General features: G+C 45.0%; 2 protein-coding genes and 1 pseudogene across 4 annotated transcripts; 2 read left to right on the forward strand and 1 right to left on the reverse strand.

Annotated features, from left to right (window-relative positions):
* Positions 1 to 5,094: 5,094 nt before the first annotated feature.
* Positions 5,095 to 5,533, reverse strand: LOC121037451 (60S ribosomal protein L37a-like; annotated as a pseudogene).
* A 22,982-nt stretch (positions 5,534 to 28,515) lies between these two features.
* ADRB3 (adrenoceptor beta 3) lies at positions 28,516 to 49,574 on the forward strand. 3 transcript variants are annotated; one of them, XR_005785764.1, is made up of 3 exons: positions 28,516 to 30,028; positions 30,746 to 30,885; positions 49,453 to 49,556. XR_005785764.1 is itself a non-coding variant. In XM_040459539.1 (2 exons), the coding sequence occupies exons 1-2, from the start codon at positions 28,855 to 28,857 to the stop codon at positions 49,473 to 49,475; spliced, it is 1,197 nt and encodes a 398-aa protein (XP_040315473.1). In that variant the 5' UTR covers positions 28,516 to 28,854; the 3' UTR covers positions 49,476 to 49,574. The 3 variants fall into 3 exon arrangements, 1 of the variants encoding a protein (XP_040315473.1); XR_005785746.1 differs by lacking the exon at positions 49,453 to 49,556 and adding an exon at positions 30,984 to 31,470; XM_040459539.1 differs by lacking the exon at positions 30,746 to 30,885 and having other exon boundaries at positions 49,453 to 49,574.
* A 1,654-nt stretch (positions 49,575 to 51,228) lies between these two features.
* GOT1L1 (glutamic-oxaloacetic transaminase 1 like 1) lies at positions 51,229 to 55,938 on the forward strand. The gene is given in 10 exon segments (XM_040459348.1): positions 51,229 to 51,468; positions 52,228 to 52,409; positions 53,149 to 53,260; positions 53,508 to 53,617; positions 53,833 to 53,925; positions 54,019 to 54,169; positions 54,677 to 54,729; positions 54,732 to 54,844; positions 55,348 to 55,490; positions 55,738 to 55,938. Coding segments are annotated over 10 exon segments (1,221 nt in total). The 5' UTR covers positions 51,229 to 51,353; the 3' UTR covers positions 55,887 to 55,938.
* The last annotated feature ends 15,199 nt before the right edge of the window (positions 55,939 to 71,137 follow it).

The raw sequence follows: 71,137 nt of genomic DNA on the forward strand, positions 1-71,137 counted from the left end.
TGAATGGGAGGGTGTTTGAAAATTGAGTCTTCACTCTTGAGCCACTTTCATTTACTTAGCAGCAAAGAAAGCTGGACTGAGTATCCTGAAACACAGGCTCTTCTCATTTCTACTACTAACTAGCTCTGTGACTTTAGGCAAATCACTTTCTTCATATGTGGTGAGGGATGTGGGTGATGATTTCCAGGGTTTTCTGCAATTCGATATCCTAAAACTTGGCCAAAACCTTTGTGACTTCAGTGGACAAAGATGTCATGATCCAGATAAAACAGATTTCCTTCCCAAAGAGAAATCCCCAGGCTCAGATGGTTTCACTGGAGAATTCTTTCAAACTCCTGAAGAAGAATAAATACCAATTTTCCGCAACTTCTTCCAGAAAACAGAGAAGGAGAGAACACTTCCCAATTCATTTTATGAGACCAGACAAAGACAGTACTAAAAAAAAAGAAAACTATAAGCCAGTATCTGTCATGAACTTAGAAAAAAAAGCTATAAACCAATATCTTATGAACTTATACTAATTATCTCCTTCAAAATCCTCAAAAAAACATTAGCAAATTGAATCCATCATTATAAAATAATTATAAATACAAAAACTTACATACCATGACCAAGTACAATTTATTCCAGATATATAGTCTGATTCAAATTTTAGAAGTCCATCATATCAAGTAATCAATAAAGCTGGATTAACAAAAATGTCTACCATATCAACAGGCTAAAGAAGAGAAATCATATAATCTTATCAATTGGTGCAGGAAAAGCATTTGACAAAATCCAATAATCGTTTATAATAAATATTCTCAACAAGTTAGGAATAAAAGGGAACTACCTCAACTTGATAAAGAACTTCTATAAAAAGCCTATAGCTAACATCATAGTTGATGATGAGTCACTGAATGCCTTCCCCCTAAGACTGAGAACAAGGCAAGGATTTCTATTCTCATCACTTTTATTCAACTTAGTACTGGAATTTCTAGCCACTGTAATAAGGCAAGAAAAAGAATAAAAGTCATACAGAGTGGAAAGGAAGAAACAAAACTGTCCCTATTTGCAAATGACATGATTGTCTATAGAGAATCCTAAAGAATCTACCAAAAAAAAAAAAAAATTCCTCTAACTGCTATATGAGTTCTGCAAAGTTGCAAGATACAAGATCAACACACAAAAATCAACAAACATGTAGAAACTGTAATTTAAGATGCTATACCATTTATAATTGTTCCAAAGAAAACAAAATACTTAGGTTTAAACTTAACAAAACATGCACAGGATCTGTATGCTGAAAACTACAAAATGCTGATGAAATAAATAAAAGACCTAAATAAATGGAGAGATACACTGTGGTCATAGATTGGAAGGCTTGACATAGTAAAGATGTCAATTCTCTCCAAATTCATCTATAGGTTTAATGTAATTTCTCTCAAAATCCTAGTAAGGAAGTGAAATAGGCCAGTCAGAGGAAGACAAATACCATATGATTTCATTCATATGTGGAATTTAAGATGTAAAACAAAAGATGAAAGAAAAAGAGACAAACAAAATGAAACGAAACAAAACAAAACAACAACCCCCCCCCCCACACACACCCACACAAAATCCCAAACCCAGACTCTTAACTATAGAGAACAAACTGATGGTTATCAGATGGGAGGTGGGTGGGGAGATGGGTGAAATAGGTGAAGGGGATTAAGAATACACTTATCATGATGAGCCATGAGTAATGTATAGAATTGAGTCACTATATTGTTCACCTGAAATTAATATAATATTGTATGTTAATTACACTGGAATTAAAAAATTCTAACCAAGTATTTTGTAGACATAGATAAGCTTATCCTAACATTTAGACAGTAAAGCACAGACCTGAGAATAACTAAAATAATTTTGGAAACAAAACAAAACAAAAAAGGAAAAAACTGGGAAGAATTTCTCTACCCCAAATAAGATAAAACAGATACGGTAGAAGCTCAGGATGAAAGGAAAGGAGGATCAAAACCTGGCCAGCCCTTCCCTGAAAGAGCAGAGATGGAACCTCCGAGGCTCAGGAATCAGTGATCACAGGGGCCCTAGGAGGCCCCAGGGGACACAGAAAGCCCTATTTCCCAGAGAAAGTACCCTATCCTCTTTGAGCTCTTTCATGAATGGCAGGGACTGGGGGTCTTGAGTGTCTCAGTCCTTTGAGCGTTTGACTTTGGCTCAGGTCCTCATCTCATGGTTGGTGAGTTCAAGCCCCGCATAGGGCTCGCTGCGGTCAGCCCTGAGACTGCTTCGAATTCTCAGTCCCCCTCTCACTCCGCCCCTCCCCCACTTGCTCTCTTTCTCTCTCAAATACAAACATTAAAAAAAAAAAAAAAAAGAATAGCAGGGATTTAGGTACTCCATAGTGCTTGGGAGGGAGAATGTGCAATGCTGCTGTTTTCTTGAGGGTGTCTCATGGGGGAGTCATATGTTCTACTTCTTTTCCCCAGGGGCCCCCAAAATTTGAAGGCAGACTGGTATCTTCTCATTCCTGGTTAATAGGTTGTGTGCTAGACACGATTCTGAATATATCATTTGCTTTTTGTCTTCTGTGAACTTTCATTTTAACAGGAGAAAAGATGGGCACCTGGGTGGCTCAGTCAGTGGAACCTCTGACTCTTGATTTCATCTCAGGTTATGATCCCAGGGTGGAAGGATTGAGCCCCATGTGGGGCTCTGTGCTCAGCGTGGAGCCTGCTTGAGATTCTCAGTCTCTCTCCCTCTGCCCCTCTCTCCCACTCTCTAAAAACTTTTTTAAAAAATATGTGAAAGGAGAGGTGTAGAGTCTATTTCAAATTTAGGTCAAGAGGCAGGATTGAAATTGGGGCTATCTAGAACAAGTCACACACAAAGGTAAAATCGGGAATTTCAGTGATTGTTAATTTCTAGATATTCTATTTGATTCTTTTCCAAATCTGTCTGTTCTTTCTAAAAATGGTCTATTTTCTTCATTATACGCTGTATTCTGTTAATCTCTTTAGTAACTTTATTTTTTTTTTTTTCTTTAGTAACTTTAAACTTGCTTGTTTTGTTGCAGATTATTCTATTATTTCTAGTTCTTGGGACACTGATTCTCTTATTACCTGTATCTATTTAATCTTCTTCAAGTGGTTCACTTCTTGTGGTTTCTAAGTGTTCATTATATATTCATCTTCAGCCAGGGCTGTTTCAGTAAGAACGTTCTAGAAGTAGAACTGTTTCGTATTTCCCTTTGCTGGGGCCCTGGAGTGAAACAGAACCTCACTGAACTTTAAATTTCTTCCCCTAGAATTCTCATATCATGGGGCAGGTAGTACAAATTTAGATCCACACAACATAGACTTGGGTTGGTAATTTCTTATACAAGTGTTTTTCTCCCACTCTATCTTGAGCTCTGAGACACAACTATCTTGCTCTCTGCTTCTTTGGACTGGCGGGAAGAATTTTTCAAGTCCCATTTGGGAAGCTTTAAATATTTTTTTTTTTTACATTTATTTATTTTTGATAGAGACAGAGCACTATTGGGGGAGGGGCAGAGAGAGAAGGAGACACAGAGTCCGAAGCAGGTTCCAGGCTCCGAGCTGTCAGCACAGAGCCTGACGCGGGGATCAGACTCACAAACTGTGAGATCGTGACCTGAGCTGAAGCCGGATGCTTAACCGACTGAGCCACCCAGGTGCCCCCCACATTTGGGAAGCTTTATACTGGGTCTCATTTCCAGCCTGCGTCCACGCCCAGGCCCCACTCCCTCAACTGCCACATCAGGCTCATGTGACAGCTCTCTCTAGCTGTGAGTTCTGGAACATGGGAATTTCCTTTTATAAATATATATATATATTTGAAGCGGGCTTTGTGCTGACAGCAGAGAGCTTGATTCGGGCTTGAACCCATGAACTGTGAGATTATGACCTGAGCCAAAATCCAAGTCTTAACCAACTGAGCCACCCAGGCGCCCCCAGCACATTTATATAGTTTATGTATTCGTAGGGTCCATTAACCCAGTTCTACATGTTTTAGGAAACTCCCCTCTTCTGAGAAATTTATTTAACAAAATAATTTCCAGGCTATCCACAATATGTCTTGGTATAAATATAAAATCATCCCAGGAATTTTGTTTTGTTTTGTTTTGTTTTGAGAGAGCATACTTGGGGGAGAGAGGCAGAGGGAGAGAGAGAGAATCTTGAGCAGATTCCATGCTCAGAGTGGAGCCTGATGGTGGGGTTCGATTCCATGAACCTGGGATCATGGCCTGAGCCAAAATCAAGAGTCAGATGTTCAACTGATTGAACCACCCAGGCACCCCTCATCCCAGGATTCTTTTTTTTATTTTTTCAATGTTTGTTTATTTTTGAGAGAGAGAGAGAGAGAGAGAGAGAGAGAGAGAGGGCACAAGTTGGGGAGGGGCAGAGAGAGAGAGAGAGAGGGAGAAACAGAATCCGAAGCAGGCTCCAGGGTCCGAGCAGTCAGCACGGAGCGGGGCTGATGCGGGGCTTGAACCCACGGACTGGGAGATCATGACCTGAACTGAAGTTGGATGCTTAACCAACTGAGCCACCCAGGCGCCCCTCAAGATTTATTTTTAATGTTTATTTATTTTTTGAGAGAAAGAGAGATACAGAGTGCAAGCTGGGGAGGCTCAGAGAGAGACACACACACACAGACTTTGAGCTGTCAGCACAGAGTCCAACACGAGGCTCCAACCCACGAACCATGAGACCCTGACCTGAGCCGAAGTCGGATGCTGAACTAACTGATCCACCCAGGAGCCCCAGGATTCTTTTTTTTTTTTTTTAATTTTTTAAAAAAGTTTACTCATTTATGTATTTATTTTTAAATTTTCATCCAAGTTAGTTAGCGTATAGTGCAATAATGATTTTAGGAGTAGATTTCAGTGATTCATCCCCTATGTATAACACCTAGTGCTCATCCCAAGTGTCCTCCTTAATGCCCTTCGCCCTTTTAGCCCCTCCCCCTCTCCCTCCCCCCTCCCCCCAGACCCCTCCCTCCCCCCAGCTCCCCACCCAACCACCCCTCAGGATTCATAGTAAGCACCATCTTACACTTACTGGAGTAAGAAGGAATTTTTTTCCAATAAAAATTAGAAAGATTTTTAATTTCCAAGTCTTTTGAGAAAGCAAAATTAATGGAATGTAAATCAGAACATCTAATTAATAAATTTAGCAAGCCAAAGGAATTTTGTTATATAAATTAACCCATTTATCATAGGCTAGCCATGTTTCAAATGGTGGAGCTTCTACTGGTGTTTCAACTCCTTCAGTCTCCTGACGGCCAACTTTACTGTCACCTTGGAGTGGTGTTGTAGGTCCAGGCACCACCCACGGCGTTTGTCATGCAGGAACCGCAGTGCAGGATCCCCCCAGCTCGTCTTTTCATAGTGGTTTGGCCACAGAAGGAGCAAGTGCACTTGGCGTGCTGGCTTATTTCAGTCTTCTTCACCATTTTTCCGAGGGAGGCACCATATAACAGGGCCCGTATTTCCCGACAATTCTGACTTCTTGGTGTGTTTAGCCATGTCGACACAAACTAGGTCTGAGCCCACTGGAGTAAGAAAGAATTTTTAAACATGCACTGTTACAAAAAAAGAATTTTGAATCACTAGAACATTCTATCACACCAACATGCTGATTCCTTATGGTCAGTCTTCCATCACCTCAAACTTGACTTTTTTTTTTTTTTTGAGAGAGACAGAGACAGAGAGAGAGAGAGAGAGACAGAGAGACAGAGAGAGAGAGAGAGAGAGAGAGTGAATGGGGGAGGGGCAGAGAGAGGGGGAGACAGAATCTTGAAGCAGGCTCCGGGCTCTGTCAGCACAGAGCCCAATGTGGGGCTCGAACTCACAAGCTGGGAGATCACGACCTGAGCTGAAGTCAGAGCCACCCAGGTGCCTGTAAACCTTGACATTTCTTGCTGCAAAAGGATATCTTTGGTTTTAAGATTTTTCACTTGTGTTCTTCCTTCTCTAGGTAAGATTCTTTCTCTCTTCAAGAATGTAACTTATTACTTCTTTTTTAAAAGAAATTTCTAGTGTTTATTTATTTTTTCTTTTGAGAGTGACAGAGGCAGCATGAGTGGGGAGGGGCAGAGAGAGGGAAAGAGAGAGAGAATTTTTAAGCGGGCTCCCCACTGCCAGCACAGAGCCTGACACGGGGCTCCAACTCACAAAACCGTGACATCATGACCTGGGCTAAACGCTTAACCACCTAGGCACCCCAGATGTTTACTTATTTTTAAGAAAGAGAGAGAGCCAGCAGGGGAGGGGCAGAGAGAGAGAGAGAGAGAGAGAGAGAGAGAGAGAACCCCAAACAGGCTCTGCACTGTCACTGCAGGACTTGAACCCATGAACCTACGAGACCATGGCCCGAGCAGAAATCAAGAGTCACCCTATAAAGGTGCCCCTATTATTTCTCAATCATAAACTTCATTTATACACCCTTGCCCCCTCATCCATCAGGACTCCATTTAAAATTCAAAACTCACCTACGTTCCTAAAATCTTCCTGGATTAGCTCCTATACTTAACTTGCCCCTGTTGTACCCTACTTGAATTGCATCAAATGGTTTTGCCTTTGTTACCACAAGGATTAGTGAGTATTCCCATTTTTCAGTGTGTATTCAATAATCTACAATAACATGGGACTTGGTGAGGGCACTGTTGCATCTTCTACTTATTTGCATCTCACCAGGCCCAGGAAGGTGTTCTGTACCCAGTGGGTATTATTTTGCAGACAGAACAGCCTGAGATGAACATTCTCAACCTACTCTTCTCACAGCCTCCTGGTCCCTACCAGGCATCTTGTCTCCAGAGGGCGTCAGCAACCCAAGGCCCCAGCTTGAGACTTCAGAAGCTTCATCGCCTCCCTGTGCCAGCTGCTGAGCCCGTAACCCAGAGCTGGGCAGGAAGAGCCTCTTGAATAACACTGATATGCTCCTTCCTTCCCCCACCAAGCTCTGCTTTGGGGCCAGTGAGGTGACCAGTCCCCCTGCCCCCATCCTGCTGGAATTTCCTCTTCTGGTACTCATTAAGGGGTGGGGGTAGGGGGCTTGAGTGGAAGCCAGGAGAAATGGGAACAGTGGCTGGAATGAAAGGCAGTTGCCAGTGACCCTTGGGTCTCCATGCTGGAGGTGTTTGTGGAGAGGCAGCATTTCATTTTCATATCGGGAAGGTGGAAGAGGTCGTGGCAGGATTGCACCGGAGGGATTTCCTCTCTGCAGCCTACAGAGAGGATCCCAGATACTAGAAGTGTCTAAAAAGACAATTCCCTAGCCCATGGGACCCACTGTGTTTCCCCGGTGATTACAGATGGTGTCTGAGTGTTCTTCCTGCTCCCTGCAAGCCTAAGAACTCCTTATTCCCACCACACTGTCCTGGAATGTCTTTTTCCCTCCCGGGGCTGCTGCCTTTGGTCCCAAAAGGCATCGCAACACTGGGGTCATTTTCTAATCTGGGGCAGATGTGAGCTCAGGGATGTGAGTTGAAAGTAAGGTAAACCAAACGAAGCAAAGAAGTAAGAAATGAGCACTAAATGACGCTTAATTGGTCAAGTAAGATCTGAGCAGTCATGGTTGCTGCCATGGCCCAGTGCAACACGGGGCTGAGTGTGCCACCTCATCATGTGATTTCCCTTGACCTGTGTTTTTCATGACACCCACTCCTTGTTTCCCCCAGAGAAGGCTCCCCAATGTCCCGAAGAGTAGCTGGCATTGGAAGTTGTGTCCCTCCCCTTTAACCAGCCAGCTTTCTCCCAGCCCTCACAGAAGGCTCCAGAAGAGGCCGGGGCTGGCTCACATCCCAAGTTGCCATTCCCTTTCCACTCTGAGGACTCCTCCTTCACCCTTCCGGGAAACTGAGGGGACTGAGGAAGGATGGTCCCTGGAGAAGACCTCCCCAGTAGGGCAGAGGTTGGACACAGTTGTCTGCCAGCATGAAATTTGGAGGGCAGTGGGGACAGGCAGTAGGGCTCTCAGGAGGGAAGTTTCTGGTTCTTGCCTTCTTCTAACTCTCCTTCTCCTCCACCTCCTCCTTCTCCTTCTCCTCCACCTCCTCCTTCTCCTTCTCTTCCTTCTTCTCCTTCTCTTCCTCCTTCTCCACTCCTTCCCTCTCCACTCCCCCTCCCTCTCCCTGTCCTCCTCCTCCTTCTCCTCCTCCTCCTCTTCTTTCTCCTTCTCCTCCTTCTTTTTAAATGTACTTAGGTCACTGGGGAAAATGTAGGAGGAGGGAGCAGAGAGGAAGGAGGGGGTTTGGAAAGAAGCTGAAAAACAGCAACTATCCATTGACTTGTTGCATTCCTGAGGCTGGACTCATTCTAGTCTACTCCCAGCAGCAAATGACAGATGTGATAGATGTGGAGCATTGCTGGCTGCCTCAAAGATTGCAGATGGACTGTTCAGACCTGGGCCTCCCAGACATCCTGGTTGCAGTGGCCCTAAGGAACTGGGCAAACTTGTCTCATTACACAAGCCCAGAAACTCCTCAAGATGCCCCACTTGACTTAAATTTCCCCCGAGCACTGGTCAACTCTAAACAACTCCTCCACTAGTCTACAATGAGTTTGACTTATAAACACCAACGTAGCTCTGAAAGGTTTAATATTCTGTAAACAACCCTGAATTAGAAGGTAAGTCTGGTAGATTCAGATCAATCTTGGGAACCTCCAAGCCTTACAAGACTGTTGGCAGCAAGCTTTCCCTTGGCCTCCATTGGTGTGGCATGAACCCCACAAGCATGAGTGTGGCTGTGTTTCAATCAGACTTTATGTAGAGACACTTAAATTTGGATTTCATATAATTTTCATGTGTTGTAAAATACACTTTTGACTTTTTTTATTGTGGTAAGAACACTCACCTCAATGTATCCTCTTAACAACTTTTAAGTGCACAATACATTGTTATTGACTCCAGGTCTTTTGATTGTTTTCAACTCTTAAACAGTTTAACAACTACCTTAGCTCTCAGGTCATACAAAAATGGATAGTGGGCCAGACAGAATTGGCTCATGGGCTGTAGTTTGCCAGCCTCTTGTCTAGAAAATGTGGACAAGAGCAGCCAACTTTGAAGATTCTGTTGCAGCATTAGTTACCAAAAAGCCAAGACAGCAAAATCTATCAACCTGAGGGCCCCTAAAGAAGAATCCCTAATCATTTCTGTTACTTCTCTCGCTATCAGTAAACCTCATTTTTTTTTTTTTTGGTTTCACATAAAAAGAGTTAATGAGGTTTCACTTTTGTTTGGTATAAGAAAACAGTGTAAGTGTAGCAGCAAAACAACGGACATGGAACCAACAGCCTTGAAGCTGTTCACGGATAAAGTTGGGGTCCTCCTACTTTGCACAATGCGGTGTCTCAGTCTGTCACGGTGCTCACTGAGGCAGGCAGATGGGTCCTCATCCAGAAAGAGAACCTGCATCTTGATCTACATATCTTTGCCAGAATGGGAGGAATGGTCTTGTATACTCAGTCCCATCACATTTGCCCCATGCAGGCACCGGTGGTTCCCAAAATGGCACCATGAGCCTTGAGCTCCTTTTTGGTACAAGCGTTTCCTGATTTCAGCTCCTGGATTCCTTTCCTTTCATTTCACGCAGATCAGTCCATGTGTGGCTATCAGAGCAGATTTGAAATGGAAATCTCCCTACCGTGATCTGATGGCTCCTCATTTCGCACTGGTTTTAGAGGGCCAGAATCCTCAAAACAGACCAGTGCCTTGAGAGGATTTGTGTTCTTGGGTTCAACTCCACATCAGGGATATTAGTAGAGCTCTCCTTAGAAATGGTTGGCTGGTCAGTGGCCACTCAGTTACTTGAATGTCCAGCTTTTCCCTGGACACTGAGAATTATTGATGGACCCATGCAGAGAATCCTAGCTGGTAGTAGAGTGGGATTAAGTCCATAAGTGTCAGGGGCTCAAGCTCCCTGCAACCCTCTCGGATGTTCTTCCATGTTGAGGAGCTGGTGTTCTTGTGGGGAGGAACTTTGCATCTCAGTTCAATTTGTTTGTTTCCCTGAGGGTTTTCTAGACAAGCCCAGAACAACTCTAACAGAGTCACCCACACGCCAAACCAAAACCAACCAACCGACCAAAAAAAAAAAACAAAAACAAAAACAAAAAACAAAAAACCACACAAACGAAAAACTAAAAAAAACCCCAAACTCGTAAGGCTATCCGCACCATCTCTAAACTCGGCAACACTGAACAAATAGTTCTCTGAATCCACTGCTCCATGCCTCGGGATCTCAGCTCATGCTGTTGCAGATTTCTCCCTCTGTCTAGAATGCCCTACTTCTTTTCATCTGGCTAACAGCATCACTCCACAAAGAAAGCCTCCCCTTACCCCCTCCTCAGAGCTAAATGCCCTCCCTCTCTGTTTCCTCAACATATCTGAATTTGCACGTCTCCAATGCCCTAACACAGCCCTTCATCAGCCACATTACAAGGTTAAAAACCCCACCACAGTCTCACTTGAAGCTGGACAAAAAAAGCAACCATAATTAAGAGGAGCACTTGAAATAGGTTTCACAACCTCTAAACTTCATGATGAACTTCTCCGTAGATGCAGAGCTGAACTTAAAAGAGTAACTACAAATAGTTTGAGGCCACTGTGGTTAGTCTGACATTTGAAACACTCACTTCCGGAACAGTTTAGTTATAACATCTTGTTAGCAGGTACAAAAATAACTTTTGAATTATTGATAGATAAATAAATCTTTAATTTTTTTAATGTTTATTTTTTTTAATTTTTTTAAATTTGACGTTTATTTATTTTTGAGACATAGAGAGACAGAGCATGAACGGGGGAGGGTCAGAGAGAGAGGGAGACACAGAATCTGAAACAGGCTCCAAGCTGTCAGCACAGAGCCCGATGCGGGGCTCGAACTCACGGACTGTGAGATCATGACCTGAGCCGAAGTCAGTCGCCCAACCGACGGAGCCACCCAGGCACCCCTAATGTTTATTTTTGAGAGAGAGAGAAACAGAGTGTGAGTGGGGAGGGGCAGAGAGAGAGGGAGACACAGAATCTGAGGCAGGCTCCAGGCTCTGAGCTGTCAGCACAGAGTCCAACGCAGGGGTGGAACTCACGAACTGCAAGATCATGACCTGAGCCCAAGTTGGACGTTCTCCTGTGACACCTAGGCACCCCTGATAAATAAATCTTTAAATATTGTTTATTTTTATTTCGTTATTTTTAAAAAGTTTATTCATTTATTTTGAGAGAGAGATAGAGTGCAAGCTGGGGAGGGGCAGAGAGAGAGCGAGACAGAGAATCCCATGCAGGCTTTGCATGGTCAGAGCAGAGCTTGATGCAGAGCTCGATCCCACAAACTCTTGAGATCATGACCTGCGCTGAAATCAAGAGTCGGACACTTCACAGACTGAGTCACCCAAGTGCCCCTATATTTGTATTATTCTTATAGGATCTCAATTTTTGTGCCTTTCTTATTTATAATGCAGTAATATATGTAGAGCACTTAGAACAGTGCACAGCATATCATAAGCAGTCAATAAATGTTAACTGTCCAAAATTAGCTGTCTTAAAAGGTATACACGTGAAATTTATTTTTTTTTTTAATGTTTGTGTGTCTTTGAAAGAGAGAGAGAGCACTAGTGGAGGAGGGGCAAAGAGAGAGGGAGACAGAGGATCCAAAGCAATCCAAAGTCATCCAAAGTGATTCAAAGTCATCTAAAGGGAATCTGCGCTGACAGCAGAGAGCCCCATGTGGGGCTCCAACTCACAAGCTGTGAGATCATGACCTGAGCTGGAGTCAGATATTTAACCAACTGAGCCACCCAGGCGCCCCGTAAAATTTATTTTTTATGCACATACGCCAATATAGAGAGTCCATATACAATTATTATTTTGTTTGTTTGTTTCCACTGAGGGACAAATGTTTTTGAGGGTGCCTGGCTGGCTCAGTCAGTAGAGCATGTGACTCTTGATCTCAGGGTTGTGAGTTTGAGCCCCACATTGGGTGTAGAGATCACTTAAAAGTAAAATCTTTAAAAAAAAAAAAACAACCACGTTTTTGATGTTCCGTACCATGAGGTCTTGGAGAGGCAGAAAGCACATGTGAACTATCTTTTACTTCTTGAGCATACAGCACATGTCTGCCATGTTGAAAGCACACTAAGCTGAAAGTTACCTGAGCTTTCCATGGTGGGTAAGGCCATCTGGAAAGTTTTTATGGAAGATGAATGTAGGTCACAATAAACAGAGGACAGCTTTAGAAGTGAACAAGAGTCAAAGGGGTCCTTGCCGTGTGGGGAGAGGGAGGGGAGCTAGGTGGGTGTTCAGGAGCCTTGGCATGAAGTTGGCATTTCCATCTGGGCTCAGGGTCCCGTTTTTCTGTTTCTCCAGGGATTCTGTTCTCTCTCTGCCCAGCCTGAATGAGCCAGGCTACGCTCCTGCACCACTCACATCTTGATGTTCTTATATAAAGATTTGGGGGCTGTAAATAAAAATCTTTTCCTTTTAGCTCAGTTGTAACCACAGTATGATTAGGGGGTTTGTTATCATTTTTTATTGTGGATTTTTTTTAATTTTTTTTTTCAACGTTTATTTATTTTTGCGACAGAGAGAGACAGAGCATGAACGGGGGAGGGGCAGAGAGAGAGGGAGACACAGAATCGGAAACAGGCTCCAGGCTCTGAGCCATCAGCCCAGAGCCTGACGCGGGGCTCGAACTCACGGACCGCGAGATCGTGACTTGGCTGAAGTCGGACGCTTAACCGACTGCGCCACCCAGGCGCCCCGATTGTGGAATATTTTGAATACACACAAAAGTAGAGAGGCTAGTATTTCCCCTCCCGTATGCACATCACCCAGCTTCCAGAACAGTCAAAACACGGCAAGACTTGTTTCATCTCTATACTGCCTGGATCATTTTGAAGTGAACCCCAGTGATCCTATCACTTCATCTATAATTATACAATCTATTGCTAAAAGAGAAGGGCTTTTTATTAAAGGAACATAACCACAGTAACATCATCACATCTAAAAAAAATCAACAACTCTTAATACCACCAAATACCCTTTCAGCGTTCAAATTTCTTGGAGTCTCATATTTTTATTCAATTTTTCTTATCTTTAAAATTGGGTAAAGTATATTTAATCTAAAATTTTCCATTTTAGGTGCACCTGGGGGGCTCAGTCAGTTGTGTCTGACTTCGGCTCAGGTCATGGTCTCACAGTTCATGGGTTCGAGCCCCACATCGGGCTCTGTGCTGACAGCTCAGAGCCTGGAGCCTGCTTCAGATTCTGTGTCTCCCTCTCTCTCTCTGCCCCTCCCCCACTCACAATCTGTCTCTGTCTCTCTCAAAAACAAATAAACATTAAAAAATTTTGCCATTTTAACCACTTTAGATGTACAACTCAGTGGCATTGATTACAATGTTGTGTGATCGTTACCACTGTCTTTAAATGTTTTCATCACCCAAAACAGAAATTCTGTACCCATTACACAGTAACTCTTCCTTCCCTGTCCCCTCAGCCCCTGGTAATTTCTAATCCACTTTCAGACTCTATCCTAGATATTTCATGTAAGTACAACCATAGCATATTTGCCCTTTTGTGTCTGGTTTATTTTGCTTAGCACAATGTTTTCAGGTTTCATCCTTGTTTTAGCATGTGTCAGAACCTTATCCCTTCTCAAGGCTGAATTATATTCCACTGCATTTTGTTATCCATTCGTCTGTTGATGGACATTTGGGTTGCTTACACCTTTTGGCTATCGTGACTAACGCTGCTATGAACATGGGTCTACGAGTATCTGTTTGAGTCCCTGTTTTCAGTCCTTTTGGGTGCACAGCTAGGAGAAGAATTGCTGTGTCATGTGATAATTCTGTGTTTAACTTTTTGAGGAATGGTGTCACCGGTTTTCACAGTGGCTGCACCATTTTACATTCCCACCAGCAATGCAGAAGGGTTCCAGTTCTTCCACATCCTCGCCAACACTTGTCTTCCATTTTCAAAAATTATGAATATGAAGTCGCGTCTCATTACGGTTTTGGTATGCATTTCTGTAATGACTTGTGATGTTGAGCATCTTTTCACATGCTTATTGACTGTCGGTCTTCTTTGAAGAAATATCTATTCAAGTCCTTTCCCATCTTTAAATTGGAATGCTTGCCTTCTTGTTGTTGAGTTGCAGTAGTTCTTTATATATATTCTGTATATGAAACCTTTACTAGATATTTACAAATATTTTCTCCTATACTGAAGATTGCCATTTCACTCTCTTGATAGCATTCTTTGATGCACAAGTTTTTAATTCTAACAAAGTCTAATTTATCTATTTTTCCTTTTTTTTTTTGAGAGAAGGTGCAAGTGATTGAGGGATAGAGAGAAGGGGCAGAGAGAGAAAGGGAGAGAGAGACAATCCCACAAAAGGCAGAGAGAGAGAGAGAGAGAGAGAGAGAGAGAGAGACAGAGAGAGAAGCAGGGCTCACCCAAAGCAGGGCTCAAGCTCACTCAATGCGGTGCTGGAGCCCATGTGCCGTGAGATCATGACCTGAGCCGACGTCAGATGCTTAACCGACTGAGCCACCCAGGTGCCCCTCTATTTTTCCTTTTGATGCCTGTGTTCTTGGTGTTATATTTAAGAAACTGTTGTCAAATCTAAGGTCATGAAGATTTGCCCCTAAGTGTTCTTGTAAGAGTTTTATAGTTTTGGGGTGCCTGGGTGGCTCAGTTGGTTAAGCGTCAGATTTTGGCTCAGGTCATGATCTCAAGGTTCATGAGTTTGAGTCCCACGTCAGGCTTTGTGCTGTCATCTCAGAGCCTGGAGCCTGCTTTGGATTCTGTGTCTCCCTCTCTCTCTCTGCCCTTCCCCTGCTAATGCTCTGTCTCTTTCTCTCAAAAATAAATAAACATAAAAAGTTTTAAATAAAGAGTTTTATAGTTTTACTTCTTAAATTCAGGCCTTTGATCCATTTTTGGTTAATTTTTTTATGTGGTGCATCAAAAGTCCAGCAACAGCAGAAGTAAAACCAGTGAATCACCAGAGTAGTAATTAGTAGAAGTTTATTTTGCACACACAAAAAGGAGAGTTCATGAACTGGGAATACTCAAACCAAATATGCAGTGAGGCTCAGAGGTATATTGTTATAAAGCAGCTTGTGTAGTGAGGAGGCAGTGACTGTTTATTCTTTGCAGTGACTGGTTATAGTGTTAGAAAGTTTTTAAATTAGGGAACAGGTTAGTGGTTCCCTCATATAAACCTTGGGGAAGTGTTGCTTATGATTTTCAGAGGCATAAGCAAGAAATGACCCAGGTCAAGTTAGTCTTACTTGTCTTGAAAAATAAGCTAAATGAAGGTTTGCTTGTATGATTAAATTGGTTTTGTCTGTTCAGGGAATTTTCAAGTCTTGTCTCTATTTGTGCTTGAATTTAAAAGTTGTAACATAGGTGGCTCAGTTGGGTTAACATCTGACTTCAGTTCAGGTCATGATCTCACGGTTCATGGGTTCAAGCCCTGCATCGGGCTCTGTTGCTGACAGCTCAGAGACTGGAGCCTGCTTTGGATTCTGTGTCTCCCTCTCTTTCTGCCCCTCCCCTGCTTGCTCACTCAGTTTCTCAAAAATAAATAAAAACATTAAAAAAAAGGTTTTTAAGTTGTAATATAAAAGTCCCACTTCACGCTTTTGTACGTGGATATCTAGTTTTCCCAGCATCATTTATTGATACTGTTCTTTCTTTTCTTTTCTTTTCTTTTTTTTTTTTTACTTTTTAAAAAATGTTTATTTATTTTTGAGAGAGAGTGAGAGAGAGGGGGATAGAGAGCAAAAGCCGGGGAGGGGAAGAGAGAGGGAGACACAGAATCCAAAGCGGGCTCCAGGCTCTGAGCTGTCAGCACAGAGCCCGATGCGGGGCTTGAACTCAAGAACTGTGAGATCATGACCTAAGCCTAAGTAGGACACTTACCTGACTGAGTCACCCAGGCGCCCCCAGCCTGTTCTTTCTTTACTGAATGGTTGGGTCAATCAATGACAATCAATTGACCATTGAATGTTCATTTCTGGGCTCTCAATTCTATTCCATTGGTCTGCATGTTTATCCTTATGCCAGTACCACACTGTTTTGATTACTGTTGCTTCATAGTAAGTTTTAAAATCAAGAAGTATGAATCCTCCACTTTACTCTTTTTTTTTTCAAGTTTGTTTTGGCTATTGGTGGTTTCTTGAGATTTCATATGAATTTTAAGATGGACTTTTTTATCTCTGAAAAAAAAGCATCATTGGGATTTTTTCCATTGGGATTTTTTTAAAGTTTATTATTTTTTTAGTTTTTTAAGTTTTATTATTTTTTTTACACCCAATGTGAGGCTCAAACTCATGACCCTGAGATCAAGAATCACGTGCTCTTCCAACTGAGCCAGCCAGGTGCCCCTCCATTGTGGTTCTGATATGAATTGCATTGAATCCGTAGATGGCTTTGGATAGTATTGCTGTCTTAACGATACTGGGACTTCCAATCCAGGAACTTGGGATCTTTTCCATTTATGTAAGGTTTTCTTAATTTCTTTCAGCAATGTTTTGTAGTTTTCAGTGTACACGTCTTTTACCTTCTTGATTACATTTATTTCTAAAACTTTAATTTGTTTTTGATGCTATTGTAACTGGAATTATTTTCTCAATTTTGGGATTGTTTGGTGGTAGTGTATAGAAATACAACTAATTTTTGGGTGTTGATTTTTGTATTCTACGACTTTGCTGAATTCATTTATTAGATAACACTGACAATTTTTTTTTGGTGTGGATTTGTTAGTGTTTTCTACATATAGGATCGTGCCATTTGTAAAGAGAGATAGTTTACCTTTTCACTTTGGATGCCTTTTATTTCTTATTCTTGCCTACTTGCTCTGGCTAGGGCTTCAAGTAATATACTGAATAGAAATGGCAAAGTGGGCATCCTTATCTTGTTCGTGATCTTAGGAGAAAAGCTTTCAATCTTTTATTATTGTGTGTAATGTTTTTCATATAACAGTTTTATCATGTTGAGGAACATTCCCTTATATTTTTAGTTTACTGTTTTTATTACTAACAGGTGTGGGATTTTGTTAACATCAAACTTTTTCTGCATCAATTGAGAAGACCATGTGTGTTTCTCATTCATTCTATTAATGTCACATATAACATTGATTTCATATGTTACATTTCTGGGACAAATCTTACTTGGTTATGGTATATTATCTCTTTAATATGCTGCTAAATTTGGTTTGCTAGTATTTTGTTGAGGATTTTTTCTGTCTATATTCACAAAGGACATAATTCTATAGTTTTCTTTTTTTGTAGTATCTTTGTCTGGCTTTGGTATCAGGGTGATGCTGACCTCATAGGATGAGTTAGGAAGTGTTCTTTTGAAGAATTTGAGAAGTATTAAGATAAATTCTGCTTTAAATGTTTGGTAGAATTCACTAGTGAAGCCATGTGTTTTTGTTTTGTTTTCTTTTTTTTTTCTTTGTTGGGGAGTTTTTTTTTTCTTTTATTAGGTTTTTATTTAAATTCAAGTTAGTTAAAAAAATTTTTTTAATGTTTACCTTTGAGAGAGAGAGTGACAATGAGTGGGTGACAGGCAGAGAGAGAGAGGGTGACACAGAATCTGAAGCAGACTACAGGCTCTGAGCTGTCAGCACAGACCCCGATGTGGGGCTCAAACCCCCAAACTGCAAGATCATGACCTCAGCTGAAGTTGGGCGCTTAACCGACTGAACTACCCAGGTGCCCCTATATTCAAGTTAGTTAATATACAGTGTAATATTAGCTTCAGGTGTAGAATTTAGTGATTCATCACTGCCATACAACACCTGGTGATCATCACAAGTGCCCTCTCTTTAATCCCCATCACCTTTTTAGCCCATCCCTCCACTCTATTGGGAGGTTTTGATTACTGATTCAATATCCTTGTTATAGATCTACTTAAATTTTCTATTTCTTCTTGAGTCAGTTCTGGTAGAGATTTTTGTTTCTAAGAATTTTCCCATTTCATCTAGATTATCCATTCTGTTGGCATACAGTCGTTCATGTTATTCCTTTATAGCCCTTTTTATTTTTGTAAAGTTGGTAGTAATGTCCTTTCTTTTATTTCTGATTTTAGTAACTTGAGTCTTCTCTTCTTTTTTTCTTAGTCAAGGTGCCATGCACGTTTATTGTGTTATATTCAGAGACACATAAAATCTGACCATCTCTCATTTGGTGATTAAAATTAATTAATTGGGTTTGGGTATTGTGAGATTGATTGGCTCATAATATTTATTTATTTGTTTTTTAAATGTTTATTTATTTTTGAGAGAGACAGGGTGCAAGCAGGGGAGGGGCAGAGAGCAAGGGAGACACAGAATATGAAGCAGGCTCCAGGCTCTGAACTGTCAGCACATAGTCGAATGTGGGGCTTGAACTTGTGAACTGTGAGATCATGACCTGAGCCAAAGTCACATACTTAACCAACTGAGCCACTCAGGCACCCCCTGATTGGCTCATTATAAAACTCTCCTTCAGCTTTCATCAGATTGTTTTGTCAGCTTTTGACAATAATTGCCTATCCATTATTTCACAAGAGAATGCTGAAATTTTAAAGAGAATACATTTTAATGAACTCAAATATGCCAAGACAGGATAAAAGGTGCATTTTCAATTTCCAGCTTTGCAGTTCTGAAGCTAAGTGTGGTGGAAAGGAAACACATCCAAGAGTGAAGAACCTGGGGATCAGCCACATGCTGTAAGATCTTAGATAAGTCATTTGGCCTCTTTAAGCTCCAATCTGCAAAAGCGGGACACTGAACATGATGACCTGTGAAAGCACTTCACAACTTTGACTCTCCAGAAGTCTATTCTTTTTCTTTAACATGTAATGGCAGTTATGACTGATTAGCCTAGCTTTTGGGACACCGAGCCCTTAGTTCCTCTCTGTAGCCTTCAGGCCCAATGTGGGGCTTGAACTCACCACCCTAAGAACAAGAATCACAGGCTCTACCAGATGAGCCAGCCAGGCATCCCTCCAAGAATGTTTCTAGTTTCAAAGATTCACTTAAGATTGTGGTTCAATCTATTGCACTTCAGTGGTTATGCTTATCACATGAGACATCACTCCAGACAAGCTGCTCAGAGAGACCATCCTTTCCTTTTATCAAAGTGCTCAGCCCCCCAAACTTGGCCCATACTTGGGCTGTGTGGAGAGAAATTTCTCCCAGCCTCCCCAAGAACGTCAAGTATCTTCACATATTTTATCCCTTGGGCAAACTTGTCAGGAAAGGATCTTACAAGTCAGTCACCCTAAGGTACAACTGACCAAGAGACTTTCCCTTTCAGAGGCCTTTTCATTTTAATAAGAGATACAAACTTCAGTAAAATATATATATATATATATATACATATATATATATATGCATTTATAATGATGAAATTTTAAGAAGAATTTTTTTTCCGTGGAGGAAGGCAACTTTCTATCTCCCTGAAATCACATGCTTTATTGTCCTTAAAGCAGCAGGCCTGACAATGGTTCTAACAACATTTCTTTTTTTTTTTTTAATGAAACAAACAATTTTTAAGTTTATTTATTTAAATAATCTCTATACCCAGCATGGGGCTTGAACTCATGACCCTAACATCAAGAGCCACATAGTCTTCCAACTGAGTCAGCCAGGTGCCCAGGTGCCCATCTAACAACATTTCTTTTTTTCTTTAAAAAATTTTTAATGTTTATTTATTTATTTTGAGAGAGAGAGCGCGAGGGGGAGAGAGAGAGCAAGCAGGCTCTGTGCTGTCAGTCCAGAGCCCAACTCGGGGATCCATGTCACAGATCATGAGATCTTGACCTGAGCTGAAATCAAGAATCAGATGCTTGGGGCGCCTGGGTGGCTCAGTCGGTTGAGCAACAGACTCCAGCTCAAGTCATGATCTCATGGTTTGTGAGTTCGACCCCCGAGTCGGGCTCTGTGCTGACAGCTCGGAGCCTGGAGCCTGCTTCGGATTCTGTGTCTCCCTCTCTTTCTGTCCCTCCCCCGCTCATGCTCTGTCTCAGAAATAAACATTAAAAAAAAAAAAATTAAAAAAAAAAAAAAAAAGAATCAGATGCTTAACTGAGCCCCTCAAGTTCCCCAAACAACATTTCTTGATCCATTGTTCTTCCTGGTGTGCTACAGCATCTGGAAGCTGTACCCAGGAAAGACCCCCTCCTTGGGAATATCTCCAGTTGGGGTTCCTCACCATCCTCTTAGGCTGGTGAATCAGGTGAGAAGCTACCCTTGGAGGAGGTGATAGTGGGTGAGCGTCCTACGGTCAGGTCAATCAGGGAAAGAGTGTCCTAGGAAAACTGGGGTGGGATATCCAGCCCTGGGAATGAGGAACCTTTTCAGTAGGAAGGCATTACCTTTTGTCAAATTCAAAATCAGAAGGGAGAACCACAATCGAATGAGTATCATGTCTGTAAGTTTGAATGCAACTAGGAATGAATGGATGAAGGTAAGACATCCAGGATTGAGGCTGAGAATGGTGAGTCAATGTCAGTGGGCCCTTTCCCAAGGTGCCTGGAGTATTAACCAAGGCAGGCAAGGCAGCTTAAAGAAGCCACTCCAATCCGGAACCTCCACACTTTTGCTTATGCCAGCGCTACCATCTGGGCTGTCCATTTTCCTTTTTCTATGCCTTTCTCCATCCTAATTATTTGCTAACTCTCAGCTCCAATTCCAATCTTCGTGAAGTTTTTTCCTGCTCGGAATCTGGCTCTCAGTGATTCTCACTGCCCTCCTTCTGCCCTTGTCACATGGCTGTTATTCTCTAGTTGTGTTGGAAGGGTGCTCTCATGTCTGATCCCTCTTGGCATCTCCCGCACCTGTCCTGGTGCCCAGCACACGGTTGTGCGCAGTAGTGCTGACTGATCAATGGATCATTGACACAATGGGGTAGGCATTCTTTCTCAGCCATCTTCTTGCAAAAAAAGGACTCTCCTGAGGAAATTCCCTGGGACAAATGACAATGAAACATGGACAGCTGGCTAGCCAGTGACTTGTTCCCTCTGAGCAAGCAGGGCCGGTGCTGGGTTTAATTTAGGCTACTCCGCCTTTCATGCTTTAAAAGGACTTTCCCACGACAGACTCGGGACCTGCGGTTCTGTGCCATTAGCACCACCACTGAGAGATGGGTGGTGAGAGACGCAGCCAAGTGTGCCGGCCTCTGACCTGGTTCTGCTTTTGCGCTGGGCTTGGAGCTTTTTGTAGCAATGCGGTTTGCGGTTTCCTTCCCAGCTCAACAGATGGAGCGTGCCCGTGTGGTGTACAAAGTCTGGGCTTCGGGGCGGGGGTGTGGTTTGCATCTACAAGTGGGTGGACTTCGGCTGGTCGCACATGAGTATGCATATGGATGTGATGACTCTCTTTGGGGGACATCTCAGTCTCTCAGTCTCTGTAGGTTGTGTGCACGTACCTCCGAGTGTGTGTGACTCTGAAGATGGGGTGTACTTATCTGCACGTGTGTGTGTTGTGTGCATGTTACACTTGTGTCTATCTGTGCGTGTGCCTATCTGGGAGAGCTCTCCCATTTCAGTTTCTGCCTTTCTGGGTAGGCACATCAGCGTGTCTCAGCTTCCAGGATGTGTGTCCACCCAAAGCTCTCCAACTGGTTTTCAAGAACAATGGCTCCTTTTTGTCCCCGGATCCTAATCATGGCGCCACATGAAATGGATTCCAATTGGCCCATTGGCTCCTCCTTCTCCTTCCTGAGAGGGGAATGAAGGAATGGAGGAGCTCCCCGCCTCGTGCTCCTAACAAGGACTCTTTTCCTTCATAATGCCATTTCTTCTCAGTACTCTGTGGTTCTGATAGGCCCTGGGACCCACAGAAGCATCATTGGGAATCATTTGGCATCATTCAGAATATTTTAATGGGGTCCAGATGCCACAAAGGGAAGACCTTTTTAGAAATCCAGGGCTGTCTTCCACTGCCCCCACCTCCCAGGAGAGAGCTGACATTCTTAGCACTGTTTACATTCTTTTCCTCCTTGCCTGTCTGTTCCCCACCCCTTCCAGGACCTCCTCACTTGGGGTTCACCGATAAACTGTGCCCCTATAAACAAAGCCCTCCTTCCGGCTCTGGAGGAGCCCAGCTCCACCCTGACTTGCCACAGCTCAGAATCCTGCCTTTCTTTTATCCACTCTCCTTGGCCACCCTCCTTCACCACTGCATTAACCCCTTCGTCTCCTTCAGGGCATCAGGGTGGAATTCAAAATCCAGGAAGCAGAGAAGGCCGATGTTAATGACTTGCTTCCAGTCTCCAGCCCTCCCTGCACCTCCACTCCCCTACCCTACACCCCAAACCCCTTTCCAGCAGAGAAGGTAGGACAAGCTGCCAGCCAAAGCCAGAGGCTGGAGATCCAGGACACCTGGCTTCTCTTCCTGGCCTCACCGTGCCGTTTCCTTTGTGACCCTCAACAATCTCCTTGCTTCATCTGAATAGCACAATTTAGAAAATATACGTGATCATCCCAGCCTCCTCCCGCTGCTAATATCTTGTGGAACATCCACGAAGCAATATTTTCACAGAAGCCCAGGACTGCTGGGGTCAAGCTTAGGCATGTGAGAGGTAGCATGTGTGACCCAGGACTGAAGGCAGAGGATTAAAGTGTAACTACCTTACTAGCAGTGGGAAAATACCTGTCTGCTCATGGGGGGCTGGGTAGAAGGTACAGCGGTCCCTCTTCTAAGATGTCACCTTGATGTCCCCAAGAGATGCCCTCCTTGTTTGCTTTCTTTTCTCTGTCATGGGATAAAGCCACCCTATCCAATGTCTATGCCCAAAGCTGCCTACCACTGGCAGGACGGCTTTGGGGGAACAAAGTGAAACCCAGCTCCCTCTTTGGGGTGGGAGCTCGCAGGCAGGGGATGGGTCCTCGTCACCGGTCTATCACTGGGGACTGGCACAAGAGAAAGTGTGCCGAACGGTGACTGAGAGGCTGGAAGACCAGGCTGCCACACCTCCACCACCGAGGTCCTCCTGCAAAGACTCAAGCTGCATGGCAAGCCTGAGAATGTCTCCTCTCCTCCTGTTGCCCATTTATCATGAGAGGGGAAGACAGTCTCCTCCCGACTAGAAACAAAATGTCTTGCTTCCGCTTGGGATTAAAAAAAAAAAAGCGCCGTTTTCTCCATCCATGCCTTCTTCAAAAACAAGAAACACTTTCCTTTCTCCCCTGCCACAGCCTCTCCACTGGCATCTGGATCTTGGCTACCCCCAGACTTGATTCTTCCATGATGGGCTTTTGGCACTCTAAAAGGATTTGTGGGATTTGGCTTCCTTCCTCTTTCCAGCCAGGATAGCTCCTCGTTCCCGGCTCAGTTGGAGGGGTCGAATCATGTGAGGCATTAGTTTCTTTGTTGGAGGAGAAACTACCCTGCTTGTGTTGCTTCTTTTCCTTCCAGGCACCAGCCACCCTTTCCTCGGGACCTGCTTCCTTGGGGAAAGTGGGGGTCGATGTGAGAAAAGGGTCTAGAGCATGTTCAGCTTGAGTACTAGCCTCTTAAGCCAGACATGCTCCAGCCTTGTTTGAGTTTTCCCTCCCAGGGAGGAGTAAGAAGAGAGACCACAGATCCAAGAAGCATGGCAGATATGACCTCTTCCAAGCTGAGTCCTTCTCCTGATCAGAGAAAGGAAGTGCAAAGAAATCAGGCAAAGCGGTATCCAGGGGTGCCTTGGAAGGCCAGGAGAGAAATGTATCTGTGGGCTGGTGGGCAGCCTCTCCTGCTCTCTCTCTCCCACAGTGGATTGATCTCACCCCATCTCCCTGGGTGGTGGTGCCTCACTGATCCTCGAAGAAAGTCTTGTCTGCGCTGCAGGTGGGGTGTGTGACCTTTCCCAGCCCCTGGGGGACAGCTTTACCAAGAGTCAAGGACCTTCATGATTATTTAAGGAGACTAAAACAAATATTTCTTTTTCTACTTCAGGAGGGAAAGAAATATGTCCTGGTCCCTTCTTCTGTTGATGGCCAGGAAGAAAGAGAAAAGGCACTGTTAGAAAACCCTGAATGTCTATCCTTTCTCTGCCTATATAAGGTCTGTCCCAGGCTAGCGCTTAGGCACCAGAGGACCTTTTGTTTCCAAAGAATGGAGGCCCCTTCTCTGCCTCCCTTCAAGCTCCTTGCCTTGGTAAACGTCAGGGTGTAGAGTTGGCCACGCCATGTTGTAGAACATAAGGAAAGTCTTAGGTTGGGGACTTCTTTTCAGTTCCAGAGGCAGGGCAGTGGTCCGTTCTGGGGCCTGGTGGGAGTGAGGGGAGGTGCTCTGGAAAACGATCCGGCTCCTTGGATGCCTGTGCCTCTGACAGGAATGAACCTTTACTGTATGATCGTGGCCAAGACTCAGTTTCCCCTCTGGGCCTCGGCCTTTTAATTCTGTAAAATGTTGGTGTCAGATTTGACCTTTAAGACCCCTTAGCTCCAATTCTATGTCACCACCATCTTATCCCCCTGGACTAATTGGAGAAGATAGGCAGGGTAAAGAGAGGGAAGAAACTTCTGCCTAGTTTGTGGTCCCTTTCAAGAACTTTAAAGCAAGATGGAGAGATTCTAAATCATAGCCTATAACACCTCTAACACATTGGATGAGGTATGAGGCTCTCAGTCACCTAAACTCCCCTAGGCTTCTTTCTTCTCTCTCTCTCTCTCATTCTCTCTCATACACACACACACACACACACACACACACACACACACAGAGTTGTGATGCACATAAGACCGACCACAAGCTACTAAAGCAAGGGAGGGACAGACTCCCTCTCCCACTATTAGAACCTCTACCCACCAGGCAGTCTCTGCCTCTTCCGGTTCTACTGACCGCATATTCTAAATTTTTTTTTTTCAACGTTTATTTATTTTTGGGACAGAGAGAGACAGAGCATGAACGGGGGAGGGGCAGAGAGAGAGGGAGACACAGAATCGGAAACAGGCTCCAGGCTCCGAGCCATCAGCCCAGAGCCTGACGCAGGGCTCGAACTCACGGACCGCGAGATCGTGACCTGGCTGAAGTCGGACGCTCAACCGACTGCGCCACCCAGGCGCCCCCTGACCGCATATTCTAAATCACAGACCATCACACAACTGCCCTCTTACACAACAGGATAACTTGCACCCTTGGAGCCCCCAACACATAAACAGCAGCCCGGGGTGGGGGGGCCTGAATTCAGCAGATTAAGAAGCCCACATTCACTGTCTGCTTCCAAGGGCACAGAACAAAGGTCATTTGGGGGCCCAGGGCTCTCCCTGGGCAATGTATGCTTCTGCCCAGACTTGGATGACCTTTACAGACCAGGCAGCACTAATTCTCCTGGGGCCAGTCATTAGGACGACTTCCCGGAGGAGCAGGTCACTTGCCTCCAACCTCCAGCTGGCTGGCAAAAATGATGGCAAGAAAAAAAAATGATGGCAAGAGTATATACATGGGTACATTGCCTGGGGAGGGTAATTTGGCGGTAAATTCTAAATTGCAAATGTAAATTTATAAATTATGATACAGGAATTCTATCTGCAGGAATTTATTCTTTTCTTAATTAATTAATTAACTTTTAAGAGAGAGACAGAGTGCGAGCAGGGGAGGGGCAGAGAGAGAGAGAGAGAGAGAATCTGAAGCAGGCCAGGCTCTGAGCTGTCAGCACAGAGCCTGTCGCAGGGCTCGAACTCGTGAACCGCGAGATCACGACCTGAGCCAAAGTTGGATGCTTAACCAACTGAGCCACCCAGGCACCCCTGCAGGAATTTATTCTATAAATATACTTACACATATGTGAAATGACATGTTTCAAGTTATTCACTGCACTATCATCTTTTAGTAAAGATTGGAAGTAAATTAGATGTCCATCAGTAGTCAATTGTTTTCATAGATTACGGTATAGCTATATTATGGAATATTAAAAATGGGAAGCTATTACGTATTGGTATGGAAAGATTACAGATATACATTGTTAAGTTAAAATAAGCAAGGTGCAGGGCACCTGGGTGGCTCAGTCGGTTAAGCATCAGACTCTCGGTTTCAGCTCAGGTCACGATCTCATGGTTTCATGGGTTCGAGCCCCACATCAGGCTCTGCGCTGATGGTGCAGAGCCAGTCTGGGATTCTCTCTCTCTCTGCCCCTCCCCTGCTCACGCGGTCTCTGTCTCTCTGTAAATAAATAAATAAAACTTAAAAAAAAAAGCAGGGTGCTGAATAGTGGGGATATTCTACTACCATTTGTGTAGAAAAGAAAGGACACAAGCACATGTACTTGTATTGATTTATTTACATATAACATATCACTAGATGGATAAAAAGAGACTAGTGGTGGGTACTTGTGAGGGTGCTGAAAACCAGGATAAAGGGAACTTTCCATTACATGGATTTTGAATATTTTGATGGTTGAATAAAGTTGAATGCATACCCGGGGCACCTGAGTGGCTCAGTCGGTTAAGCTCTGACTTTGGCTCAGGTCATGAACTCGTGGATCCAGAGTCTGAGCCCCGCGAGGGGCTCTCTGCTGTCATCGTGGAGCCTGCTTTGGATCCTCTGTCTCCGTCTCTCTCTGTCCCTTGCCCTCCCTCCCTCTCTCTTCTCAAAAACAAATAAACACAAAAAAGATTAAGTTGAAAAGCACAAAGGCAAGAAAAACAGAATAAGCCCACAGACCAAAGTGGCAAAAGAAGGAGCCCTTCTGGCTGTCGGCCTCTTGGGCAGGGGGAGGCCAGACTAGGAATGAGAGCAGGAAGGGCCAGAGTAGAGGGAAGCATGCCAGGTGCTTCGGCAGTGCCCTGCTTACTCATAAAAGCCTTCACTAACAGGGCCTGGAATCTCTCTGCTCACACTCTCCTTTGGTTATTGCCCTAATCAGTCCCCAAACTCAAGCACACTCACGTGGCTTCGGAAAGCTTGTCTTTTTGGAAAATGTAAACATTATTACGCACTTGTTCGGAATAATGAAGTCACCCCCTAAAGCAATGACAGCTTTTGAAGTTGCTTGACTTCCTAGCCCCCTTCCCCCACCCTGGCCCCCAACTGATGTCCTGGAAAAAAATTGCTGAATGATATGTATTTGTTTTAGAGATTACTCTTTGAGAATCTTATGACACCCCTTTGAGATAACTGGCAACACTCTGGGGTGTTGCAAAACCCAACTGGGAAGTGGCATCCTGATGATCAGCAAGAGGGCACAGCCAAGACTCACGGCCAAGTGGGGCCTGCCCCACTTGGGCAGGACTGGGGGTGGAGGGCAGAGGATAGGCTTTCCACCTCCACCTAGTGGGCATTTCGTTGGATTCAAAGGTCGGCTTGGGGTACTGCATGGGCGTGGAAGGCATTTGCTTGGGAGCCACTGACAAACCCTGCTTGTGGGTGAGCTGCTGGGTCCCTGGGAGACAAAACTGGTTCTTTCTCCTCAAGGATAATTTTAGGCCCTCACGTCCCCTCCAGTCTTTCTTACTCCCAACCCCGGGCTCAGCCTCCCAGAGGGATTGCTTAGACCATACAGCGTTCTTTTGAAATATAGAGCTGTTCAAAAGAGACATGTGAGGGTATGGCCCCGGAGGCATTTTCCATGATCATTTTTTCCCCTTTTGTCCCGTTGTTACCCCGGGTGGAAGCAAGACATCTCCAGGATCAGGTTGTGATAGGATTTAATAAAGGTGTTATGTCCGGGCACCTGACAGTACGGAGCGGGCTTGGGATTCACTCGCTCTCCCAAAATAAATAAATAAACATAAAAAAATAAAGGTAATTTTTAATTTATTTTTTTAATGTTTATTTTTGAGAAAGAGAGAGAGAGAGAGAGCAGGGGAGGGCCAGAGAGAGAGGGAGACATAGAATCCAAAGCAGGGCTCCAGGCTCTGAGCTGTCTGCACAGAGCCCAAGGCAGGGCTCAAACTCACCAACCTTGAGATCGTGACCTGAGCCGAAGTCCCATGCTTACCCGACTGAGCCAGCTGGGTGCCCCCAATTTTAAAGAAATTTTAAAAGCAGGGACCCATCTAGAAATTCTCTAGGTGGAAAGGTGTGTGGAAGGGGCAAGGGGCAATGGGGAAGATGGAGAAATGGAAACTTTCAGCATCTTAGGCCATGTGAAGCCTAATCAAAATTCAAATGAGCAGGCAAGTATAAAGACTCCAGGAAAACATCAAATTTCCCTGCTAACTGAAAAGAACAGCAACAAGACAAGGGAGAACTGGAGGGGCAGGGCAGGTAAATGAAATAGAAGGGAAAGGGGCCAAGTCTCATTGGCGCGAAGTCTTGGGAAAAGAGAGAAGATACTTTGACTTACAATATTTTAAAGAAGGACCCTCAAGTAGGTGCGGTGCTAGTGGGGATCATTTTGCTGGCCCTGGGAGGGTTCCCTTTTCCTCTGACAAGGTAAGGCGGTGGTGGTGATGTCTTCATGACCTTTCTGCTAGCGTCGCTGCAGGACCTTCCGGGGAAATTGGTAAATTGGTGCGGCGTTCCAGGCAATCAGTGCCGACGGAGTGTTGCGCTGAGTGCCTGCGGTGGTCACGGCAGGAGTGGGCACATGGTGGCAGAGAAGTCCGGGTGTCGGCACTCCAGATAAGGTTACAGGAAAACTCAGACATCCATCTCATTTCCCTCCCCTCCCTCCAATTCCCTTCCTGGCGCCCAGCATAGAGACTGTTGGCCGCTGCCCCTTTAAGGGCCTCCACTCCTCCCCACCCCAAGCAGTGGCACCGGGGCGGGTAGTGGGGGGGAGGTTGAGCGTTCTCGCCCCGGTCAACTAGGGAAAATGGCCCAGGCCCGGGAAATCGCTCCCACGCCCCGCTGTCCCCGCCCCCGAGCCGGGTGAGCTGGGAGACCCCTTCTCTCTTTCCCTCCCGCCCCACGCACGCCACGGGAATGGCTCCGTGGCCTCACGGGAACGGCTCCCTGGCTTCGTGGCCGGATGCCCCCACCCTGACGCCCAATACTGCCAACACGAGTGGGCTGCCGGGGGTGCCGTGGGCGGTGGCATTGGCGGGGGCACTGTTGGCGCTGGCCGTGCTGGCCACCGTGGGAGGCAACCTGCTGGTCATCGTGGCCATCGCTCGGACGCCGAGACTCCAGACCATGACCAACGTGTTCGTGACCTCGCTGGCCACAGCAGACCTGGTGGTGGGACTCCTGGTAGTGCCGCCGGGGGCCACCCTGGCGCTGACCGGCCACTGGCCCCTGGGCGCCACTGGTTGCGAGCTGTGGACCTCAGTGGACGTGCTGTGTGTGACCGCCAGCATTGAAACCCTGTGCGCCCTGGCCGTGGACCGCTACCTGGCAGTGACGAACCCGCTGCGCTACGGCGCCCTGGTCACCAAACGGCGCGCCCGGGCAGCCGTGGTACTGGTGTGGGTCGTGTCAGCGGCGGTGTCGTTTGCGCCCATCATGAGCAAATGGTGGCGCGTGGGAGCCGACGCCGAGGCGCAGCGCTGCCACTCCAATCCGCACTGCTGCGCCTTCGCCTCCAACATACCCTACGCGCTGCTCTCCTCCTCCGTCTCCTTCTACCTTCCGCTCCTTGTGATGCTCTTCGTCTACGCGCGCGTTTTCGTCGTGGCTACGCGCCAGCTGCGCCTGCTGCGCGGAGAGCTGGGCCGCTTCCCGCCAGGGGAGTCTCCGCAGGCCGCGTCTCGCTCTCTGTCCCCTGCCCCGGCGGGGCCGTGCGCTTCTCCCGCAGGGGTGCCCTCCTACGGGCGGCGGCCCGCGCGCCTTCTGCCTCTCCGGGAACACCGGGCCCTGCGCACCTTGGGTCTCATCATGGGGACCTTCTCTCTCTGCTGGTTGCCCTTCTTTGTGGCCAACGTGGTGCGAGCCCTCGGGGGCCCCTCTCTGGTTCCCAGCCCGGCTTTCCTGGCCCTTAACTGGCTAGGCTATGCCAACTCCGCCTTTAACCCGCTCATCTACTGCCGCAGCCCCGACTTTCGCAGCGCCTTTCGCCGCCTGCTGTGCCGCTGCCGGCGGGAGGAGGGCCACGCAGCAGCCTCCGGGGCTGGAGAAACCTCGGATGCCCCTGCGGCGCTGACGAGGCCCGCAGAGTCGGGTAGGTAACCGAAGCGAAGGGGTTGGCGGCTCAGGATCTGGAAGCATTCGGTGTCTCATGTGGCCATTTCTCAGAGTTTGGGGTTCGGGAGGAGAAGGTGGGGCTGGGGAGGTCTCTGCAGCGAAAGAAGGGGGACAAGGAGGACGGAACCAAAAGGGAACCCAGGACACTTTTTTCCTCCGGCATCCCACCCACCTGCCCCAGGGTTGAAGCAAAGAAAGGCGGAGGATTGTTCTTCACCCCAGGACCCAGTGCGGGAAGTGTGGCCAGGGAGTGCGGCTTTACCGTGGGCCTGCCTGGTCAGCTCTAGATTTTCTAGCCCAGTTCTTTGGCCTCCCATATTTCTTGCCACCACTTGGCTGGCTTTGACTTGCGGAGAAGCATAAAGCACTCCCCCCCCCCCCCCCCCGCCCCCGCCCCCGGCCCTTAGCCTCAGCTGTGGTTTCTTTGAAAGGTTTGATAGCTGTGGAGGTGAGACTCTGCTTCGGCTATGAAGGGTAAACAGGAGTAGGGGAACCTGGGAGCCCCAGGTCTTCTCCCTGGCAGGAACAGGGCTGGAGTTGGGGGTGGGTATTTTGTGGCTGGGTGGAGCCCGGATGCTTTTGTGTGATTACATACATATTCTTCCCAGGGTCCCTGACTTTCACCCCTGCTCTTTAGGACTTCTGTTCCCACCCTGTGCCCCTCACCCCAAGATATATTATCTCCATTTTTCAGGGCTTCCTGGGGGAATTTCTTAGGTCCTGAACGACAAGAAACAACTCTGTTCATCCAGAACTTTTGGAAAGCCTCTGGCCTCTGTTTAGAATGAGCCCTGTGGAGTTTCCCAGCTGGAAATCTCTGACCTCCAGAAACTGGTGACTTGGCCTTGGGGTGGGGAGGGGGGCCGACCGGGGAGGGAAAATCTTTAGCAGGTGGGTTTTCACTATCCTCTCTGCCTCTCTCTTTCTGAGAGAACTTTTCTAAGCCCTGAGCTTCACCACTACCTCAGCAGCTGAAGTATCCAGCAGCCTGGAGCAGCCGGACTAGCTTTGGTGGGACACCTGTCACCTTGCTCACTTCTGTGCTGTGTGCTTAGGGCAGAGACAGCACTCCTCCTTTCATCCCTCCTGCTGCCTAGACCTGACGGACCACTCAGTGCTCCCCACGATCGCTTGCTGCTTGCTCTGTGGCCTAGGCTGGGAGCAGGAAGCTAGCAAAGGTGCAGCTTTGGGGTTTTGTCCCTGACACATCGCTACGGATCTCTAAGCACCGGCCTCCCCCACTTTGGACACAGGACAGCTCTGATCTACCTCACAGCAGTGCCAGAAGGACTTCTTCAGGGTTTTTTTTTTTGGAGGGGGGTGGGGGAGTGGCTCCGGGATTCATAGGAGGCCGAACCATTAGAACAGATCCCTTCTTTTCCTTTTAGCATCAAATGAATAAATATTACTGAATGCGATTCCTCCATTGCCTTCTTTTCTCCATCCCGCACCACCCCCATAATCCACTTACACCCTTCTTAGAGCTGGCTTTTGACAGATGCGGTAAATTAGGACTAGTCCTTGCCCCTTTCTTCCTAATCCTCATGAAACAAAAAATGAGAAGTCTGTTTGGGTAAAGGGGAGTGAGTTTAAGCCTTTGACACTCCTGTATCTCCACCTTTCCAAAATTCATGGAACCCAGTTGCAAGTGGGTAGCAAAGCCATGCTACCCAAAGACTTGAGTGTAGTGCTCATAGGAGGACAGAGTTTGCTGTGCTCAGGATCAGGGCCTATGGGCATATGTCAGCTCCCATGCTATAAGCCAGCAGTGAATTCCTAAGATCCCACTGCCCTTGGGAACCAGTTTTGTCTAGTGTTGTACGTGTATGTGTGTCTGGAGGCCCAGAGTGTTGTCTGTGTTGGGCAAATGTCTTTGGTTACAAATGTATTCTGATGCTTCCTTTCCATAACCTCTACCTTTCCTGGGCTGCAGAAATCAATGTTATCCTCTTGAAGTAAAACTGGAGTCCCAAGTTTGAGCCAGTTGATAAAGTTGTTTCCTTATTCCAATTCTTATGAACCTTATCAGCAGTTTCCTATGGAAAGGAAATTTCTGTGGCAACCACTGAATCATTTTGCGAGTTCTTACTTAAACTCCATAAGCAGAGACCATTGCCCAGGCTGAGGTACAGGATGACCAGGAAATCATCAAATATTTAATGTGCTGTGCAACAGCGGTGTGCGATCCACTAGGTGGGTTTGGGGGCTCCGGAGTTATGAAATTTTGATCTGTCCTGAGGATAAGCCCAGTGGATTTCCACATATGGGTGTTCCCTGTGAATTTGACCTGGGCTATGCGGCTCCCTTTCCTCCAGGAGCCCATGTTTTATTTCTCAGGATGTTTGCATACCAAAGATGACTTTCTCCTTTTGAATCCAGAGCAGTGTGAGATCTCTGGGGTCCGAGGTGTGTGGGAGGTTTCTTGGCAAGAACTCAACTTTTGAATGCTTAGTGGAGAAAGAAGTCTTGCTTTGGCCTGGGATAAGTAAGAGGGCCTCCTCTCTCCATCTCTGGATATTTTTGCAACATCACTGAGGAAAGCTGTCCAGTCATTCCTGGGCAGGGAAGAAGGATGATTTTTGGGAGGGGGGCAGAGAGTGGGGCTCTGGCTTGGAGAAATGTCCTTGAACGTTTTCCAAGAGCTCATACTGCGTGAGTCTTGCTCGACACACACCCATGTGCCAGCTGTCAGGCTCCTTTAGAGTGTTTAGACTTGCACTGGGCTGTGGACTCCATCTGCAAACTGTCACCAGTGCATCTGACAGATGGAGAGTCAGCCATTCTGGTCGTCTCTCCGGCAACTTGTGGCCAGGTGTCAGGCTGGGGGAGATTTACATCTTGGATGCTGAGCAGGCTGCTTTTGCTAACGGGGCCTGAGCAAACAACCATCCTCTGAAGCTAGAGAGGTGAAGACTTACAGACCGATGAGACCGAGCGAGGCTGTGGACCCCTGGCCTTCCTAGAACCTGTTAGCAGGAGCTGGGCATGCACAGAGATGACAGCGCGAAGGGGGCGGAACTTGGCAGAGAGCGGATGAGGAGTGACTGGCTAGTCCAGAGGTGCCTTGACCTTCTGCTTCAGGTGGAGCCTCGAAGGAGCAGGCAGAATCAGGTAAGGAGGAGGCGGAGAGCAGGCTTTCCTGGGACGCTCCCAGTGGTAGATTCTTCCGGGGAACAGTGGTCAGCGCCGGCTGTGGTTGTCACAGGCAGTCACAGGACCATCAATCCCCACCAGCTCCATTCCTCAAGCTCTTACTAACTGGGAGCAGCCTTGCTCCTTTCATTCTGGGGGCATAGGTGAAGGCCATGGAAATCACGCTCCTTTGTGTTTTGATCCTAAAACCCAATCATCTGGGCTCCCTCTCATGCTTCCTGGCTGCGTGCATATATTCGTGTTTGCATGTCTCTCCAGAGGAGCGGGAACCTGCAATGGGGAGCACAGCTAATGCCCTCCCTGACGCTGTGCAAAAAAGCCCTGGATGTGGTCCACTATGGGACAATGGGTTGAGGCAACTCAGTTAAATTAGCAGGAACTCCAGGAGGCCATCTAATCTTTCCTAGCTCGTCCTATTATGGTACGAAGGAAAAGCAAAACGCTTTCCTCCGTTTCTTCATCTATAAAGTAAATGGAGAAAGGTTTACTTTCTCTCCTCTCTAGGGCTAGCTCTCCTAAAGCTCTGTGCTGGCTGAGGTCAAGCATCGCAGCTTCAGACGTTCCTCCACCCAAGGCGTAAGGGTGCCGGGCGCCACCTGATGGCGATGGCAGGTCCAACAGGTGTGGGCTTCTCAGGGTGGGTCCGTTGGGACCTGCGGCAGGAAGGCAGTGTTCAGGCCACAGACTATCAGGGCTGGAAGAGACCTTGCGAATGATTTAGTCCAATCCTTTGATAAAGCGGGTGAAGAAACTGACTTCTAGAGAGGTGAACTGTGAGTAGCCAAGATCACTTTAGAGAAAGGCAACACTGGTAGTGTAATGAGCACCACACTTGGAGCTGGAGAAGCAAGAAAGGGAGGAGGAAGGAAATGGTCATTTACTGAGTGAGCATCAGTCAATAAGCCAACGCTGTAAGAGGCGATCTACAAATGGCAGGTGAAGTGATACCAAACAAACAGTAGAACCTCATAGAAACCAAATATCTTCTTTTCTTCTTCTTCTTCTTTTAAAGTTATTTATTTATGGGGCGCCTGGGTGGCTCAGTCAGTTAAGCGGCTGACTTCGGCTCAGGTCATGATCTCGCAGTCCGTGAGTTCGAGTCCCACGTCAGGCTCTGTGCTGACAGCTCAGAGCCTGGAGCCTGTTTCAGATTCTGTGTCTCCCTCTCTCTGACCCTCCCCCATTCGTGCTTTGTCTCTCTCTGTCTCAAAAATAAATAAACGTTAAAAAAAAAAAAATAAAGTTATTTATTTATTTTGAAGTGTGTGTGTGGAGAGGGTGTGGGGACTGAGAGAGAGGGAGAGAATCCCAAGCAGACTCCGCACTGTCAGCACAGAGCCTGGCATGGGGCTCGAACTCACGGACCATGAGATCATGACCTGCACTGAAATCAAGAGTCGGATGCCTAACCGACTGAGTCACCCAGGCGCCCCGAAATCAGATAGCTTCTAACCCAGCCTACGAGACTCTAAATTTCATTTTCCTCCCCTCCACACACACTGATAATCAGTTATGTGACACCGAGCAGGTTACTTGCGTCTCTGACATTTTGTTTGCCTGTGAGTCGAATGGAATTCTATTATTGTTCTACTCAGCCCACGCAGACTGGTTTTGAAGACCAACTAAGAGGTGACATATAAAGCAGGAAACCGAAGGAAAACCTTTGGAAACTGAAGGACTCCTCCAGTGTAAGCGGAGTCATTGGAGTAGGCAGCGAGGACTAGTCCCAGGCCTCTGGGGTTTTGATTTGCGGATGGTCCTGCCTCCGTAGACAGCTTAGATCTTGGACTTGTCTTTGGCCAGGGTGGGCACGTCCCACCTCATCTTTCTTCTGCAGGTTCATCCGTGCCTCGGATTGATGCCCCTGGTTTCATATCCATGTCACATTCACATCTCCCCCTCTGGCTCCTTTTTCACACTTAGACTCTCATCTGGCCTGTGTCTGACGTTTCGGTCCTAGTTTGGCTCACCTTCCATTTCCCACACAGCATTTATAATGGGCTAATTTTTTTTCTTTAATTTTAGAAAGAGAGGAGGGAGGAGAGGGGCAGATGGAGAGAGAGAGAGAGAGAGGATCTTGAGCAGGCTCACACTCAGCATGGAGCCCAATGAGGGGCTTGATGCCACTACCCTGAGATCATGACCTGAGCCAAAATCAAAGGCTGGATGTTCAACTGATGGAGTCACCCAGGCACCCCAGCGATGAGCTAAATTTTAAGGAGGGACAGAAGTTTAGGACACAGAACACTTCTGGATGTCAGGGCTTTATGGTACATTATAGCAAAGGTTCATTAGAACAAGGCCACGAGAAACCAGAAAGGGAGACAGTCAATTCGTTTGCTAGGGCTGGAATAACAAATTACTTTCCTCATAGTTCTGGAGGCTAGAAGGAAAAAATCAGGGTATTGGCAGGATCATGCTCTCTCTGAAAGCTCTAGGAGAGGAATCCTTGGTTGCCTTTTACACGTTCTCCTGGTTGCTGGCAATCTTTGACATCACATGGCTGTGTGATTACAACTCTCGGGGCACCTGGGTGGCTCAGTTGGTTAAGCGTCTGACTTCAGCTCAGGTCACAATCTCATGGTTCATGAGTTCGAGTTCCACGTCAGGCTCTGCGCTGACAGCTCGGAGCCTGGAGCTTGCTTCCGATTCTGTGTCTCCCTCTCTCTGCCCTTCCCCCACTCGTGCTCTGTCTCTCTCTCTCTTTCAAAAATAAATATTAAAAAAAAAAAAACCCAAAAGCTCTGCTTGTCTTCACATGGCCTCTGCCTGTGTGTCTGTGTCCACACTTATAACAACACCAGTCATTGCATTAGGGCCGAACTTAATTCAGTATGAGCTCATTTTAACTTGACCCTATTTCTAAATAGGGTCACGCTCACAGGTTCCGGGGGATAGGACTTCAGTGATTCTTTAAGGGGGACACAGTTCAACCCACAACAGAGGGTATGGGAAGGAGGAATACTATACTCCTAGCTTTTTTGTACTCATCTTATTCCTGCTGGGTTTTTTTTCATTTTTTAAAGTATATTTATTTATTTTTTAGACAGAAAGAACAAACAGAGGAGGGGCAGAGAGAAAAGAAGAGAAAGAATCCCAAGGAGGCTCCACACCGTCAGCACAGAGCCCGATGTGGGACCTTAGCCGAAGTCAGACACTTAACTTACTGAGCCACCCAGGCACCCCATTCTTACTGTTTTTTTAGTTTGTTTACTTTGAGAGACAGAGAGAGAAAAAGAGAGAGCGAGGGAGGGGCAGAGAGAGAGAGAGAGAGAAGCCCAAACAGGTTCCACACTGTCAGCACAGATGAGCCCTGAGATCATGACCTGAGCTGAAATCAAGAGTCGGACGCTTAACTGACTGAGCCACCCAGGAGCCCCATTATCCCTGCTGTTTTAAACCCACATTTTCAAGGTTCTTCTTCATCCTGTTATCAGTTTGAAGGGTGGTAGGCATTTGATCTACTTATGGATTTCCATTTCGGGGACTTTCCTCCCTTCTCCACTGGCCCCAGATTTGGGAGGCCACTGGACAAGTCAGACCTTGTGTTGTCTCCTGTGGACAGAAGTTGCTCTCCCCTCTCTGGTTTCCTTTATTCCTTAGGTTTTAGGAAGAAACTGGAGTCTTAGCTTAAGTGGTAGAACCCTTAGCTGGGCACCGGGTCTTGCTGAAGATACCCTGGAGCCTCCCTTGCAGCTAGTAGCTAGGTCTGACTATGTGACTAAGGTCTAGCCAGTTTAGGTGTGCAGCTTCCAGGTCTGCCATTAAAGGAAAAGGACACATCCTTCACATCCAACTTCTACCTTTTCCACTGGCTGGAATACAGGTGTGACGGTAGGAACTGAAGCAGCCACCATAGGTCATGAGATGGCAACTATGTGTTGCAAATGGCAGAAGAATGTGGGTGTTCAATAATGTGGAGTCACCATTTCCACCATGGACTGCCTATGTTTAAGACCCTTAAGTGAAGGAGAAATAAACTCCGATCTTGTTTAAGCCATAGTTATTTTAGCCTCCCCACATTTTAAACAGTAGCTGAATCAAATTCATCAATGAAGGGATCACAAAAGAGGGTAGAAACGAATGGGCATCTGCTGACATTCCGTGATGAATGTAGCTGGGGTTGTAGAGCTGCCCTGCTTTGCTACCTCTTAGGGCACCTCTGATCTCTGGGAATTGACATCTCTATCGAGTCTGAGTTCATGTTGCACCTGAGACCATCAACTCCATTTTTTGACGTTGATTCGCATGGGGACAATGATCAGTGAGTGTATTCGTTTTCCAAGTCTGCTGCAACAAGTTGACCTTGATGACCTCGATGGCTTAAAACAACAGAAATTTATTGTCTCATAATTCTGGAGGTCAGAAGTCTGAAAGTAAGGTGTCAGTAGGACTGGCTCCTTCTGGTGGTTCTGAGGAGGAATCCATCCCATGCCTCTTTCCCAGCTTCTGGTGGCCCTGGCAATTTTTAGCATTCCTTGGTTTGTAGACAAAAATCACTCTGATCTCTACCTCTGTTCTCACTTTCTCCCTGTGTCTGTAAGGGTCTCTTTTCTGTGTCCTATAGGAACACATGTCATTGGATTTGGAGCCTATCCTAATCCAGGATAATCTCATGTCAAGATCCTTACCTTAATTATATCTGTAAAGACGCTTAGTCCAAATAAGGTCATATTCAGAGATTCCAAGTTGACATATATTTGGGGACTACTATTCAGCCCACTACAGTGAGAGACACATAAATCTTTTAACTCAGAGTTCCGGTCTCAAAGATTATAATCCACTCCATTTACCCTTCAGGAAAGGGCTGTTCTCTCCAGAAGCTCTTGGACTCTGGTAGAGGCAGAATTCTGAGAAACCCCAAGGACCCATGTCCTTGTATAATTCCCTCCCCTTGAATGTGGGTGGGACCTGTAATTTGCTTCTTTTTTGAAAAAAAATTAAAAAAATGTTTATTTCTGAGACAGAGAGAGACAGTATGAGCAGGGAAGGGCAGAGAGAGGGGAAGACACAGAATTGGAAGCAGGTTCCAAGCTCTGAGCTGTCATCACAGAGCCCGACGTGGGACTCAAACTCACGAACCACAAGATCATGACGTGAGCCGAAGTTGGACACTTAACCAATCGAGTCACACAGGCACCCCTGTAATTTGCTCCTAATGAATAGAATATGGCAAAGGTGATGGGATATCACTCCTGTGATTATGTTATATTATGTAGCAGAGGTGAAAGGATTTCAAAGATGAGATTAAGGTCTCTACTCAATTGATTTAAGTTAATGAAAAGGTAGATTATCCTGGGTGGGCCTGACCTAACCGGGTGAGAGACCTTTAAAAGAAAGTCAAGGGTCAGAGCTGGAAGAAGTCAGAAAGATACTCTTGCTGGCCTCAAGGATGCTAGCCACTATGAGTTCCACAACTGCGAGGAAGTGAAGTGGATCCTGCCAACAATCATGTGAGTTGGAAGAGGACCCTGAGCCCCAGATGAGACTGTAGCCCTGGCTGATGTTGTCACTGCAGCCCGGTGAGACCCGGAGCAGAAGACCCGGCTCCCTCATGGCCAGACTCCTGACACATGGAAATTGTGAGTTAATAAATGTGTGTTGTTCTAAGCTGTGATGTTTGTAGTCATTTGCTACACAACAACAGAAAACAAATGTAGATTCACTGCACAATTCTGCCCAAGGCTGCTCTTTTTAACTGTACTTCTCTGGTGGTGGTTTTCTGTTTTTATTATTTTTGTTTGTTTGTTTTGTTTTGTTTTTAAGTTTATGTTTCTTAAGCTGTCTCTACACCCAACATGGGGCTCAAACTCACAGCCCTGAGATCAAGAGTCATATGTTCCACTGACTGAGCCACCCAGGTGCCCCTCTCTGGTGGTGTTTTTAAAGGTTTCCCATCAGAAACCAAAGACAATGGACCACGAGCTCAGGAAGATCCCATGATCTGCCATGGTTTACTATTCTTCCAAAGGACCATCGGGGACTCTTGCTTGGGTGTCCGAGGAATGGGGTCTTTCAGTCTTTGTTTTTCACGAAGACCTGAGAGAACGACCGGTCAGTCTCTGATTCCTTGGCCCCCACACACTTTTTAAGAAAATTAGGAGCTAAAGGTCCAAAAGCCATTTAAGTACAGGTTTTATTTCTGAGATGCTAGTGAGGAGACCCCTTTATACCACGAACACACAGCAAACACAGTTCCCAAAATCTCTTTAACAAAACACAAGATGAACTACTGTTGCTTCCGCTGTTAGTATTCCCAGAAGGGACAAGGGATGGGTCACTTCTTCCCAGGGAAGAGAGAAATGGGGACAGGAGAGCTTTGCATCAGCTCAGAGCCACCCACAGTGTCTCTGGTTTCTCTCTAGTCACTGGATCATGTGAGTGAGCCCTTCCTCCCAGGCTTCCCCCTGGGCCCAAGTCTAAGCCTAATTGATGTTGGAACATTCTCCCAGGACCACAGGGAGAGAGACTGGGGAACTAAGGGAAGCATAGGCAGCTGCTGTTCCAATGGAGAAATTCCTACCATTTTTGGGGAAGGAGAAACATATGGGGCTGATGGCGAACTTTACTGCTCCAGCAACCTCAAGTTCCAGAGCCTAGCTAAGTGATGGCTTCCTCCCATTTTCTGAGGGTAGAACTGGTCTTAAGAACAAACTGTTTTTATCCCTACCCACATCACCTTGGTCTGGTTGGTAGGTACCTTGGTAAGGTTGCTGGCGAGCTGTGATTGACCTGGGTGGTCTGGTATTGGACTTCTGACTTCACGGAATGAAAAAAAATTTAAACTTTGCCTTTGCTGTCCTTTAACATTTCTTGCAAGTTGTAATGAAAAATATGTTTCTTTAAAAAACAATAAGGAGGCAGAGAGGGGTGCCTGGGTGGCTCAGTCGGTTAAGAGTCTGACCTTGACTCAGGTCATGATCTCACCATTCATGAGTTCAAGCCCCACGTAGGGCTCTGAGCTGACAGCTCAGAGCCTGGAGCCTGCATCAGATTCTGTGTCTCCCTTTCTCTCTGCCCCCACCCCACTCATGCTCTGTCTCTGTCTCTGTCTCAAAAATAAATAAACATTAAAAAAATTAAAAAGCAGTAAGGAGGTAGAGAAGTTGTACCAAAACAAATGGAAATTATTAGTGACACATAAGATATTGTTTATGTTAAGCAAGTATTTTTCAGAACTGCCCCTGCTCACCAACATCTCCCTCTTGCTTGGTTTGGTGCCTGGTATTTTTGTGTAGGACATCTGACAAGTCTACCCATTAGCAAATGCCATAGCTGAGGCCCTCATCACTTCTTAACCAAATTAACTAAAATAGTCTCCACTTGGCCTGCTGAGTTCTGGATACCCTCCAATTCATCCTCCACAAGCCCCCAGAGAGATTTTTATAAAATATAAATCTGACAATGTCATTCCATTTCTTAAAATCATTCAATGGCTTTTATTTTTTTATTTTTTATTTTTTAATATGAAATTTATTGTCAAATTGGTTTCCATACAACACCCAGTGCTCATCCCAACAGGTGCCTTCCTCAATGCCCATCACCCACTTTCTCCTCTCTCCCACCCCCTATCAACCCTCAGTTTATTCTCAGTTTTTAAGAGTCTCTTATGGTTTGCCCCCCTCCCTCTCTAACTTTTTTCCCTTTCCCCTCCCCCATGGTCTTCTGTTAAGTTTCTCAAGATCCACATAAGAGTGAAAACATATGGTATCTGTCTTTCTCTGTATGACTTATTTCTCTTAGCACAACACTCTCCAGTTCCATCCCATTCAATGGCTTTTAAAAAAATATTTCTTTATTTATTTTGAGAGAGAGAGAGCTCACACACGCAAGTGGGAAAGGGGAAGGGAGAGAGGCGGGGAGAGAGAGAATCCCAAGCAGTCTCCACACTGTCGGTGCAGAGCCTGACATGGGGCTCGATCTCAAACTGTGAGATCATGACCTGAGCCCAAATCAAGAGTTGGACGCTCAACTGACTGAGCTACCCGGGTGCCCCCATTCAATGACTTTCTGAAGCATTTGGGGGTAAGTTTCAGAACCCTCAACAGAGAGATGTGGCCTATCTTCCTAATCTGATTTCCCACCACTCTCCTCCCCCATACACTTTTATTCCAACCACACTTACATTTACTAAAGAACTCATGTTCTTCTTTGTCTTTGTATCTTCACACAGACTGTACACTCTGTCATCCATTTAAACACAGATTGTTCACTGTGTTCATCAACTCGTGCATCTCAGCCGTGAATTCTTATTGAGTGAACAGGCTTTAGGTATGTTACAAAATAAAACTCACACAATTTGCCAAGGGCTTGAATGTAGGGTATAAGAGAAAAAGAGAAGTCAGGGACGAGACCAAGATTTTTGGCTTGACCACCTGGCACAATGACTTGCCACGTACCACAGTGGGGGGCAAGGGAGGTGCGATATGAAGCTATGTGTAAGTTTTTGGACACAGTAAATTTGAAAAGTCTATTAATTATTGGAATATCAATAGGCATTTGGATTTCCAAGTCTGTAGGTTAGGAGAAAAGTAACTAGATACATAAATTTGACAGCTGGGTATTTAAGCTTACAGGAGTGGATAAGCTTACCTGCATGGTGACTGTAGACAGAGAAGAGAAGAATTCAGAGTGCATCAAATCAACACAGGGGACACTTTAAACTTACCTGATGTCATATGTCAGTTACATCTCGGTAAAGCTGGAAAAAAAATAAAAACAACTTTAGGCATTAAAAAAAAAAAAAAAAAAAAAAAAAGGAACTCAGAGGACCGAGCCCTGGAGCATTCTAACGTATAGAGGTCAGAAATAGAAGGAACCAGGGGTGCCTGTGTGGTTCAGTAGGTTAAGCGGCCAACTTCGGCTCAGGTCATGATCTCTCGGCCCATGAGTTCAAGCCCTGGGTCAGGCTCTGTGCTGACAGCTCAGAATCCTGGAGCCTGTTTCAGATTCTGTGTCTCCCTCTCTCTGACCCTCCCCATTCATGCTCTGTGTCTCTCTGTCTCAAAAATAAATAAACGTTAAAAAAAATTAAAAAAAAGAAACAGGCTTAAAAAAAAAAAAAGAAATAGAAGGAACCAGCAACGCCAACTGAGAAGCTGCAGCAGGAGGGTTAAAGGAGAGACAAAAGCAAGTGGCATTCTGTTTCCCAGAATTCATATTAGATTCTGGGAGTAGAGTTGTCCAAAGAGGAAAAATTTGCCAAGATATGAGAGGCAGAAGTGAAGTAGCACCCATTAATACCTGAAGGACTTCAGAGTGAGCTGCAGAAAGCAGAGGTGCTGGTGGGTCCTGGTTTGCCTTCAGACTCTCCTCCATGCCATGTCCAGCTCTGCTTCCAGCCTGTTGACTCTGACAACTGTTGGCTGCAGACTCAGAGATGTAGGGAGCTGCACAGAAGCCGGATGTTCCCATAGACCTCTCCACGCATTTCCCTTCTTAGTCCCAATTCTATAGCTGGAGGTGCCTGGCTTCTGGATTTCCCTCTACACTCTGATTTGCCCACCTGCAGGTGCATCAGACAGCTTGATTACTGATTTTTCTTTAATTCTCCAACTCCCTTCCATGGCCCTTTCTTTCCCTGGGTCCTCTTCCAATTGTGTGAGCTCTAATTCCTACAATACCCACACCACTCACCATAGTTCTGCTTTAGATGAGCTCTGACACATGGGGTAACAGCTGGAGAAGGAAGGGGAGTTCAATGGAGTGCTCCTGATTTTTAAGGTGGGAGTTTTGATGCCTGTTTGTATGTTCGAGAGAGTGTTCTAGTGGAGGGGGCTGGTTATAGAGGAGAGGAAGGACAGCTGCAGGACAGTGTAGCCGGGACCTGGGGCACAAAGGCGAAGGGTGGACCAGGATGGGGCACAGAAGAGGTGGGCCCTAGCACTGCACTAAAAGAGGGAGCAGGTGGGTACTTAGGCAAATAGATTGGTAGCTGTAATGGGAGTATGTGAAACTCTCTTTCCAGAGCTTTTCTGTCTCTGTGAAATAAGTTGAGACTCTGTGAAATAGTTGAGATTACTGGGAGGAAGTGTGGGGTATTGGAGTTGAGAGGGAAAGGGGTGATATAATTGTGAAAATTTGTCATTTTTTGCTGCCCAGACTGTGTACCTCTTGGCAAACTCTCCATTTTCTAAGTCTCCTAAAGGCAGAACTGGCCTCCCACATTTGAAGCCCTAACGACCAGGCTAACTGCTCCACCCCCTTAGCTGGGGGGGGGGGGGGGCGGGAGGAGGAGGGGGGAGGGGAGGCTGAGGAACACATGAATGGGGTCAGCCAATCAGGTACGGACTTCTGGTCCATGGGCCTTCAGGACCTCCAGGTTGAGAAGGAAGTATGGCAAGGGTCCTGACCCATGCAGAATCTGTGGCAACAAAGTCCCATATCTGGGGCCTGTAGTGGCAGCCAGCCTTCCCGAGGCCAAGCAGAGGACTATGAGGGTGGGGCAAATCACAGCATCATCTGCTGTTCAGCGGTAGAATCCCCCACCTGCTTCCTTTTGTGGTTTGACGGTGGCCATGCTCCTGCTTCCAAATCGCCAACTTCCCTATCAATTCTGTCAGCTACCGTATGTTTCCAGTAAATCCCTCTGAGACTTAAATCGGCTAGAGTCCATTTCTGTTGCTTGCAACCACAAATCTAAACTGATACAAGAATCAGAGACTTGAGTCATCTAACAAATGTTCTTTCTTCCAACTTCTCTTCACAAGCAGTTGACATCATTTTGGGGGGTTTCCTATACGACAGGGCAGTAGTTTCTGAAAGCTTCAGGATCATTTCCTTATAGCTCTATGACTAGAGAGTAATGAAAATCTCTTCTCTTCCAGCTCCAACAAGACTCCAGCAGAGCAGGCTTGAGCCACATGCCTCTTGTCTGAGCAAGCACTGTGACTCAGGATTCAGGAACCAAAGCTGGGGAGTGGGGTGGGGCCTGCTACCAGAAAGAGCAGGAAAAGGGTTTCTGGGTGGACTCAGCAAAAAATCACCACCTTCCATCTTTGAAATCACCATCTTCTACCTTCTACCTCATCAGCCCATACTTGTTTTCCCCAAATATGTAATTTTAATAATGGTTAAAGCTAACAATAAATTTTTCCACATGCAAATAAAAACTGTCTCCTCCCCAGAGAGAACAACCCATACTCACATTCAACAACCAGCTCGGAGTTAGATCTCTGAGTGAGATGCATTTTCTTCATCTGAAAGTGGTTACCCATAATACTGCAGCTTATGGACTAAAAATGAACTTAACCATTCCCAGTACATTCAATGTTCAATGCTGGGCAGGAAAGTGCTATAAAGTCCATCTAGAAAAGTGAAAGGAGAGCAACACACAGTGACCACTGGTCCAGACCTCATACCATGTTTATGTAGACATAGACATTAGGTGCAAACATTTTTTTGATCCACATTTCTAGCAATGGAATTGGCTCTTTGGATCAGCTAATAAGGGTGCCCTTCTCTTCGAACCTCCCTTTAAGAATTGTTTTTTTAAATCAATCTTTCTCTTTCTTTCTTTCTTTCTTTCTTTCTTTCTTTCTTTCTTTCTCTTATATGTATATGTATATTTTTTTGAGAGAGAGAATTACATGGGGGGCAGAGAGAGGGAGAGAGAGAGAGAAAGAGAGAGAGAGAAGCGGGGCTCACCCAGGGCTGGTGTTTTACCTGAAGCAGGGTGTGTGTTTACCTGAAGCAAAACTGTAAAGTTTCAGGGCACCTGGGTGGCTCAGTTGGTTGGGCATCCGACTTCGGCTCAGGTCATGATCTCACAGTCTGTGGGTTCGAGCCCCGTGTCGGGCTCTGTGCTGACAGCTTAGAGCCTGGAGCCTGCTTTGGATTCTGTGCCTCCCTCTCTCTGACCCTCCCCTGTTCATACTCTGTCTCTCTCTCTCAAAAATAAATAAACATTTAAAAAATATTAAAAAAAAACTGTAAAGTTTCAGGTTACCAAAGATTTTGAAAGCTATCTTAACAATTACCCATAAAAACTTTGAGACAGAATTAACCATCATTTTAAGTCATGTTTTTGCTAACAAATTGCAATAGAGATAACAGAAGCTTATTTGACTTTTAATAAACCTTAGTAGAATAAAAGTTTCATATTTAATGCTGATAGACAGGTCTATCTCAAACCAGCAAACTTAAAGTAGCTTAAACATCAAATATGTTCCACCTGTGTCCATGTAAGACAATTTGTTCCCCATTGTCAATTTTTACCTGGAACACTAGTGGGGAAAGCTAAAGTGGGCAGTCCAAGTGGGTGCTCTTTGTTCCTTGACACTGAGGGTGGGAGGAGGAGCCAATGGTGCTGCAGGCCTCGAGGATGGTATAGAATCAGTTAGGCAGGCCGCACTCTAGGTGGTGCAGAAACAGGAGGAGGCAGAAGAGGCAAGATGCTGCCAGCAGGTAGGGAAAGGGTTCCTGGTTCTACATGTGGTCAGTGTGGACAGAGGAACAGGCACCATGTTTGTTTTCCTCCAAAGTGGAAATATGCAGTCCATGTCAGGCCAGAGAAGACAGGGAATTTCCCTGAAACAAAGGGAGTTTCGGCAGCTGCTCTGCTTGAGAATATTCCTTAAAGTCCAGGGATACTAACCACAGTTGGCTGCAATTAGAGCCATTACCTGGGATATGAATAGGGAGAAGCCCCCCTCTATTAGGAAGAGGAACAGAGAGAGAGTCAGCATCCCCTTCATCAGGGATGGCCTCTGCTTCCTCCAGGGATTGAATTCTATCAGGTGGAGGCCTGTTTAGACATCCAATATGTCAGGAGGGAGTTTACTAGTTAAACATATTCAGGCAAACACATTCTGCAAGAGGCCCTTAAGTCTAGGTCCTGATTTAGAGCCATGAAGGGCTGGACCTAGATAGGGTATCTGTTCATTTACCTTGTTTCCTGCAGGAGAGATCTAACTGCTGGATCCAATGAAGACCATGCAGTGTTAAAGAAGATCAGTACTTTCCCAAGTTTTGCAATTCCAATGCTTTCCAGTGGGTTAAAGAGGCATCCCAAGGGAGAGCCCCTGGGGACCAAAGAGAATCTCCCATGCTCCTCCTAGAGAGAGAAGGTCCATTACTAGAAAAATTCCCTCTGACTTGCCGGTGGTGTCCCGCACGCAGGATATGTCAGAGGTTCCTGAGGTGTCAAATCAACCCAAGGTGTCCCTGGAACAAAATCACTGTGATCACCAACTGGCCACTAAGGGCCCCTGTAGAAGAGAGGCTGGCTCTCCCCCCACTTCCCCATTGCATTCTATAGTTGGGGGGGGCAGAGTCAAGGAGAAGTTTCCAAAGGGATTTTCATATGCTAAAGAAGATTCACAGGATACTGGAGGCCTAGCTATTGTCAAGCTAAGGTTGTTTTCCCCTCTAGCAAAGGATTAGCATTAACATTAGACTACAAATGGGTGCTGGCATATGAATGGCATATTGCTGTGCTGAGAAGGCCATGAAGAACCTGCTGGTATTTTTTTTTTTAATTTTTTTAATGCTTATTTTTGAGACAGAGACAGAGACAGGGTGCGAGCAGTGGAGGTGAAGAAAGAGGGGGAGACAGAGAATCCAAAGCAAGCTCCAGGCTCTGAGCTGTCAGCACAGAACCTGATGCAGGCTTGAACCCACAGACCTCGAGATCATGACCTAAGCCAAAGTTGGATGCTTTAATCAACTGAGCCACCCAGGTACCCCAGAACCCACCATTTTTAACCCACAGAAAACACTGGAAAAGTTTTACAAAATTACCCAATTCTGTAGTTGAGGACAAGGATGGAAAACAGTAGTTAGAAATCCATCATGATCTAAGTGACATTTCAACACATGTAGTCCTTACAGCTGGCTTCTTAGGAAATAATCCCCAGCTGGGTTTGTTTTTTTTTTTAATTTTTTTTTTCGACATTTATTTATTTTTTGGGACAGAGAGAGACAGAGCATGAACAGGGGAGGGGCAGAGAGAGAGGGAGACACAGAATCGGAAACAGGCTCCAGGCTCTGAGCCATCAGCCCAGAGCCCGACGCGGGGCTCGAACTCACGGACCACGAGATCGTGACCTGGCTGAAGTCAGACGCTTAACCAACTGCGCCACCCAGGCGCCCCCCCAGCTGGGTTTTAATTCAATTGGGTACTGGTTTCAGCTGGCTCCCAGTGGCGTTCCCATGGTCAGAAGGAGCTACACCAGAGATGTGGAGAGGATCACGTTAGACCAAACAGGAGGAAACCTCACACGGGAGTCTTAAGATTGGCAGCCATGCTAGTCACTTAGGTGGCTGTCCCATGCCCAAGACAGACAACTTGTATAAGGACAGGAATAAAGACAGGGCATCAAGTTTCTGAATCTTATTACTGTGTGGCCAGGGTACTAATTTCCAGCCAAAAGGCAGACTTTCTCCTCTCCATAGAGTAGCCACAGGCAAGAGGATTGCAGCCTGAGCAATCGACCTGAAAGTGTTCCATTAAGACCATACTTCTCAAAAACAACAACAACAACAACAAAAACAACCCTGAAATGAGAGTAAAAGAGGAAAAGAGAAAGGTATACTCACCAAATTTGCACGAAGGTTTAGAGTCCAGATGAAAAGACTCATAGTCCTATGTTGGGCACCAAATGATGAAGTTTTGAAGGGATGGGGGGGGGGGGGGGTTCATGGGGTCCATAGCCAATGGCCAAGAAAGAATTCTTGAAGATGTCTTTGGTGCAAAAGGTTGATTTTATTAAAGCATGGGGACAGGACTCATGGGCAGGAAGAGCTGCACTGGGGTCCTGACAGGTAACCCATTATATATCCTCAGGTTGGGAGGGGGTCAGGGATAGAGTAAGTCTCTAAGGAATTTTGGAAGCAAGGTCTCCAGGACACTGAGGGGCTAGTTGTTGCTAGAGAAACACATTTATCACTGCTTAATAAAATCTCAGTCATGAGACCCTTCAGATGTATATTGGTGGGCCATAAGCTTGGAGCATGATTGCCAGCATACATCTTGGGGGAGTTGAGATAAAGGAAGTAGACTTACAGGATCCTCGAGGTTGGGTTAATGTTAAGCTAAGGTTCTCTTTTGCCCTTAGCAAAATGTCATCATTGAGGCAGCTGAGCTCCTAGAGGGAGGTCACTCTGCCAGTTCAAGGACTTGGCAATCAGCAGTAGGCAGTAAGGGAATTTAATTTTTCATTTACCTTAGTTTCCCACATTACCATGGCAAACACTTAAACCCCTTTCCTTTGTTCTTGGGTAGCCAGGAGTGTCTGAGGAATATCATACATATTCCACCTGGTGGGGGTGGGGGGGGTGGGAGGGGCAGATGGTGGGTGCTACCTTGTGCTCAGCCTGCCTCATTCTCCTTCATCAGTATTACCATTTCAACTAGGGTATTAACTTCCAGCCAAAAGGCAGGCTTTCTCCTCCCCATAGAGTAGCCATGGGCTAAAGGATTGCAGCCTGAGCAATTGACATGAAAGTGTACCAATAAGACTATATTTCTCAAAAAGCCCCTGAGATGGAGTAAAGGAAAAGAAAAAGTACTCACCAAGTATGCACCAAAGCTCAGAGTCCAAATGAAAAGACTCATAACCACACGTTGGGAATCATATGATGAGGTTGTGGGGTGATGGTGGGGTTCATGGGGTTCAGAGCCAACAGCCAAAAAAGAATTCTTGAAGACGTCTTTGGTGCAAAAAGGTGACTTTACTGAAGCACAGGGACAGGACCTGGGGACAGAAAGAGCTGCCCCAGGACCTTGAAGAGAGACTGGTTATATACCTGGGAGTTGGGGGAGGTCAAGTCAAGGGGAAGTTTCCAAAGACATTTTCATATGCTAAAGAAGACTCAGGATACTGGAGGCCTAACTATTGTCAAGCTAAGATTGTTTTTCCCTGTAGCAAATCATTTACATTAAGTGAGTAGGGAGTTCCTGGAGAAATGTTTTTTCTGCCTTCCTCAAATATTTGCCAATGGGTTGCAGGTTATATGGAAATTTAGTTTTATCTGCCATTTCCTTCTGCCTTTGTTCTCCACATCACTATGAAGAAGAGGGTGATTTTGAGGCTCCAATAAACTGAGTCTATAGGTTTCTGGAGATTAGGCTATTGATAAGATTGTCCTTTTCTTAGGCAGCCAGGAGTGCCTGAGGACTATCACATATATCCCACCTGGGGGGGGGGGGGGGATGTGTGTGCTAGCTTGTGCTTTGCCTTCAGCTCGCCTTATGCTCCCTCATCAGTTCTGTACCTGTACTACATTTGCTTTTGCTCCCACGCTCAGAGTCAGCTGGCGAACAAAACTGAAGATGCATCTAGAAGAGCAGAGCCAAGGAAATCACAGAGAATGAAGCCAGAACCCTGATGGCACGTTGACACTCTGGACCGAACAGCAACTGAAAACAGAGGTATCCTGGGCTGATCAGTTTTAGAGCCAATAAATGATCTCTCTGCTCAAGCTATTTTGGGCTGGGCTTTTTTTTTTTTTTTTAATTACTTGCAACATAAACAGTTCTGATTGGCACACATGTTAAAATTCTCACAACTGAAATGTGAAGTGGGAATTCATGTAAATTACATGTAAATTTTGATATCAATTACCTTAAGACATGAACATCATAGAAAAGAAACCAGAAGGGGATACACCAAAATGTTAATAGTGGTTATAAATTGACTGTAGGAAATCCGTGCTCTTCATTAAAGTTTTTTGGGGTTTTAAGGTTTTCTATCATAATAGGGATAATTTTCATAATCATTTGTCACAAGGCAGAATTTGAAGCAGGCTCCAGGCTTTGAGCTGTCAGCACAGAGCCGGATGTGGGGCTCAAACCCACAAACTGTGAGATCATGATCTGACCCGAAGTCGGATACTTAACTGACTGAGCCACCCATGCATCCCTTTAAAAAATTTTTTTTTAATGTTTATTTTTGAGAGAGAGAGAGAGAGAGAGAGAGAGAGAGAATACAAGCAGGGGAAGGGCAGACAGAATCCGAAGCAGGCTCCAGGCTTGCAAAGTTATTTTTGAAAAATAAAAGAAGAGGGACGTGTGGGTGGCTCAGTTGGCTAAGTGTCTGACTCTTAGTTTCGGCTTGGGTCATAATCTCACCGTTCGAGCCCTCCCTCTCTCTCTCTGCCCCTCTCTTGCTTGCTCTCTCTCTCAAAATAAATAAACCAAAAAATAAAATAAGATAAGATAAAATAAATAAAAGAAGAAAGCAAAATGCAAGACTGATCCTACAGAGACTGGCTCTTTCTGCCCTTGATATCTGCCATCTACACTTGCTGCTTGGTCTACCGCTGAACCAGTTAACACATGTAGAAGTCTTGGCTCTAGAACTGAGAGAAAATAGGATTGGCTTACTGAGCTGCCTATGATACTGTTTCTTTTTTTTTAATTAAATTAAAATTTTAAAATGAAGTTTATGTATTGATTTTGAGAGAGAGTGAGAGCGCAAGTAAGCATGTGCTCGAGGGAGTTGTAGAGAGAGAATCCCAAGCAGGCTCTGCACTGTCAGCACCAAGCCTGATGGGGGGCTTGAAATCACAAACTGTGATCATGGCCTGAGCCAAGATCGAGAGTTGGATGCTTAACCAACTGAGCCACACAGGTACCCCATATTATACTGTTTCTAAACATAGTAGTCTTATTTAAAATAACTGTGGAAAAAAACAGTGCTCTCTTTCCACTCCTTTTAAAATCTGGGGCCCTTAGCAAAATGAAAGCAGAAACTTTTGAAATGTATCCCTCAACTTGTGTCATGGCTGGGTCTGAGGTTCTCACTTCTGCAGGAGAAGCTCTCCCCTGGCCCAAGGGCCTCGTTGCCTTGCCCTTTCTTCCAAGGGGCTGCCTTGTTATTTTGGATTGGGCAACTGGGGGAAGAGAAGGCAGTGAGGTAGAGAGAGGTGCCTAGTAATTCCAGGTCCTCCCACTCCCTGCTCTCTGCCCACTCTCTCAGGGGATCGTCCTCAACTGCCATGGAATATTCCCATAGCCTTCGGGAATCACCCCCTCAGAGACCAGGATTTGTAGGGTTCTGTTGCTCTGGTAACCAGCGATCTGGAGCCTCTGCATTGGACCTGCTGCAGTTCTGGAAAGAGGCAGCCCTGGTTGGGCCAGGCTTGGGGGAAGGCTTTGGGGCAGGAGCAGGGGACAGCAGAGGCTTGGCCATACTTGTATCTCAGTGATGCCCACCCTTTCAGTGTTCTTGGATGTGCCCCTAGCCCAGAAACTAGAGGGCAGCTTATTAAAGACCTACAAGCAAGACAATTGTCCTAACAAGATGTTCCTGGCCTATAAAGGTAGATGTCTCATGGTTTTGGAAAAAAGCAGGAAATGTCCTGGATCATTCTGTGCCCTTTGCCTTTCACTAGGACTTCCAGGGATGGGGTAAGACCTATGTCCTCTACCCTGGCTCTATGCTTCAGGGTCTGCTTGGGCACTATACTTTTTCCCTGATCCTCTCCCCTTTTCTGTTCCTGAACTAAGAATGGCTCCCAAAATGGACTCTTGTGAAATGCAGCCAGCCCTTGCCACTGTGAAAGTCAGGGTTACCTTTGTTCAGCCTTGTATATATACGGCACGTGTGGTGTATCATTTTTGCCCTTTAAAATGGTATAGATTTAGGGGCACCTGGGTGGCTTGGTCAGATAAACCTCCAGCTCTTGATTTCAGCTCAGGTCATGATCTCACAGTTTGTGAGTTCGACCCCTGACAGTGTGGAGCATGTTTGGGATTCCCTCTCTGCCCCTCCCTCTCTGTGTCTCTCAAAAAAACAAAAACAAAAACAAAAACAAAAAACTTTAAAGAAAGTGACATAGGTTTAAAAAAAATGGCATAGGGTTGAGTTGTCTTTAAAAAGACAAAAATTATACACATTCACTGATAGCATGTTGTTTTTATAAAGGGGAGGGAAGAAAAAAGTTGTCTTTTCCTAGGCAACTTTGCAAAGCCCCAAGAAAGCCAAGACAGATGAATTGTTTGTGGACTATCTGCAGAGCCCAGACCTGGAGGCCCCGAGGCAGGGCATCCAGAGTTCCCTCTGTGGTTTTCCCTCACAGTCTGTATGAGTAACAAAGGCCAGCCCTGGGTTTCTCCTGTGGTGCGCAAGACCCGACTGCAGATTGCACAGGATCCCTCTCTGAACTACGAGTACATGCCGGTGATGGGCATGAAATCATTCATCCAGGCCTCCTTGAAACTCCTCTTTGGAAGGCACAACCAAGTTATTGTGGAGAACAGGGTGAGATGAAGGGCCCTTTGTTTATTCACCCAGACACAGGGAGTGGGGCTCTGGGGTTGCACAGTCTTAAACCCGGAAGGGGCCTTGGAGGGCTCCCTGGCATTGACAGAGGACACCCCTGAGACTCAGAGTCCAGAGACTTAGTCCGTGAAGGGCAGAGCCAGGATCAGAACCTGAAGAACCACACTGCTGATGTACAAGCTCTTTCGAGAAAGGAATAGTCAGGGGGCGCTTGGGTGGCTCAGTCAGCTAAACGTCTGACTCTTGATTTTGGCTCTGGTCATGATCTCACGGTTCATGGGATAGAGCCCCATGTGGAGCTCTGAGCTGACAGTGTGGAGCCTGCTTGGGATTCTCTCTCTCCCTGTCTGCCCCTCCCCTGCACACTCACATGCTCTCTCTCTCTCTCTCTCAAAATAAATAAATAAACACTAAAAAAAAGAAATAGTCTGGATTTGAGGCAGCAATAATATCACTATTACTCTTTTTTAAAGAGTTCATTCTTTTTTTAAAGTGTATTTATTTTGAGAGAGAGAGAGAGAATGAGGGGAGGAGTAGAGAGAGAGGGAGAGAGAGAATCTCAAGCAGGCTCCATGCTTTCTGCATGGAGTCCAACTTGGGGCTCAAACCCACAAACTGTGAGATCATGATCTGAATCAACATCAAGAGTCAGACACTAAACTGACTAAGCCACTCAGGCTCCCCTCAAGAGTTATTTCGTTTTATTTTCTGCTGGCAGGTAGGGGGTGTGCACACTGTTGGTGACAATGGTGCCTTCCAACTTGGGGCCCAATTCCTCAAAATTTGGCGTCAAGATTCTCAAGTAGTTTACATTATTTCTTCTAGAAAAGGTGAGTATTATGCAAAGTGAGGGTGACAGAAGATTCTTCTCCCCTGTTCCTGATTCCTGCCCCATTTGCAATCTTCACTGTTGTCCTTCTCACTCTCTGTCATGAACAAAATGGTGTGGATGAGCCAAGTATGTTTGTCCTTTTCCTGTTATTGTCCCACCTTCAGCCATTGACCTTGAGGCCCATTCTCTGGCATGTCTGCCACCATTTTTTCTGTACCAACTGGAAGGGGGCTGTGTTCCCACAGAGCCACATGGACTCGTCTTCCAGGACATGGGCTTTAAAGTTTCCGAATACTCCTTCTGGGACCCCAAGAAGCTGTGCGTGGACCCCAACGTGCTTCTCAATGTGGTGGAGGTAGAGGGGCCCTGCTCAGAATCTTCTCCCCACACCTGATTACAGTTTTATTTTCCTTTCCTCCCCTCCACCCCTGTCATCATGAAAGACCTTTCCTAGGCTTGGATTTGCCTGTTTAGTAGGAACCAACATGGAGGATCCCTTCTCCTCCATGGGCCCTGGTACCACTCCCACTTGGTAGGGGAAATGCCTGATGAGACAATGTCTACCTGCAGCAGGCCCCACATGGCTGTATCTTTGTGATCGGGAACACTGGTGACTGCAAGTTGACACAAAGTCAGTGGGCAAGGTTGATGGCCAGCATGAAGGTAAGGCTAGTATCCACCTGACTTTCTTCCCTCTCACCATCCACCATCTCCTCCACCAATCTTGTCCTTTTCCTGTTCTCCTTTCTCCTACAGAGAAAGCAGATATTCCCATTTTTTGACATTCCCTATCAAGGCTTATCCACCGGGGACCTGGAAGAAGATACTAATTTCTTACAATACTTTGTGTCTCAAGGTTTTGAATTCTTCTGCAGCCAGTCTCTGTCCAAGACTTTTGGCATCTATGGTACAGTATGGGGAGAAGGGCAAGGGAAGGCCTAGTGCTCAAATGGTGCCACAGCTATGGCACTAACGATGTATTTGACATCTCTACCATCTGGAGAGAGCCAAGGCCTCCAGGGAGAGCACCATGGAGGCAAATGGGAAGAACACCGAGCTACAAGTCAGGTTCTGTGATATTGTCTCCATTCAGCTACTAAAACTAGCCACTAAAACTGACTCCAGTGAAATCATTTTGCCCCTTTGGGCCTCTGTTTCCTCAGCTATAAGATGAAGGGGTAGGACTTAGTGATCCTTCAAGTGCCTCCCATCTTGAGACACTTACTTATGGCTACTTTTTCTGGAAGAAGAGCCTCTGGCAACTTCCTGGGGCCTGGATAGCTGCTTGGCTAGGCTACAAGTAGGAGGGCCCTGTAGTCCAACCCTCTCTTCTACAAGGTTGGAGGTAGGGTCATAAAGGAAGGCTCTGGTAATGGAGGAGGAGACTGAGGGGCTATCTGTTTCAATGCTGCAGATGAAGGAGTGGGGATCCTGGTCGTGGTGGCACTCAACAACCAGCTCCTGCTATGTGTGTCCTCTCCCAGCTGATGACACTCACCCGGGCCCTGTGGCTAAACTCTCCCAGTAGGGGTGCTCGCATTATCACCTCCATCCTCTGTAACCCTGCTCTTCAGGGAGAATGGTAAGAGCAGAGGGTGGGGGCAGGAAGGGGGATGGCAGAGCCTCTAGACATACCGGTAGACCTGCCAATTCACAGGATTCTTCCTTGCTGCTTTGACTCCATTCATTCGTCAACATTTGCTGAGTACCCACTGTGTACTAATTGTAGAGGCCATGCCAAAAGTTGCCTTACCTTGGGGGAGGGGGTAAGAGGACATTCTTTTTGGACACAGTCCAGTGAATTACTTGAACTCTTTCAGATTGCAGGAGGAGGTTAGACAGCATCAAGGGTTTGCTACTCTGGCAAAATCTGCCTACAAGCCTGCTTGGCTTGCTTTAGTTTATATGGGCTGAAACTCTCCTCCTATTTATAATCATTCCAGATCCCTGGCTCTCCTAGTGTGCCCTCAGGCACTCTGGTTGGGGCTTATGAAGGGAAGAAGAATGGAATGGTAATGAGGAGGTTGAGAGCAGGGGGAGGGTGGAACCTCATACTTTAATTCCTTGCTGTCTTTCCTTTCGCAGGAAGCACAGCCTGAAAGGACTTGTAGAGGACATCATGCTGACCAAGGAAAAGGTGAAGGAGAAGCTCCGGCTCCTGGGAACCCCTGGTTCCTGGGAACACATCACGGACCAGAGTGGGCCCCATAGCTACCTTGGACTCAACTGTAAGTATCTAAGAGGGGGTAGCTCACCCTTTCTGGCCTTGGGCTTATAATTGAGCATTAAACTTCACTGATCTGTCCCTAGCTTCACCTCAGAGTCTGATTCTTTCCTGAGGGAAGTAGAGCTGCTTTAAAGACCCTTCTGGATCCCCAGAAATGCTGACACTCCCTATTCTCTGTAATCCACCCTGGGCTAGAGGAGAGTTAGAGGTGGCCACCTTTGTATCTCAGACCCTGTGATTATCACCAGCTGAACAGGTGGAGTACCTGGTCAAGGAAAAGCATATCTACATCCCCAAGGATGGTCAGATCAACTTCACCTGCATCAATGCCTGCAATATAGATTACATCACTCAGAGCATCAATGAGGCTGTCCTTTCCATCAAGGGCTCACAGTAATGTCTTCAGACAGTCAATGTCTTCTGGCCAGAATAAAAAGCTTTAGTCTTTGCAAAAATTCTGTGCTGATTATTCATTGCTGCAATTCATTTCTCTGCAAAGCACTCTCTCTTTCTGTCTATTTATGAAGCATTGGTCTGGAATCAGCAAGGAAAAAAGGCCCAGAGAGAAAGGGAATGTCTATCTTCATTGACCATCTCATGTTTATTGAACACATACTATATTAAGGCCCTGATTTGGTGGTGTCTTTGTTTGGGTTGTTATACCAAAATACCAACAAATTTGGTGTCTGGTGAAGGCCCACCTCCTGGTTCATAAACAGCATCTTCTAGCTGTAATATCACATTGTGGAAGAAGCAGGGGATCTCCCTAGGGCTTCTTTTATAAGGACATTAATCCCATTTGTGAGGGCTCTGCCTCTATGATCCAATGACATCCAAACACCACCACATTGAAGATTAGGTTTCAACGTGTGAATTTTAAGGTGTCATGAACATTCAGATAATAGTATCTGGGCAACAAAGGGAAAATAAAGAGAAGGCAAAAAAACCCAGGTACAATCTAGTCCTTTTTCTCCAGAACCACCCAGGTGCCTTTTTTTTTTTTTTTTTTTTTTTTTGAGAGAGAGAGCACAAGCAAAGGGAGAGTGAGAATCTTAAGCAGTTTCCAAGCTCAGTGTGGAGCCCATTGTTGGGTTAAATCCCATGACCCTGGGATCATGACCTGAGCTGAAATCAAGAATTGGTCGCTTTGGTAATGCAAGCTGGTGCAGCCACTCTGGAAAACAGTATGGAGGTTCCTCAAAAAAATAAAAATAGAACTACCCTACGACCCAGCAACTGCACTACTAAGCATTTATCCACGGGATACAGGTATGCTGTTTAGAAGGGACACATGCACCCCAATGTTTATAGCAGCACCATCAACAATAGCCAAAGTATGGAAGGAGCCCAAATGTCCATCGATGGATGAATGGATAAAGAAGATGTGGTATACACACACACACACACACACACACACACACACACAATGGAGTGTTACTTGGCAATCGAATGAAATCTTGCCATTTGCAACTACGTGGATGGAACTGGAGGGTATTATGCTAAGCGAAATTAGTCAGTCAGAGAAAGACAAATATCATATGACTTCACTCATATGAGGACTTTAAGAGACAAAACAGATGAACATAAGGGAAGGGAAACAAAAATAATATAAAAACAGGGAGGGGGACAAAACATAAGAGACTTAAATATGGAGAACAGACAGAGGGTTACATGAGGGTTTATGGGAGGGGGGATGGGCTAAATGGGTAAGGAGCACTAAGGAATCTACTCCTGAAATCATTTTTGCACTATATGCTAACTAATTTGGATGTAAATTAAAAAAAAAAATAATAAAACAAGTTAATAAAAAAAAATTGGTCACTTAATCAACTGACCCACCCAGGCATCCCTGCAGGTTCTTCTCAAGATTCCTTTGGTCCTTAGCTTCTAAGGGCTTCTAGCCTCAATGTCAGAAGAACTCTAGAGGAACGAACCCTCGGTGCATATGGGTGGCATGTTTTAACCATTCTCAAAGGTGTTTTAGCATGAGGATAGAATTTATTCCACCAGGTTCTCCCCAACATTCTGAGCCTAAGAAAATAATACTAGTGACTTTTAGATTATATAGGTTAGAAAGCATTGAACTAGCAGAGCAAAACCACTGCCTGTGACCTTTTCTTTTTTTTTTTTTTTAATTTTTTTTTTCAACGTTTATTTATCTTTGGGACAGAGAGAGACAGAGCATGAATGGGGGAGGGGCAGAGAGAGAGGGAGACACAGAATCGGAAACAGGCTTCAGGCTCTGAGCCATCCGCCCAGAGCCCGACGCGGGGCTCGAACTCACGGACCGCGAGATCGTGACCTGGCTGAAGTCGGATGCTTAACCGACTGCGCCACCCAGGCGCCCCTGCCTGTGACCTTTTCTACTAGTGGCTTACATGAGATACAAGGGGTTCTAATGCCCCCAGCCCAGGATTCTGGCAGCATTTGAGGGAGGAATAGTTGTCCTCCCACACTTTGTTTCTAGTTGACTTCAGGACCCCATTTAAAAATTTCTTACTGGGGCGCCTTGGTGGCGCTCCTTGAAACTAGTTTCTGTCTTGATCACCTCTTATTTAGTATCAGATGCCTGATCATTACTCTTTTTTTTTTAATTTTTAATTTTTATTTATTTTTTCCTCAAAATTTTATTTTATTTTTTATTTTTATTTATTTAAAAAAATTTTTTTAACGTTTATTCATTTTTTTGAGAGGCAGAGAGAGTGTGAGCAGGGGAGGGACAGAGAGAGAGGGAGACACAAGATCTGAAGCAGGCTCCAGGCTCTGAGTTGTCAGCACAGTGCCTGATGAGGGGCTTGAACTCGTGAACTGTGAGATCATGACCTGAGCCAAAGTCAGCCACTTAACCGACTAAGCCACCCAGGCACCCCTTTTTAAAATTTTTATTTATTTTTTAATTTTATTTTTTTTAAATTTACATCCAAATTAGTTAGCATATAGTGCAACAATGATTTCAGGAGTAGATTCCTTAATGCCCCTTACCATTTAGCCCATCCCCCCTCTCACAAACCCTCACGTAACCGTCTGTTTGTTCTCCATATTTAAGAGTCTCTTATGTTTTGTCCCCCTCCCTGTTTTTATATTATTTTTGTTTCCCTTCCCTTATGTTCATCTGTTTTGTCTCTTAGAGTCCTCATATGGGTGAAGTCATATGATATTTTTTTTTCTCTGACTGACTAATTTCGCTTAGCATAATACCCTCCAGTTCCATCCACGTAGTTGCAAATGGCAAGATTTCATTCTTTTAGATTGCCGAGTAATACTCCATTGTATATATATACCACATCTTCTTTATCCATTCATCCATCGATGGACATATGGGCTCTTTCCATACTTTGGCTATTGTTGATAGTGTTGCTGTAAACATGAGGGTGCATGTGTCCCTTCGAAACAGCACACCTGTATCCCTTAGATAAATACCTAGTAGTGCAGTTGCTGGGTCGTAGGGTAGTTCTATTTTTAATTTTTTGAGGAACCTCCATACTGTTTTCCAGAGTGGCTGCATCAGCTTGCATTCCCACCAACAACGCAAAAGAGATCCTCTTTCTCTGAATCCTAGCCAACATCTGCTGTTGCTTGAGTTGTTAATGTTAGCCATTCTGACAGGTGTGAGGTGATATCTCAGTGTGGTTTTGATTTGTATTTCCCTGATGATGAGTGATGTTGATCATTTTTTCATGTGTCGGTTGGCCATCTGGATGTCTTCTTTGGAGAAGTGTCTATTCATGTATTTTGCCCATTTCTTCACTGGATTATTTGTTTTTTGGGTGTTGAGTTTGATAAGTTCTTTATAGATTTTGGATACTAACCCTTTATCTGATATGTCGTTTGCAAATATCTTCTCCCATTCTGTTGGTTGCCTTTTAGTTTTGCTGATTGTTTCCTTCGCTGTGCAGAAGCTTTTTATTTTGATGAGGTCCCAGTAGTTCATTTTTGCTTTTGTTTCCCCTGCTTCCAGAGACGTGTTGAGTAAGAAGTTGCTGAGGCCAAGATCAAAGAGGTTTTTTCCTGCTTTCTCCTCGAGGATTTTGATGGCTTCCTGTCTTACATTGAAGTCTTTCATCCATTTTGAGTTTATTTTCGTGTATGGTGTAAGAAAGTGGTCCAGGTTCATTCTTCTGCACGTCACTGTCCAGTTTTCCCAGCACCACTTGAAGATACTGTCTTTATTCCATTGAATATTCTTTCCTGCTTTTTCAGAGATTAGTTGGCCATACGTTTGTGGGTCCATTTCTGGGTTCTCTATTCTGTTCCATTGATCTGAGTGTCTGTTTTTGTGTCAGTACCATACTGTCTTGATGATTACAGCTTTGTAGTGTAGCTTGAAGTCTGGGATTGTGATGGCTCCTGCTTTGGTTTTCTTTTTCAAGATTGCTTTGGCTATTCAGGGTCTTTTCTGGTTCCATACAAATTTTAGGATTATTTGTTCTAGCTCTGTGAAGAATGCTCGTGTTATTTTGATAGGGATTGCATTGAATATGTAGATTGTTTTGGGTAGTATTGACATTTTAACACTATTTATTCTTCCTATCCAGGAGCATGGAATCTTTTCCCATTTTTTTGTGTCTTCTTCAATTTCTTTCATAAGCTTTCTGAAGTTTTCAGTGTATAGATTTTTCACCACTTTGGTTAGATTTATTCCTAGCTATTTTATGTTTTTTTGTGCAACTGTAAATGGGATTGATTCCTTGATTTCTTTTTCTGTTGCTTCGTTGTTGGTGAATAGGAATTCACCTATTCACTGATTTCTGTGCATTGATTTTATATCCTGCAACTTTGCTGAATTCATGAATTAGTTCTAGGAGTTTTTTCGTGGAATCTTTTGGGTTTTCCATATAGAGTATCATGTCATCTGCAAAAAGTGAAAGTTTGACCTCCTCCTGTCCTATTTTATTTCTTTGTGTTGTCTGATTGCAGAGGCTAAAACTTCCAATACTATGTTGAATAACAGTGGTGAGAGTGGACATCCCTGTCTTGTTCCTGACCTTAGGGGGAAAGCTCTCAGTTTTTCCCCACTGAGGATGATATTAGTGTTGGGTCATTCATATATGGCTTTTATGATCTCGAGGTATGATCCTTCTATCCCTACTTTCTTGAGGGTGTTTATCAAGAAAGGATGCTGTATTTTGTCAAATGCTTTTTCTGCATCTATTGAGAGGATAATATGGTTCTTGTCCTTTCTTTTATTTATGTGATGAATCATGTTAATTGTTTTGTGGATATTGAACCAGCCCTGCATCCCAGGTATAAATCCCACTTGGTTGTGGTGAATAATTTTTTTAATGTATTGTTGGATCTGGTTGGCTAATATCTTGTTGAGGATTTTTGCATCCATGTTCATCAGGGAAATTGGTCTATAGTTCTCCTTTTTAGTAGGGTCTCTGTCTGTTTTGGAATCAAGGTAATGCTGGCCTCATAGAAAGAGTTTGGAAGTTTTCCTTCCATTTCTATTTTTTGGAACAGCTTCAAGAGAATAGGTGTTAACTCTTCCTTAAATGCTTGGTAGAATTCCCCTGGAAAGCCATCTGGCCCTGAAATCTTGTTTTTTGGGAGATTTTTGATCACTAATTCAATTTCTTTACTGGTTATGGGTCTGTTCAAATTTTCTATTTCTTCCTGTTTCAGTTTTGGTAGCATATATGTTTCTAGAAATTTGTCCATTTCTTCCAGATTGCCCATTTTTAAAAAATGTTTGTTTATTTTTGAGAGAGAGACAGAGCATGAGTGGGGGAGGGACAGAGAGAGAGGGAGACACAGAATCCAAAGCAGGCTCCAGTCTCTGAGCTGTCAGCACAGAGCCTGATGTGGGGCTCAAACTCACAGACTGTGAGATCCTGACCTGAGCTGAAGTCAGATGCTCAACCTACTGAGCCACCCAGGCGCCCCCAGATTGCCCATTTTATTGGCATATAATTGCTCATAATATTCTCTTATTACTGTTTTTATTTCTGCTGTGTTGGTTGTGATCTCTCCTCTTTCATTCTTGATTTTATTTATTTGGGTCCTTTCCTTTTTCTTTTTGATCAAGCTGGCTAGTGGTTTCTCAATTTTGTTAATTCTTTCAAAGAATCAGCTTCTGGTTTCATTGATCTGTTCTACTGGTTTTTTGTTTTGTTTTGTTTTGGTTTTTTTTTTGTTGTTGTTGTTTTGATAGCATTTATTTATGCTCTAATCTTTGTTATTTCCTGTCTTCTACTGGTTTTGGGTTTTATTTGCTGTTCCTTTTCCAGCTCTTTAAGGCATAAGGTTAGGTTGTGTATCTGAGATCTTTCTTCCTTCTTCAGGACGGCCTGGATTGCAATATACTTTCCTCTTATGACTGCCTATGCTGCGTCCCAAAGGTTTTGGGGTTGTGGTGTTATCATTTTCATTGGCTTCCATATACTTTTTAATTTCCTCTTTAACTTCGTGGTTAGCCCATTCATTCTTTAGTAGGATGTTCTTTAGTCTCCAAGTATTTGTTACCTTCCCAAATTTTTTCTTGTGGTTGATTTCGAGTTTCATAGTGTTGTGGTCTGAAAGTATGCATGATATGATCTCAATCTTTTTGTACTTGCTGAGGGCTGATTTTTGTCCCAGTATGTGGTCTCTTCTGGAGAACGGTCCATACGCAGTGGAGAAGAATGTAATTCCACTCCTTTAGGATGAAATGTTCTGAATATATCTGTTAAGTCCATCTGGTCCAGTGTGTCATTCAAAGCCATTGTTTACTTGTTGGTTTTTTGATTAATCTGTCCAGTGCTGTGAGTGGGGTGTTGAAGTCTCCTACTATTATGGTATTACTATCAATGAGTTTCTTTATGTTTGTGATTAATTGATTTATACATTAGTGTGCTTCCACATTTGGCACATAAATGTTTATAACTGTTAGGTCTTCTTGGTGGATAGACCCCAATTTTTATTTATTTTTGAGAAAGAGAGACAGAGTGTGAGCAGGGGAGGGGCAGAGCAAGAGAGAGGCGCAGAATCTGAAGCAGGTTCCAGGTTCTGAGCTGTCAGCACAGAGCCCGATGTGGGGTTTGAACCCACCAACCGAGAGATCATGACCTGAACCGAAGTTGGACACTCAACCGAGTCACCTAGGCGCCCCACTACTCTTTGTTTAAAGTATTAATGAGTTTAAACTTTTTATTATGAATATTTTCAAACACAGTAGGAAGAATTATATAATGAACCCCCCCTTGCAGCCATATCCACCTTCAATGACCAAATCACGGCCAATCTGTTTCTTCTATCTCTCCAGGCATACCTCCAAATTATTTTGAAACAAACTGTTACATACTTTAATCTGTATTTAGTATGTACTCCTAAAAGACAAGGGCTTCTCTTTTTAAAGTAGCCATAATACCAACATCACACACCTCCAAACCAACAATTACTTCCTATCAACATACATCCAATATATCACACGTCCACATATGTAATATCATTTATCTTCATTCCTGATTGTCCTACACTTGGACTTCTTAAAATAATTTTTTTAAGATTAGTGCTTGTTTTGTTTTTTATGTTTTTAAATTTATTTTATTAAATTTTTAAATGTTTATTTATTTTTGAGAGAGAGAGAGACAGAGCGTGAATGGGGAGGGGCAGAGAGAGAGACGGAGACATAGAATCTGAAGCAGGATCCAGGCTCTGAGCTGTTGGCTCCTAGCTGTCAGCACAGAGTCTGACGTGGGGCTGGGAGCCACAAACTGCAAGATCATGACCTGAGCTGAAGTCGGGCGCTTAACTGAGCCACTCAGGCGCCCCTGTTTTGTTTTTTAAAGATTTTTAAAATATTTATTTATTTATTTTAAATTTACATTCAAGTTAGTTAACATATAGTGCAATAATGATTTTGGGAGTAGAGCGTGATTCATCCCTTAGATATAACACCCAGTGCTCATCCCAACAGGTGTCCTCCTTAATGTCCCTTGGCCATTTGGCCCATCCCCCTACCCTAAACCCATCCAGCAACCCTCAGTTTGTTTTCTGTGTTTAAGAGTTAAAGATTTTTTAAATATTTATCTTTGGGAGAGAAAGAGAACGCGCACGCACGAAAGGCGGGGTGGGGGGGCCCGGGGGGGGAGGGGAAAAGATAGAGGAAGACACAGAATCCGAAGCAGGCTCCAGGCTCCCAGCTGTCAGCACAGAGCCTGATGAGGGGCTTGAACTCACAAACTGCAAGATTGTGACCTGAGTCAAAGTCAGATGCTTAACCGACTGAGCCACCCAGGTGCCCAAGTTTTTTTTTTTTTTTTTTTTAATTTTTAATTTTATTTTTTTACTGTACCTTCCATGCTACTTCCTTGTCTTTCATAGATAACTTTTGTAAATGTTTTATGGTTTATTCTTCTATTTTGTTTAAAATGTAATCAAATGTCTAAGTGCATGTGGGTAAGTATTCCTAACTTTTCTTAAACAGTGGACTACTAAACATAAATAATATCTCACTGGTTAATCTCAAATTGGAATGGTTCAGCTTCAAGAAGTATGAACATTTACCCTTTCCACATTCTGTATGCATCTGGCTTTTATCTCTCCAGACTAGAGTCTAACTTTGTAGTTTGAAGTCCATTCATGACATGAATAACCAGTGAGATTCTAATGAGATGTGTATCTTTGATGAGTCATTTCCTTCTTTGGGAGCTCATTTGATAAATGATAGGTTGGAAAAAAAATAAATGATAGGTTGGAATAAGATTTTCTCAAGATCTTTTCTTATCTGAAAACTTTATTATTCCCCAGACTTCCTTAAATATATATATATGACATTGATATATATATTAAACAAACATTGATATATATAATATATATTATTTTATTTATTTATTATTTATTTATATATTATTTATTTATTTTATATATTATTTATATTTATATTTATACATTATTTATTTATTTATTATTTATATATTATTTTATTATATTTATTGATTATATATATATTATTTTGGGAGAGAGAGCACAAGCAGGGGAGGGACAGAGAGAGAGGGAGAGAGAATCCCAAGCAGGTTTCACACTGTCAGAGAAGAGCCCGATGTGGGGCTAGAACTCAGGAACTGTAAGATCACAACCTGAGCTGAAATGAAGAGTTGGCCGCTCAACCCCCTGAGCCACCCAGGCACCCCTTCCCAGACTTCTTAAATTTTTAAATTTAATTTCTTAAATTACCTTAAATTTTCTTACATTGTCCAGAATGAAACAGAGGATCACCTAAACTTTCTTCTGGCTCTTAAATTCTATAAGACTATGTCAAGCACTTGCCAAGGTGGCTTCTCTAGAAAGCAGCCTTTGGGAATTAGGAAACTTTTGCTCTAAGATATTCCTGTATCATTTCAGTCATCATCCACAGTAAATTTTGAGCCTCCTTTATGTTTTGTATGAGGAACATTTTTAGCTCAGGGGGATACAAAAAGGTATAGGACATTATGAGTTGAGCTGTTTAAATGTCATTAAGAAACACCAGTTCTGACCAATAGCATTTGCTATTAGCTCCAAAGTAAAACACACACACACACACACACACACACACACACACACACACACACTTATTGATATGCAACATATATGACATCAAGAAAAAGAATACCTTGGGGTGCTTGGCTGGCTCAGTTGGTAGAGCATGTGACTTTTGATCTTGGGGTTGTAAGTTCAAGCCCCATATTGAGTGTAGAGATTACTTAAAAACAAAATCTTGAAAAAAATACTTTGATGGAAAAATGGACATAAACAAGCAATTTATTAAAGGACTTAGGATATAAGCAAGAAATGTACTAAAAAGGAAATTTTCAACCTGAAAAAATTGTTGTTCATCATGAATTAAAGAATGCAAACTAAAATAACTGGCAAGAGTGTGGAGAAAGATTCAGCAGACAGGAAGGATGAACAGTTAATCTCATCAGCATTCAAAGGCAGGAAATGAGATAGTCTGTGATAATGCATAGGAATTGAAAAATCAGGAATCAATACGCATTTCTCTGCTTCTCTTTAAGACTGGGAAAGAGAATTAATTGTAATAAGACTGTCTGCCTGTGCTGAGTGCCCATTTGAGGTCAGTTATATGGTTTTCTCCAGCAAAATTCAGCAATTTTTTTTAATTAAAAAATTTTTTAAATGTTTTTATTTATTTTTTGAGACAGAGAGAGACAGAGCATGAACAGGGGAGGCACAGAGAGAGAGGGAGACACAGAATCCGAAGCAGGCTCCAGGCTCTGAACTGTCAGCACAGAGCCCAACGTGGGGCTTGAACCCACAGACTGTTCAAGACCTGAGCCGAAGTCGGATGCCCAACCAACCAAGCCACCCAGGCGCCCCTAATTTAAAAATTTTTTATTTTTTATTTTACAAACACACACACACACACACACACACACACACACACACACACACACAGTACATGAGCAGGGGAGGGGGCAGAAGGAGAGAGAAATTCCCAAGCAGATTCCATGCTGTCAGTGTAGAGCCTGATGTAGGGCTTGATCTCATAACCCTAGGATCATGGCCTGAGCTGAAATCAAGAGTCAGAGGCTCAAACGTCTGAGCTACGCAGGTGCCCCAAAATTCAGCTACTTATATGCAGACTCAGAGAAGGAGGGTAACCCAGTGTGATCAGGCCAGGAATCCTTCAGTAAAGAGTAGGGCAGAGGAGAAAAAGGCAAGAGGGTCATGAGATTTTATAGGCAGCCACTGTTGTCTGGACCCTGGCACCAGGGCTGGCTGTGAAGGAAAGTTAAGACAAGAGGGGAGGAAGTGACGTTGGTGAAAATTGTGCAGTAAGGACCTCTGAAAATTCTCTCCTCTGTAAAAACAATGAGAAACCGGCAACATTGAACAGAAACAACTTTTTCATAATTCTGGAAATTAGTCAAAGGTTTGCAGCCATCCAGGGACTGTTTATTTAAAAAAACCCAGCTGATTCTTTTTTTTTTTTTTTTTTTTAGTTCATTTATTTATTTTGATAGAGAGGGAGCAGGTGGGGGAGAAGCAGAGAGACAGGGAGTGACAGAAACCCAAACAGGTTCTGCACTGCCAGCCTGGAGCCCAATGTGGGGCTCGAAGTCACAAACTGAGAGATCATGACCTGAGCTGAAATCAAGAGTCCGAAGCTTAATTGACTGAGCCACCCTGGAAACCCTTCACTCTTGATTAGAGCAGTGAGGTTTGTGGGGTTTTAAGCTAATGTGTTTGCATCCCCTCTCTCTAGCTCTGCATAGTCTTAAAAACCAACAGTGAGTCAGACCAAGAAAGACAAAAACCATCTGATTTCATTCATGTGTGGAATCTAAAAAAACAAAACAGACTCTTTTTTTTTTTTTAATGTTTTATTTCTTTTTGAGAGAAAGAGAGACAGAGTGTGAGCAGGGGCGGGGCAAAGACAGAGGGAGACACAGAATCTGGAGAAGGCTCCGGGTTCCCAAGGCGGGGCTCAAACCCACGAACCGTGAGATCATGACCTGAGCCAAAGTTGGACGCTTAACCAACTGAGCCACCCAGGCGCCCCACAAAGCAGACTCTTAAGAGAACAAACTGATGGTTGCCAGAGGGGAGGTGGGTCAGAGGGAAGGAGAATATAAAACCAATAAACAAACAAACTTCATGTGGAAATGCAAAGGACCTAGAATAGCCAATTTTGAAAAACAACCAAGTTTGAGGACTAACACTACTTGATTTGAAGTTTTATAAAGCCATACTAATCAAGATGGGTTGGTATTGGTGTAAAGGTAGACCAGAAGAGAGCTTCAGAAATGATCATGCACATACACATGGACAACTGATATTTAATGAAGAGGAAAAAGTAATGCAACGGAAGGGGCTGTCATGTCGGATATCCTATGGAAAAAAAAAAAAAAGAAAAGAAAAAGAAAGAAAGAAGAAAAAAAAGAAAATAACTTCAATCCGTACCTTGCACCATATATAAAATTGAACTCAACATGGATCATAGGCCTCAATGGAAAATGTAAAACCTAAAAATAGAAACTTGTAGAACGCACAGGAGAAAATTTGCGACCTTGGGTTACACAAAGATTTCTGAGATACAATATCAAAGAATGATCCATAAAAGAAAGAAGAGACACATTTGAATTTACCAAAATGAAGCATTTCTGCTATTTGAAATTGTTGACAGAATGAAAAGACAATCACAGACTGAGACAAAATATTTGCAAATCGCCCATCTGATAAAGGACTTGTATCTAGAATATATAAACAACTCTAAAAACTTCATAATAAGAAAACAACACAATTTTTTAAGTGGGCAAAAGATTTGAACAGATACATTGCCAAGGAAAAAATAGATATACACGTGGCAAATAAAGCATATGAAAAGATGCCCAGCGTCAGTAGTCAATAAGGAGTCACTAAGGAAATACAAATTAAATGACTGACCATACTAGGTGTCGGTGAGGATGTGGAAAAACTGAAATTCTCATAGAGTGCTCCTGGGAATGTAAGATGATACTATCACTTTGGAAAACGCTTTGGCAGTTTTGTAAGGAGTTAAACACTACTTACCATATGATACAACTGTTGCTCTATTAGGTATTTACCCAAGCGAAAAAGAAAAACATGTCCATACAGAATCTCGTACATGAATGTTCATGGTGGTTTTATTTGGAATAGCCAATAACCAGAAACAACTGGAATAAATGCTCATGAACAGGTGAATGGATTTAGACAGATTTACAAATTGCAGTATGCCTATAAGATGGAACACTGCTTAGCAATGAAAATAAATCAACTATCGATATACACAACGTGACTGAATCACCAAATAGTTATGCTGGGTAAAAGAAGCTAGACAAAAAAGTGCATACTGTATGATTCCATTGGTATAATGTTCTAGAAAATGCAATCTAAGCCATAGTAACAAAAAGATCAGTGGTGGCCTGAGGGGGAGGGGTTACCAATGGACACAAGAAAACTCTTGGAGGTGGTAGATATGTTCACTACCCTGGTCATAGTGATGATTTCACAGGTGTGTGCATATGTCACAGCATATCAAATGTATACTTTTAAAAAATGTTTATTTATTTTGAGAGAGGGAGAGAGGGTCAGAGATAGAGAAAGAGAGAATCCTAAAGCAGGATCACCAACCTGAGATCATGACGTGAGCCAAAATCAAGAGTTGGTGGCTTAACTGAGCCATCCAGGCATCCCACAAATTGTACACTTTAAATATGTGCAATTGATGATGTCAATTAAAAAAAAAAAGATAGGAGTGATACAAAGTGGAGAGGTCATGGGGGCCAGTCCATTAGAAATCTTGGAAGCAGAGGAATGTAGAAACTGATGGTCTGTGGGTGGAAGTCTAAAATCAGTATTTAGAGGGTTTCCTGGGTGGCTCAGCTGGTCGAGCGACAGACTTCGGCTCACGTCATGATCTCACTCTTCGGGATCTCGCTGTTCTCGGTGGTAGCCCTGCAATGGGCTCTGGGCTGACAGCTGGAAGCCTGGAGCCTGGAACCTGCTTCAGATTCGGTGTCTCCATCTCTCTCTCTCTCTGCCTCTCCCCAGCTTGTGCTCTCTCTCTCAAATAAATAAATATTAAAAACATAAAATCAGTACTTCGATAATGGTGCACTTTACGGTGGAGTTAACATGGGAGGGAATACATTTTCACCTTTTGTTCTTAGGGGACTGTTTTCCTTGTAATCCGGCCCAGGACACTGGAAACATTGGGACTTAGGTTGAGTAAATGTTTGTAAACACATCTGGTTCTTCCAATGAGTCCAGACTGTAGTCATGACCATTACCATCCTAGCTAATGGATGCTGAATGCTCATCTGGAGCTGTACCCTTCTAAGCACTTTACGTCCAACATCTCCTGTCTTGGTGAGCATCGGTAACCTGCCCAATCCGGATCACCCAGCTAGTAAGGGTGCAGGGGTCCATGTGCGCAGGGCCTTCACCCTTCCTAAAGGTGCCGCTGGCCCCCAGTCAGGCTGCTGCCGTCACTCCTTCATTCTCTCCCCCTGAGGGCTCTAGCCTCTAACCCTGAGGAGGTAATAAGCACGCAGAACAGGGCCCAGAAGAAGCCTGCTTCCATGGAGAGGAGCCTCCAGGGTCGGCGCGTGCCGGGCGCCAACTGTAGAGCTCTGCGTCTTGCGGAGAAGGAAGAGCGCACAGCTGCGTCCCCTTGGAGCAGACACTGCGCGCCAGGAAAGCTTGGCGCAGAGAGGCTGGAAGGGCCAGGGAGATAAAGGAACGGGTAGGAGGGACAGACTGGGGCACAGCCTTTCTTAGGACTGGGAAAGCCAGGTGAGAGTACCTGTGGGCCACCAGCTGCTCAGGAGCGGGCGTGGGTGCAGAAAAGCCAGGTTTTGCAGCCGACGCTCGTGGCGGTTTCTGCACAGACCACGGCTCCACCTTTTCTGGTGGCAGTCGAGTTCCTCCCCGGCATTGCTGGCTGGCGGCTAGGACCTGGCTAGCCCTGGCTTCTTCAAGTATCTGGTGTGGGTGTGTGTGTGCTCGGGAGGGAGGATTCCAAAGTGCAGTCATTGATTCACCGCGATCTGCCGTCGGGGAGCTTGATCTTAAAGTGAGTCCGCCTGTGAAGGTGTCTGGCAACTCCGAGGTTCTCTCGTAGGAGCACGCTGAGATTCCAGAGGGTTCTGTTGCATCCCGAGGACGTGCGCGGGAGTGTTTGGCCAGCAGTTTGTGGGGGTGTGTGCTGAGCTTTACCTAGCACTTCTTGGGCTGCCTTCTCCCCTTTTCCATCAGCTTGGGTCCCGGCAAGACTTCGCAGTAAAAGAAAAGGAGGTAGGGGCAGGTCGGCCTTCTCTGGTAAACAGATGGCTGAGGACGTCGCTGAAGGAAACCCAGGCACCGGGGCGCTTCTTCCAGGCCAGGGCCCTGTTCTCCGCAGGCAGAGGCGGCCCCAGGCTCGGCCCTGAATGGGGGGGGGGGGGGGGGGGAAACCTGGAAGGAAACCCCAGGGCGAGGACGCTAAGAAAAACCGAGGATTCTGTGACAGAGCAAGTGTGTGGCCTCCAGGACCACGTGGACCGCGGGGACTGGAGGAGTGACTCACGGCCTGGCTTTGGGATCCCATCTTGGGCGCTGGAGCCAATGAGCAGCCTGACCCACAGGTGGAGCCCAGGGGTGGGAGGGAGGCGTTCTCTACCTAGGCATGTGCCTGGGGCCCTGGGCTAGCCCGGGCTGGGGCTCCTGTCTCCGCCCAAGGACTGGAGGGCGGAGGAAGCCCCACAGCTGAGCCCGGTTGGACTGGGGTGGGGGTGGGGGTGGGAGTGAGAAAGGACTCGGAACTGCTCTTGAGCGCCCCCAGCGGGTCTTCGCCTTTGCTCCCTGTTTCCTCTAGGCCTTCCATGGCAGCCAAATATGTGTACTCGCCCACTCACTCCTCTCCCATAAACCGGTAAGGGGGGGAACTTAACCCTACTCTGTGATATAAGATTTAGGCCTCGTTCTCTCGCTTGTTCACCACACTGCAGCCACACCGGTTTTCTTTCAGTTCTTGGAACATAAATAGGTCTCGCTGTCTCAGGGCCTTTGCACACTCTCATGCCAGGAACACTTTCTCTGCTTTTTGCAAGGTCAGCCCCTTTCTCATCTTGTGGGTCTCACTTCTCAGCTTAAATGCCTCCTCCTCACAAAAGCTTTTATCGCACTCTCCTGCAAAGTAGGGTCTCTGCTCCCCACAAACAT

The sequence above is a fragment of the Herpailurus yagouaroundi genome, unplaced genomic scaffold, assembly GCF_014898765.1.
Source record: "Herpailurus yagouaroundi ecotype Mexico unplaced genomic scaffold, PumYag 28, whole genome shotgun sequence".
NCBI lineage: Eukaryota > Metazoa > Chordata > Mammalia > Carnivora > Felidae > Herpailurus > Herpailurus yagouaroundi.

Bases quoted from the DNA above. Each gene is read 5' to 3' on its own strand.
- ADRB3 (XM_040459539.1), top strand. From the start codon at position 28,855: ATGGCTCCGTGGCCTCACGGGAACGGCTCCCTGGCTTCGTGGCCGGAT. The intron at 30,029-49,452 runs GTAGGTAACCGA...TCCCACGCTCAG, and splicing joins GACGAGGCCCGCAGAGTCGG to AGTCAGCTGGCGAACAAAAC.